Below are 72,089 nucleotides of genomic sequence, written 5' to 3' on the forward strand. Positions count from 1 at the left end.
TGCGCATCTCCTTGCGTATTCTTGTTGACACTTTCCCAACCTATCACACATATACCAACCAGAGTGTTTGAGAAAGCACAATGAAATCATGTGTAGTCATATGTATATAGTGAAACTTGCAAGGTGCATGTCTCACCTTGAACATAAAACATTAACATACACTGTGTAGCTCACTATGAACTTATTCAAGTTCTACATCCAATTTCTCCTCTTCTGATACATTGTCTAGATTATCTGTCTCCTTCTTAAGCAAAGAAGAATTCTATTGAGAAAAGAAAAGCTTGTAAACTCCAGCAAAGTGCCTGACCAAACACTATACCAGTACATATTGGCATAAGAAAGCATAACCATACACAAAGTTTAATTATAGCTTTAAAAATGGGAAAGCAGAGTGATAACAAGGTTGCAATTCAATTGCACACCTTTTTAATACTGGAAGATTCAACTAGAGATGTGAAGCAATTAGTTCAATAATATTCCTCCCACTGATTCATGTACTTTTCTAGCTTTTCTTGAAGAATATTGAACATTGCATCAAAGCCCTTTAAGATAGCACAAATAAGTATCAAGAAAGACCTGCACAAGGAATAGAAAGAGGCTCAATAGTGTCTCTATGCACATATATATGCTTTCTCATTATCCAATCTACTAGACAACTTTCTCATTACCTAAAAGAGCTCAGGTTTAAAATCTAGAAACGATTAGTTTTGGAATGGATCCAATAATCAGCACCTTGGAATCATATGAGCTAAGAAAACCAGTGTCGCTAAAATCTAGCCAAGTAAGGTGAGAGTAAGGACTCAAGGGTAATGGCCCTTCCAACACTTTTCTTTGTTGTTCTGCCACATTGAATATCGTGAATTGCATCACGTGAAATGAATACACAATTAGAGAAAAAGAATCATGCAATTTCATCACAAACCAAGACAACAATTATTTGCAGTATTACGACTATGCTTGACATAAGGTGCATCTACCTACTGGTCACAAGACAAGGGAGAGCTTGCATGTAGAACAATAGGGAGAAGCTCCTTCTCACCTTCCATGGTGACCACTGGTCCTACCAAAGACAGTAAGGAAGTCTGCAACATACAAATGACAATAGTGAATAACAATCAAGCCAAGTCACAAGTAGCTTTATTCAAGATCATATTCATACTTCAGACTTTGAAAATGAGGCAACACCTACAAACCACCTTCAAAAAATAGTCAGAGGTGGTTGAGACTAGTTGAGACAGCTACCCATCCACATCCAAGAGCTAATGCCTTGCCTCCTCCTCTGTTGCAAGCCGCGTTGATCACTGAATCATTACCAAGAAAACTTATCATTCCATCATTCATCTATGAGAAGCACAATAGACATACTGCACAAAAAGTTAATTGAAATGGAATGGGTGGACCTCACTATTGTTTGCCCAGCTACTTAAAGGCAGATAAAGTATGGTACTTGGATTCTTTTCCCCATTCCTATGAGATGCAAAAATGCAGCCACTATCATTCATAGCAGCCATTTTGAAGCCAAAATAGTCTATCATTGAGGACATAGGAACCCCTTTCCCTGCATCATGAAACTCCACCTACAAATCACCAAGCAAAATCAATGGTGCATTAGAGCTTGGTTTGACTATTGTGATCAATGATCATCACGCATCTGATTATGAGAACATTGCAAGGGAGAAAGCACCTCTATGTGTGATAGCTCTTCATTCTAACAACTGGTGATGCTGCCTATGAGATTGTAAAAAAGAAAATGGGGCTTGCTTGAACTAGGCATAGTAGAGCAAGGATGAAAAGGAGTTTGTAATGCATGCACTAGGTGTCCACCTATAATGACTCCAAACGAGAAGCTTATGTTTTTATTTTGGAGCAGAGCCTCAACTTTAATAGAATGACTACTGGAGCTTGTCATGACCTTTGTTCATTTCCTTCTTTCTTAAATCAGGATGTGAAGGAGAATTGGGTCTTCTATCAGGTGAATATCCACCTTCTTCCTCACTATGAGGCTGCTCTCCATCCTCCCCATCATCACTGAAGTGTAGCATCACTTCTCTATCAATAACTAAAGGCAAACTAGCATCACTACCAGGTAGGGTCATGTGAGATGGAACAACAAGTTCCCAAATACCAATTTTTCCATTCAAGTCACCAATGGCTAAAGCATTTCCTTTCGGTCTCCACACTAAGCTGCAGATTTGAGATTCAAACTTCTGGTAGTATATGTCTTGCATGTTATCCACATCCCATATGATGACTTGATTGTCACCTCATGCAGTTGCAAGGTATTTTCCATTTGGTGACCAGGCTAATCAGCCAACTAAAGCTGAATGCCCACCTTTGAGGCTAAAGACCTTTTCACCTATATCCCAATCATACATAATCACATCCATGCCATTTTTTGTGCCAAGAACTACCAAGACACCTCCCTTTGGATGCCAAGAAATTTCATTCCTCCCACAGTGCAACATGGTACAGTGTGTGGATTTTCTTGATAGATGAGAGGCACCAGCACATGATAGAGCCATCACTACTAGCAGAGCTAATGCCAAAAACTCATTGTTGGGGTCAAGTGTAAGGCTAATGATAGGTGCATTGTGGCCTTTAAGGACTCTCACAATAGAGCTGTCAATGGTACTGATAATCTTGATGCCATCATCCTCTTCTCTTGCTACAAGCAAAGAGCCTATGGAACTGAAGGAAATGGCATGGATGGGCAAAGTAAAGTGAGTAAGTGCTTTGGAACTCTCCATATGAGAAAAACAAAGAGGAAGGCTATGAGAAACACTCACTCTGCGGCTCGATCTCTGCAATGCACAAGGGCTATCCTGAGTTAAACGAATTGGTTAACATAATAAAAATTAATGTGAACCTATATGTAAGGCTCTGAGCCATGAACTCATGCCATGGTAAAATTCATGCAATCATGTATTGGTTTGAAGGTGTGAAGAGACAAAAGAATGAAATTGTGACTGCTAGAGAAGATCTCATGCCATGTAGTGTCTCTAAGTAAATCTATATGTTGTAAATAGAAATCTTCATAGAGAAGCATTTAGTTCCACAAAACAAGAACTTGAATGAAATGTTGCAATGTCTGATTGCATTTAGAGAGTAAAGAGTGAGACTATGAGTGTTGGGAAACATCTGGTGCAACATTGTGTCCACAAAAGAACTTTGCATAGATTTTCAGAAAACAAACATTTTGTGCACATGATAGAGCCATCACTACTAGCAGAGCTAATGCCAAAAACTCATTGTTGGGGTCAAGTGCAAGGCTAATGATAGGTGCATTGCGGCCTTAAAGGACTCTCATAATAAAGCTGTCAATGGTACTGATAATCTTGATGCCATCATCCTCTTCTCCTGCTACAAGCAAAGAGCCTATGGAACTGAAGGAAATGGCATGGATGGGCAAAGTAAAGTGAGTAAGTGCTTTGGAACTCTCCATACGAGAAAAACAAAGAGGAAGGCTATGAGAAACACTCACTCTGCAGCTCGATCTCTGCAATGGACAAGGGCTATCCTGAGTTAAACAAATTGGTTAACATAATAAAAATTAATGTGATCCTGTGTCTAAGTCTCTAAGCCATGAACTCATGCCATGGTAAAATTCATGCAATCCTATATTAGTTTGAAGGTGTGAAGAGACAAAAGAATGAAATTGTGACTACCAGGGAAGATCTCATGCCATATAGTGTCTCTAAATAAATTTATATGTTGTAAATAGAAATCTTGATAGAGAAGCATTTAGTTCCAAAAAACAAGGGAAGACACTTTAGATATTTTGCATCTTGTGCAGAAGTGTTTCTGGAAGACAAATATGCAGGAGAATGGCTAAGAATTGGTCAATATCTCAGTACATTAACAAATAGAGATGAATGATTAGATGAGGAGTTTAAGAAGATCAAGAGGAAAGCCTATGGATTTTTCTTAAAAGATGGATACTTATGGAAACATGCTAAAAAGAAACAGGGTATGCAATTGCGAGTTTTGGGTGACAGTGCTTCACAAGTAAAAGTAATGCAAGAATTTCATGAAAGTTTGTGGGCTGGTCATAGAGGTGTTTGGGGTACTTTTATAAAGATCAAAGAAAGATATTGGTGGCAGGGTATGTATAAGGATGTTGCTCACTTTATGGAAACATGTACGACATGTCAAATGTATTCAACTGTGAGACATCAGAATGGATTGCAACCCACATATCCATTGTCTCTTCATTTTAAGTGGGTGGTGGATTTGGTCACAATGCCTACAGGTCTTTGACAAATGAGGTATCTTGTGCTTGCTTGTGAAGACTTGACTAATCAAGTGGAAGGGAGAGCTCTACGTACTAAGATGACAAATGCTGTATGTACTTTTCTCTTAGAAGAGATCTTTTGTTGATATGGCTGTGTGGGAAAAATTACAGCAGATAGGGGTGAGTTGGATGCAGATGAAGCTCATGATTTCTTTGCACGGTTGGGGATAAAGATTGCTTTAACTTCAGCCTATAACCCTGAAGGAAATGGCAAAAGTGAAAGAGGTCATCCACCTATTGTGAAGGCATTGGCAAAAGCATGTGGAGAGAAGATAAAAGAGTGGCCACGATTGCTCCCTTATACTTTGTGGGTTGACAGAACAACTCATAGTGCTGTTACAGGATATATGCCTGCAGAATTGATGTATGGTCAAAAACCTATCATGCCGATAGAAGAGATGACTGTCACATGGAGTGTGTTACCTTGGGAGGAGGAGTTGAATCGAGAGGAGTTGTTGGCCTTACGCATTAGATAGTTGGAAAGAAAGTCAGAAAACATAGAGGCAGCAACTACAAAGTTAAGGGTAGCAAGGATACAGAATAAGAACCGGTTTGACAAAAGACATAGACTCAGACCAAGAACCATACAAGATGGGGATTGGGTATTGGTTTATGATAGCAGTTTAGATAACTAGCATAGTGCCATGCATAAAGTTTCCAAGAGATGGTTTGGACCCTATGTGGTAAGACAAGTGTTTGATAATGCTACTTATGCATTAAATGAGCTGGATGGGACAGCCATAAAACTTTCGATAGCAGGGAAAAGAATCAAATTATTCAAAAGGCAGGAATCTACTGCTTATGAGTTGCCAAAATTGGAAGAAAATAGTGGCCATGATACAGGGGCTAGCCAGGAAGATATGGAAGATGAAGAAGTAAAGGATATGGTTGTGCAGAGGATGAGGAGGACTCAAAATCCGGTGACAACTAGGATTTTGGCACATACCAGAGGATATGCAAGTTTAGAGGGGGTGGATGTCGTGATGTTATGATGGCATAGTGTGAAAATGTATGGAATGCATCATCATCCAACTTCTCTATTGATCTAGAGAGTCAATGTGATTTGAGCCATTAGTACTAGTGCGAGTTGCATGGATTATCCAAAAATACTAGATTTTTGGATAATTTAAGTCTATTTTTTATATTATTTATTGTAAAAATCTGAAAAATTCAGAAAAAGCTTCTAGATTAGGATGGCATGCAAAAAGCTAGTTGCTTTTTTAGCCAGTTAGGGAATTTTCACAAGGAAAATTTGACGAAATCGTGCGCGTCGCAATCGCTGTAAACAGGCTGAAAACTACAAATTGAACTAAAAGAAGAAGGAGTGATCTAGGAGATCCGTGATCAGGTGTCCTCGGGTTTTACCCCCCTTTTGGAGCCAACGGAGCCATCAGATTTGGGTTCTGGGCAGTAGAGAAAGAGCTGATTTTTTTGATCCACGTTTTTGGTCTACGAAGGAGCTCTAAGAGAACTAATGCCCGGAGATTGCTTCTGAGTAGAGCAAAGATTCTAGGTTCTTTCAATACATATTGTTTCAATTCATTGTGATTTTTTTTTTGTGTTTACCACTTGGGTATTCTCTATACTCTCTTCCATCTCCTATCTCTACTTCCTTCTACTTTTGATCCCCGGTGGATTCGACCTTTCGACAAAAACCCCTCTGACACCGTTCTAACTTATCCCATTCCCAACTAATGCATACAATTTGCACAGGAGTGAGCCCGATGCTCTTTTACAAGGATTCAGGAGTGACTTCACATTTAATGGTGCACTTTTACTCTTTTCTTTTCTCGAGGTGATACTGAGGCCTTCTAGAGAGGTCCTCATTCATATTTTTAGGGTTTGACCTCCATCAGGGGTGCCTTTTCCTTCCTTTTTCCTGTGCCCTTTCAGTTATCTCCTTCTTTGATTTTTTCTACTCCTCTACTCCATTTTTTGATCCTCTGTGCTGTGGTAAAAATTACCCCCCTCCTAGCTGAGTGCCAGTCCCATGGCAATGGGGTGGGGAGCAGTAGGGTAGCTTGTGTTGTTGCTAAGTGGAACTGGTGGGTAGATGACCACAATCAAAAGGTGCTGTTGTGAATGAGAGGTGATGGATTTTGATTAATGATGATCGGAGAGATTCCGGCATGCTTTGATCTTCATGAAGATGCTTGACATTTGTCACACAATTGTAGCTCCCCTTCTGCGAGACGGCTATCAAAATCAAGGCTCTATAATCATTTGGAGAATATGAGGTTCCAAGATCTATGCCAATGGTGGGTCCACCACTGAGTTTTTTATGTGCTTGATTTGGTTGAGTCATGGTAGCCATCAGCAGGCACATGGTCGGCCAGATCAAGCATGTTGGTCCATTTAACTGTCGGAGTATGCAAAAGCTCTTGAAGCTACTATAATGGTTTCTTGTCTGACTTATGGAAAAATTCATAGTGATTAGTAGATGTCATGAATGGTCTTCCTTAGGTCGGTTGCCAGTCATTGAGTCATGATCATAGCCTGTAAGTTAAAGTTGTGCACTCCCTAAGGGGTGTGTCTGTCTCACGGTATGGTGTAAGTGCATGTGTAGTGGAACTGGGAGATGGGTCTAACCTTGGATAGGCCCTTGGTAATGTCACACACTTAAGGACCCAGTTCGTGTGTTGTTGGAGGTGTAGTGTAGAACTTAGGGTGACAGGTCTGGAAGTCTTGCCCTTGATGTGCCCTAAGTGTGAAGTGGGGGAAGAGGGTAGGGGTGAACCCTAGGTGTAGTGAGCAAAGTGAGCCCTCGTGTTTTTTTTTTTTTTTGAGAATTGCATACAAAGAAGGCATTCTGGCTAGTGCCTATCACCTTTAGCTGGAGTACGGGGTGGTCGCAAGCATTGGGGTAGGAATGCACGACTTTATAGATATTCTTTAATAGCGGCCCGGGCCTTCAGAGGTGTGGATGAAAAGAAGGGATGATTGCACCTCATGAAGCAGATATCATTCATATTCTCTAAGATTTCTAGGCAAAAGAAGGGAAGCAGGGTTGCCCTCATCATTAATCTAGTCATGGCCCTACTATCTATCCTCAGATTGATGTCTAAAAAGAGGGGAGGGAGGTGGGCTTCCTCGACTGTAGGTCTTTGCATCAATAGGAATTTGATAAGCCTAAGATAATTACAGGTGGTTAGGAAGGCTAGATTCGGACAAGAAGAAAAATCCACAAGGAAGCAGTTGATAGATGGGAGGAGATCCTCTATTCTAAAAACTAGGCATTCCTTGGGATTTCGGGCATTTACATTATATATTGTAGGAAATTCAAAATCACCATGAATAGTTTTGTCATAATCAACTCCATGCCTACGGGGATAGGGCATGTAGATGGGTTCATTGCATTCTTCAGGAAGTGAGCTGCAGAAGGTAGTCCAGGCGTCAAAATTGGCATCCCAAATCCTCCTCTGCCACTTCAGCTGAAGCTGTGCCTCATAGCCTTGGACGGTTTTGGGAACCCTGTTTACCTTGTCCTGCCAGTAATCTACAAGCTCTTTCCTCCACCTAGTTATTATGAGGCTCCTTTCCTCTATCCACTTGTTTGCAAAATCATTGGCCAGGTCTTTGATCTTGGCTAGAATGCCTAGAGGCAACGCATGGTTCAGAGAGTGTGGATAAGCAAATGAAAGCTCAAATGGTCTCATCTGGAACTCCTGGTCATGCCATATGACAAATTCCTTAGGCCAATCGATAGGGTTGGGATCCCCTCATAATGGCACCGACTCTTCAGGGAATTGTCTAGGCAGTGGACCGTGCTCTGCGTTGGGCTTCCTCTGCCAGTTCCTGCCTTCTTATTCTGCTGCCACAATGCACTCGGACATGTGGGCATCTTTGGGCTCTTCAGGCGGGAGGTCTGGTAGAGGAAAACTGGGCATTCTTTGTTGTTCTTCAGCATCTTGCTCCAAGTTCGAACCCTCTTCGACATTTTTCTCGGCCACTGCTGGGGCCACTTGTGGTGGTGGCATTGGGTGCTCCTGTTCTTCAAATCCAAGTTCCTTAAGCTCAACAGTGGAGAGGTGGGCATGGTGCAGGTAGTGAAATTGCTGCTTTTTCATGATTCCTGTGCCTATTGGAAGCTCCCGTTCTTGAAGGCCATACCTTAGCGCTCGGGTAGTCAGTTCTAGCTTCCTTCATACCTTCTCCACTGAATCATTGCCCTTCGTTTGGGTGACATGTAGTACTATGGTGAGAAAGGCTTGCCTTTGTGCGTTGGTGCATACATCGGTAACTTCTGCCCTGGATTCGGCAAGCACTCTCTTGCACTCAACCACCACCAAGCATTTTGTTAATTGCCTAACCCTTTCAAAATTGTTCTTTTCCCACTCATTGGCTCTCTCTTCCATCTTCTTTCTTTCCTCTTCCAGCTCACTTGCCAAGGTGGTTACCACCTGTTGGTGTTCATTTGTTAAGACCCAGAGTTAGTTCCACTCCCTGGATTTCTGAGCCATCTGTTCTTCAACGATTTCTTTTGCTTGATTTGCAATGCTGAATCTCTGTTCTGCCTCAGCAATTAGTTCTAACTTTTCTTGCGCTAGTTGCTCGTGGCTTTGGATCTCTGCAAGGTGCAATCTTCTTTGTGTGAAGGCCATGGCCATGAGGGCCTCTGTGTCTCCCTTGGCAATCTCCAATGCACCTTATAGTCATTGTGCCTCATGTTGCAGCCTTTGTGCTTCTGCTGTGAGGATTGCCGGCCTTTCCTGTGCTAGAAACTCTATCTCTCTCTCCAGTCTGTCTTGTTGCTCGAGTTCATACCATAGCTGAAAAGCTATGGTATCCTCTTGCCACTCACTTGGCTCACCTATCCATACCTTTCTACTTTGGCAGTTCTCTGGTTCCAGGTCAACATATTGTTGCACTAGCAACTTTAAGCTCCACTAGTCTACCACTAGGTTTTTCCCTTCATCTTCAGCCTTTGTCTTAGGTGGCTCTCATTGTCCTGGGCTTCCTTCATTTTTGCTTCTAGTTGATCTTGCAGCACTTTCACCTCCCTTTTTCGGTTGGCTCCTTGCTTTGAAACTTCTAGCCTCAAGGCAATCGAAGTTTCCTTTTCCTTCTCCAGCTACACCAGGGGCACCTTCTTTTCTTCCTTTGCCTTGTCCAACTATGCCAGGAGCTTAGCCACATAAGCATCAAAGTCTGCACCAGGTGGAATTGGGAGTAGGGGCTATAGTAGTTAACACCTCTAGCTTTTTGCCATTTCGGATCTTTCCTAGACTCAGCATCTACAATAGTGGGTCTTTTCACTCCAGTTTCCGGTACAATCTCAGCCACTTTACTGACAAGCATCTGCATCATGTTGATTTGTTGGGCCGTGTTCAGAGAGGGCGTGGGTTGTGGGGCAGTTGTTGTGTCGGTTGGCACTGGCACAAAGGAGGAAGGTAGGGGGTGCAAGAGGGACTTGCCCTTGCCTACAACCAATGGGGCCACTTCCACACTGCGACTTGCTTCAGCCTCATGGTGGGGACTCAAAGGGTCAATCTCTCCTCCCCCATGGGTTTCTTCAATAGATCTGTGTGTGGCCTCTGCCAAATCAGCCGGTTCTTTCATCCTTAGCTCGTGAGCTTCCTCCTCTGCCCTTCTTTGCCTCTCTTCTTCTGCCCTTTTTGACTCTTCTCTTACTCTTTCGAGTTCTTCCTCTTCCTTTTTTCTTCGTTCCTCCTCCACCCTCCTTGACTCTCTTTGAGCCCTCTTCACCTTGGCCCACTCCTCTTTGCTCAGTCTTTCCTCCTTCTTCTTCTGCCTCTTGTCAGTCTTCATTTTCTTTTGTGGTTTGGCCGTTTGAGTGGGTGGTATTTTCGTCTCTCCTTTGTCGCTTACCGTCTTTTCACTTGAGCCTTCTTCCTTGCGGTGAGGTGAGCTTTGGTGCATAGCTTGCTCTTCCTCTACGCCGGCATCCTTGATAGCCTCGTTGATGATTCTCATCAGGACACTGCCATATCTGATTGTGGAGGCTTTTGAGGTAGGTTTTTCCGTGTGGATCGTGCAGTAGAGGCCGGAGATTCCCCACTAGTTGCTGTTGTGGCTAGAGCCAGGAGCGCAACTGAACTCTTGATAGTTTTCTGGACAAATTCGTTCCAATCCACCTCCTCTGGAACTCCTATCGTGATGCTTTCCAATAATGGCACCCCGATTCTATTCATTAGTACATTGTATCTGTGGCCCGAGAAAAGGGTGTGGACCATTTTAGCTTGCATCCTTGTTGCAGAGTCTGGAATGTCAGCCAAACTGATTCCATCCACCATGTGCACGTCCTCTTTTCTAACTCCCATCATGGTATACACATCTCTTTTTGGGCGCCTCTCTTTCTTGGACACAAGCCCTAAGGCTTTCTCAACAATGTCTACATTAAGAGACACTTGCACCCCTCTTTCCTGGTCACCAGTGCTTACTGTGACCATGCCATAGCTCCTCCCTTCATCAAAGCTCCTTAAGAAGTCCGCACACATGCTATATTCTACAACCTATCTGACCTTTTCCACGTACTTTTAGTATAAAGGTTAGGGTTATATTCAAGTTGGGCATGACGATCAAGTTCGCATGGTCGCATGGAAGCTTGGGTGATATAGGTCCAGACATCATGAAAGATGTCCCCGAAATTGAGGCGACTGGCAATGTGCAACTCCTCTTCCGTGACAAATTGGTCAATGTAAGGGTGGGCCAACACTTGGTCATCTAAGTGTATATTGCATGTAATGGCCAAAACCCTAAATGAAAGAGGTGCCACATAAGTAGGGTCATGTTCAATTGTTTTGATTGCCCTCCTTTGCTCATCATTGGTCATGATACGACAGCCTTTTTCCTCCCATTGGAGTCGTAAGGCATATCACAGTTGTAAGAACGAAGAGACAGAGCTGGCAAGCTGTGTGAGATCCTCCATTTCTTGTTTAGGTATAGAGCAATCAAGCTTGCGGTAAGAGGTGATTAGTCTTCTGAGAACAACTTGCTCCTTTGAGATTTTGCCATTTGCAATTAATTCGGTGGAAATTTTGGAAAATTTAATGGTCATAAACTTGTAGTCTTCCCAAGTGCATGGCAACGCACGAACATCAGAAGCAAGGGGTTCGTCAAGAAGTCCTAGGTCAAGCCTCTCATAGCTCCTAGCGAATGTGGTGAAGGTGTCATCCAACTCCTTGATGCATGTCACTACCATTTCCTGAGGTCTCAACGAGATCCTTGGCCACTGAAAGGAAATATCGTCTTTCATACGAAGGCCTAAGACCTGCTAGTGGTGATGGTGCAATTTTGCTGGACAATGGTGACTTCATTGCTGGAGTCACAGATGGGACTTTGCACTCTGGAGCACTTTGAGATGCTGCAGTGGGCTTCAGTGGCATAGGAGGTGTGTTGCATTCTATTTGAGTTGGCATGGGGATGCTCGACTCCTCTGACTTGGATAAGTCAGGGGCATCTAGATCTGGACGATAATTGAGTTGGGATTCATTAATCACAACCAGTGTTGGTCCATCTTGCCTTGCAGTCTAGGCTCTGTATGTGTAAGCCTCTCTAACTGAAGGGAGGTAACTTAGAGTTGAGCTTCTTGAGTGTCCACTCTTAGGCACCCATATCCAGGGGTTGCCCTCATAGTATCCTTGTGCCCGCAAGAGATCTTTGGAGATCCATCGTGGCATGGTAGTGCGCTTGTGTCAATAGCATCTAAGCTGCCTCTTAGGCTGTGACCGATAGTTTTTGCATTTAGAAGCACGTTTCTCTAGCTTACAAGGAGGTGGCCCTTGTCGTTTTGGCACCCATATGAGTGTGGACACTTTGGCCTTGTGAATGGCCTGGGTGGGCTTGATTTTGGCAGTTTGAGCATGGGGTGAGATATCCCCGCCCTTCTCCTTAGGCTTGATCATGGGCGTGGCCATAGGGGTCTCTATCGGTGGCTCTGCAATTTTAGGAGGTGCAAGATAACCCTTACTGAAAGTAGTCACTATGCACACATTGCCTACACTAAGATGTATGCGATCTAGGTTGTAGTCCACATTGTAATTAGTCTGATTTTTAAAAGTGCGACCTCGCAGTGACTTATTACGGGCCCCCTTAGTGTTTGGTAACACATAAAAGAAGACTGGGATACTTTCAGACTCGATGGAGACAACCACTTTGCATTTTTCTAAGAGTGAGTAAGCTTTTCCCCCAAATGGACTGAGTTTAGCATTTGTGGGTTGTAATTTAGGTTGATCGATGCATGTCCAATGGTCATGCGTCAAGATATTACAGTCGGCCCCTTCGTCGATCAAGGCATCAAAAGAATATGTCCATTGTGCAGTGACCATGATTCGTAGGTAGGTGGGTGCTACTACATCTTCATCTTGATCTATCAAGGTGTAACGGATGGGAAGGAGGATAGTACTTTTTCATGCGACTGCCATTGAATAAGCCTATTCCTTCACCTTCGAGCGTCTCCAGCACAACATTGCCTGTTCTACTAATTGCACGTACCCGAAAAGGTCCCAGTCCTCAAAATTTCATTTTCTGTTTGTGACCTTTCATAGAGTATACTAGAACGAGGTCGCCCTGATCAAAGTTGCACTGTTTGACATGCTTGTCAAACCACATCTTTCGTCATGCCTTCTCACAAATCAGAGCGTGGGTGGCCTAGAGTCTAGTCTCCGTGAGACGCTCTAACTCCACTAAGCAGTTGGTCCAAGCTTCTCTTCCCTCCCAACACTCCTGAGCTGCTATCCTTAAGCTAGGGACAAAGAACTCTAATGGTAGAATGGCCTCTGTTCCATAAGTCAACCTAAAGGGTGTTTGTCCTACAGCCATCTTATAAGCTGTATGATAGGCCCACAAGGCCACCATCAATTTATTATCCCAGTTTCTTCATGATGTGGATACTATTTTAGTAAGCATGTTGACTAGGATTTTATTCATAGACTATGCTTGGCCATTTGCTTGAGGATAGTAGAGCGAGGACCTTCTATGAATGATTGGGAAGGTTGAGAGTAGGTGGGATATCACTTCATTAATGAAGTGCGTGCCATGATCACTCACTAGTTCTATTGGACAGCCAAACCATGAAAAGACCTGCTCCCGCAAGAACTTCGCAGTGGTTCTAGAATCATTCTTTCTAGTGGCTCTTGACTCCTCCCACTTTGTCATGTAATCAGTTGCCATAATGATGTAGCGTGCCTGGGAGTATTGTGCCGTAGGACTAATAGGTCCAATGAAGACAATGCCCCATTTTTCGAAGGGCTGTTGAGCTATTATGGGGGTCAACTCCATCTTATCCTTGCGCATGGGCACCTTAGTCCTCTGGCACTCATCGTAGTGTTTGACAAACTTAGCAGCATCACGGAATAGGGTGGGCCACTATAGTTGGGATTGTAGCATCTTACAAGCGGTCGTAGCCCCACTAAATTATCCTCTAGCTATCCCGCTATGCGCTTCTCTCAATACATCATGCATCTTGTGCTCACACACATCTGCGCAACAAACTCTCTTGTCCTAGCCTATAGAGTTGGCCGGCAATCAGTTGGTATGGCTGGATTTTTAAGATAAGTCTCCTTAGCCTAGGTTTCTCAATAGGTCTCTCAAGCAGACTGTATTCTAGCACCTGAACTACATCATTGGCCCAATATGGTGTCAAATCAGCCCTAAACAAGTCTCCTTCGCTAGACAGGCCAAAGAGATGAGCGTCAGGTAGTTCGTCAAGTATGCCTTGTTCAGCAGCTTCTCCTATGGGTATGCGGGACATGTGATTAGCCATGTAATGCTGCTTTCCCTTACATAGAAGCAACCATCTCGCTATGTGACCTGTAGCGCACGGCTTGTTCACAAGATAAAGCAAGGCTTGATGGTCAACGAAAAAGACGAAGGGTGTGGCCAACAGATAATGCCTAAATTTCTTTATAGCAAACACCATGGCTAACCCTTCCCTGTCTATAGTGGAATAGTTCATCTCCATTTTGGTGAGCTGCTTGCTGGCAAAGCTCATGCGGTAATCAAGGTTATGTTCACCAGGCTGGCATAGAACAGCTCCAATAGCAAACTTAGAGGCATCTATATGTACATGGAATGCTATGCTCTAGTCTGGGGCTCATAAGATTGGTGCAATAGAAAGATCCTTCTTCAACTATTCATATGCACTCTCTCATTCCTCAGTCCACTCCAATACGATAAGCAGCTTGTACAATGGTCTAGCAATTAGCGCTTAATTCAATACAAAGCGTCGTTAGTATCCCATATGGCCTAAGAAACATTGAATGCCCCTATAGTTAATGGGTTGTGGTAGGTTGACAATGACCCTGACTTTTGAGAAGTCAATGGCAATGCCATTCCTTGACACTACGTGCCCTGGGGTACATCCATGCTTCACCCAGAACTGACACTTTAAGGGGTTCAACCAGAGGTTGTATAACCGATACCGTTCAAAGACAGCTCTCAACTTTTCTAAGTGTTCGGTCCAACTAGAGTGTATGCATAAGTCGTCTACGAACACCTCTAACTCGGGTCTAAGCATATCCTTGAAGATGGTGCACATTAATCGTTGGAAGGTTGCAGGCACATTCATTAGCCAAAATGGCATAATGATGTAGGCAAATACACCCCACTCCGTGGCAAAGGTAGTCTTGTGCCTGTCGTCAAGGTACACTTGCACTTGATTATAGCCAGAGAAGCGATCCAGGAAGCTGTAGGCTTCTTTGCCTGCCACCCTCTCCAGCATGTGCTCGGTATATGGTAAGGGGCAGTTGTCCCTCTTCGTAGCGACATTAACTTTCTTTTAATTCACGCACACTCGACTTTTACCATTATTTTTCATAACGATCACTATGGGCGATACCCAATCCGTGTGCTCAATCTCACATATAAATCCCACCTCCATGAGCTTATCGATTTCTTCCTTCACTGCATGGGTGTGTTATTAATAGGGTAAGGCCGTTGCTTTGTTGGCACCACATTTGGAACCATTGGGACATTATGGGTCACAACCCTAGGATTGACTCCTTTAAGTTCCTCCAAGGACCAAGCAAACACATCGATATACTCTCGTAGGAGAGCAATAAGTTTAGCCTCCTCATCCTTGGTCAAGTCGTCAGTGATGAACACAAGTCGAGGCTTCTCGCCTTCCACTGCAAAGTTGACTTCCTGGACCTTGGCGGGTCCCTCAATTGGCTCACTGGCTTGCCCTTGTCTCTTTTCTCCTAGCAAAATCACCACTCTATCACCCTTCTTAAACTTTGTGAAGCGTTTGGGGAGATGCTGCTGCTTCTTTTGCCTCTCTTCTTGTGAGTCCTTAGTTTGCTTCATGGCCTCCTTTCTTTTTCGTCTCCGCCTTAGGTAGACTGGCAATTCCCCTTTGGTGCGCCTGATCTTAGAGGGTTGGGGTATTTTGGGATCACTCTCTGTACTGACTTCAGACTCCGAGTTAAACTCACATCCCTCGCTTGAGGAAGGAGTTTTGCCAAGGGGTTGTAATTCAGTAGGTGTATCTGTCTTTAGTACTAGAACTACCAATGGCTGCACCACCCCTACCTACTCATAATCCATGGCTCCCATGTGCTCCAACCAGGATCTATCGCACTCCATCTGCATGAATCCTCTTTCATTCTAGCCTGTCCTTTCCCTTCTAGGCCTAGAGTCTGCCTTGATCTATTCGATTGTTCTCCCTTCAGTGTCATGTTCTATCATGTCTAGCTCTTCTTCACTCTCATCCCCAATAGAGCAGTAGTCCTCGTACTCCTCATCATTGGATTCTTGCCTCTCTAGATGCTCGTCATCCCCCCGGTTTTCCTCTCCAATCTCCTCTTCTTCAGTGACTAAATCCCAATTGTATAACAGGTTAAGGTCGTGAATTTTGGTCCATTTTCACTTAGGCTTAGCCAAAAGATCACCTAGGGGTTTTAGATTAGCAGCCATGTTGCCCTTTCGTTTAGCGGTCAGGGACTCTATGATTCCCTGAAGCTCGAGCTTGTTGGTGGGGATATGGAACGAGACTAGTTTCCATGGATCACGTGAGCTTCCTGCCATCATGCAGAGTGGCACAATGGGCTCCCTTGCTAGCACGCTTGGTGATTTAGCAACTTGCCTATACATCTCTTCTTCATCTGAGAATGGTAGGTCAACGGTTGCCAAGACATGCATCCAATCCCGCTCATCCTCAGGGAAAGCAATGTACTTGGTCAATGACCCATAGGATTTGCTTGCCTGTGCATCACCTTTTAGCATGGTTGAGATATTATCGAGGTCGGCTGGGTAGTCTTCCAGGTATCCATCTCAACCCTCATCACTTCTATTCTATTCCCCAAGAAGATGAGATTGTTTCCCCAATCTTCAATAACTCATGCATTCCTCATCCAAGGTCGGCCTAGCAATATGTCATAGTCCATTCCCTTCATGGCAATGAAGTTCATGAAAAACTGCACTCCTACGACCTTCACTGGCTAGTTCTTTATGACCCCGAATGGTGTGACCTTCATTCCATTGGCCAATGTGACATTGAACCTAGCCGTTTCCACATGTGGATTTCCCCAGTCCTATAGAACTGCGTGGCTCAAGACATTGACACCGGCGCCTATGTCTACGATTCCTTTTCGTGCTGCATCCCCCAAGGCTAAGATAGGTAAGACTGCATGCATCTCTGTGCCTTCCCAGAAAGCGTTGACGTGCAATGACCTTGGAGCTGAGTGTAGCGTTAGGCTTGGAATCTGTGTTGTCGTCGTGTTGGGGGTTGAAGGTCTTCCACCGAGATTTAGAGCAGAAGAGGAGTGTGGGATTCAAGGTTAGGAGAGGGAGAAAAGATTGGGGTTTGATAAGATTTGGGTTTTTGAGACGATTTAGTTGAAGAAAAAAACCTCAAGCTTTTTCTTTTACTTAGCATACATGAATGGAATCAAAGACTTTGTCTTGATTACATCAAATGCATATGTGGATAATAAGCCAATACATTTAGGGATTATCTTATATTTAATCCAAATGCATACCCCAAATGTAAGCTCAAACAGTTTCGATTTCATGAACATTAATGGACAACAACTCCAAGACACAAGTATTTTGATGGTAGACTCTACTACATCCAAGACATAGATCAAAAACTCATGAAATGCATTGACAAAGCATAAAATTTACTTCAGCCCTGTTTTAAAACAGTAATTTCGAGCCCATAATCAAGCTCCAAAAGTGCACATAATCCCAAGAATAAGCTTCTCTGATCATTCACATATGAAGCCCTGATGTTAAGAGGTCAATTCCTTCTCTTACAACCACATAGATCACTTGTTTTCTCATCAAAATGGACAAGAATAGTGGGCTGCCCTGTTCATGATTGGTTTTTTCAGTCCAAAACAGCCCATACACCTTCAAAATCCTCCCCTTTGCTTGCCCCCAAAGTCACTCAAGTACTTGGGTTCAAGACGGGCTTCATTGGACCATGAATATGGTAAAAGAATGAAAGAAGACGTACATAAGAGCAGGCTGAATACTTTTCCTCAGGTTTCCCCCTTTTATGGACTATCATACCATTAATTTTTGTCATACCAAATGGACGGGCAAGAAGAGCTCTCACCTTCTTTGTTTGTATCTCCTTCTTTAGTTTCAGTTTGCCCTGAGCTTACATGCTTTGGAGCATGCACCATAGACCACAGTTCATCTTCCATCTGCCACAGGTATGCATGCCCGATTTTTGCGTCGAAAAATGTGGGCTGCATTCCCTTCAGCTCCCACACTTCAATTTGACCATTTAGGTCACTTATAAGTCATATAAGTCCATTATTCCAGGTCCCCTACAAACCTAGTGGACTTTTGGCACTTCTCTTGATTTCCAAGAAAATTTTCCTCTTGAACCAATGTGACTTAGCCTGGAGACTATCAATTACCTCCACTTGCTCAAATTGTGGGTTCCCATAGACTTAATTTTTGTCAATATATATGGTACAACTGAAAATTGTATGACAGCTACAAAAGAACTTATGAAATTAAGTGATATCTAAGTCAGATGTTGGGTAACAATGACTAAATTATGTATGAAAGTTCCTCATGTGAATCCTAATGAAGTTCTTCTATAAACATAAGAACTCTATGATTTATATCATGAACAGAAAACTCTTTGACAGTGTGACTACGTCCTGCTCTTGCAAGTTAGCAGCAGTATGCTCCCCTTTTCCCTCCACCCAGTACTTTAATTCTTACCATAAGGGAGGGTGCTACCGAAGCAAATCTCCTAGGCTCATTGTTACTGGAGTGGTTACTAAAGTGGTGAGGAGGTTGTTGGGCGGTTGCCTTCCTCCTTGGTTAGCACTCTTTGGCCAAATGTCGTGGTTAGCTTGCTGACATGCTTCTTCCTGGTCTTGCCTTCTGTGGCATCTCACGTGGTGTGGGTACGTTCCCCGATTGAGGTCGCGATGGTGAAACGAGTGTACTCACACTAGAGAGGTCGATCTTCCTGAACCTACGATGGAACAAAAATTGGATTTAATTATGATGTAGCTTGATGAAGAATGAAGAGCCTGACAAGCTTTGCAAGTTCAATTGGCCAATTTGCAATGATCGATCACCGACAAAGATGGACCACAACCCAAAGATCTTATCCGATGAACCATCGATGCGACTCTCGAAGCTCAATCCATCCGCAAGGAAACAAAGATAAGTAAAAGAAATTTCAAATTTCATACTTTCAATGGAACCCGAGATGGAAAGACTGTTCTTGCATTCATCAGTCAGTTTGATGATTACTTTCATGAAGAGACATACACTGAAAAAGACAAAATTAAATGTGTCACTAATCATTTAGTGGATCGAGCATCTCTTTGGTGGACCGTGGTTCGTAAGAGCATAGATTGTCCCACTACCTGGGAGAGTTTCAAAAAGAATTTTATGCAGAATTTCCTTCCTCCACAATTCCATGAAAAAGCCATAAAGCAATGGGATCTTCTTCAACAAAGAGATCGTGAGCCTATTTCCTAGTACACCGAACGTTTTTGGAATGCCCTACTGCAACTCAAAATGCTTGAATACGTACCTGAAGCGACTCACAAGCGCAAGTTTATGTCTAGATTACTTGGGCATTACTATGCTGAAGTCAATATGTTCAAGCCTGCAACCCTTGAAAATGGAATTTCTTTAGCTCATGACACTAAAGACAAGATTCGAGGAAGAGACAAACGTCCACAACAATTTCAAGCAAATGGTAACTATGGTTCTAAGCAATTCAATTCAAATTTTAGATGATTCAATCAAAGTCGATTTCCTTCATCATCTTTCCGTAAGTCTTGGACAAAACCACTTGCTTTGCCATCAAATATCAATCAAAACCCTAAGCCATCCTCACAGCCAAATCCTAATATTCCTAGACTTCCTGCCATTGCCAACAATGTATCTAAAGCCAAACATATAGTGTGTTACAAATGCCATCAACCTGGACATCTAGCAGCCAATTTCCAATCGAAGAAGCCACCTGTCTATATCAATTATCTTGGAGCAATGGAAGATGAAGAACATAAGGAAATGCCTGACTTTACGGAAGATGAGGACGACATTGCTACTCCTTTAGATACTTTACCAAGTATGCCAACTCCACATTCTTTGTTGACAATGAAATGTTTAGTGCATGGAAAAGAAAATATTATTTTGCATGATGATGGTAGTACACATGATTTTATTTCTGCAAAGTTAGTGAAAGAATTGAAATTACAAACTACTCCTACGCATTATCATATTAAAGCAGCATTCTTAGGCACAAGGTATAATGGAACACAAGAGGTGCATGACTTAGAAATTAAAATTGGAGAATACACTAAAAAAAGGAATTTCCTAGTTGTACCTTTACAGTCCAATGATATTATCCTAGGTATGCCTTGGCATCATCAGGATAGTCTTGACATAGATTATTCCACGCATTCAATTAAAATTCATTTTCAAGGAAAACACATTACATTGTATGGTATGCACACATCTAATAATTTTACACTGCTTACTCATACTCAAACGAAATGTGCATTACGTAAAAGTAGTAAATCGTATCTAATTTGGGTGAATGAACTTCAAGCTAAAGAAAAACATATGCACCCTAGGCATAAAGAATTCCTTGCACAATTTAAAGATTGTTTTGTTGAAGATTTACCACTTGGACTATCTCCTTCATGTCCTGAAGACCAAAAAATAGACACAACCACCATGTAAAGCACCATATAGGCATAATCAAATTGAACAGAAAGAAATTCAAAATCAAGTTGAGGAATTATTAAATAGAGGATTAATTAGACCTAGTAGTTCTCCACTTGGCGCACCTGTTTTGTTGGTAAAAAAGAAGAATAATACTTATCGCATGTGCATAGATTATCGTGCCCTAAATAAGATTACTGTAAATAATAGATATCCAATTCCTAGGGTAGATGATCTTATGGATAAACTACAAGGTTCTGCCATATTTAGTAAGATAGATCTTAAATCTAGTTATTATCAAGTGAGATTGGATAGATCTGATATATTCAAAACTGCATTTAGAACACAATTTGGACATTATGAATTTCTAGTGATGCCTTTTGGATTGACTAATGCACCTGCTACGTTTAGCCGAATGATGAATCACATATTTTTGAAATATCAGCATTGTGTTATAGTATTCTTTGATGACATCTTGGTATTCAGTAAAAATGAGAAAGAGCGTTATGAACATCTGTCTTTGGTTTTTAAGTCGTTGAAAGATAATCAATCCTAAGAAGATAGAAGCAATATTAAACTAGCCTGTACCCAAAAATGTGCATGAGTTACGTTTTGTTCTAGGTCTTGCTAGTTTTTACAAGAAGTTTGTGCGAAATTTTTCATTACTTTCTTTGCCTTAGACTAAACTTTTAAAGAAAGGTATTGTTTATCATTGGTCTGATAATCAACAAAAATCTTTTGATTTATTGAAACATGCATTAACCCATACTCCTGTATTACAACTACTTGATTTCAATAGACCATTCTTTTTAGCAGTTACTGATGCTAGTAGATCTGGAATAAGAGCCGTAGTTATGCAAGATAATCATCCCATAGCCTATTCTAGCTGTAAACTGAAACCATCCAAACTTAAATATTCCACTTATGATAAAGAATTATTAGTTGTTGTACAAGCTTTAAGACAATGGAAACATTACTTAATGGGTTCTGAGTTTATGATTAAGACTGACCAACAAAGTATTAGACATCTTCTTAGTCAACCCCAAATATTTGACCGACATATCAAATGGGCAGCTTTCATTCAGAGTTTTCATCCCCTTATATAGTATCAACCAGGTAAAGAACATGTAGTAGCTGATGCATTAAGTAGAAGATTGACCATTCATAATATCTCTATCATATCATTTGATTCTCTAACCCCTGTGAAAGATACTTATCATCAGGATATTACTTTCAATCTAATTGGAATAAATTAGTTAGAAATAACTGGATTCCTATTGATTCAGTGTCTTACACTGATGGATTCATGTTTTATGAAAAGAGATTATGTATTACAGTTCCATTTAGATCTTTTGTTTTGAATGAAATTCATTGTCCCCCATATCAAGGTCATAGAGGTATCATATCTACTTTGCGTACATTGACTGAAGATTTTTATTGGCCACATATGGACACTGATGTATCTAACTTTGTTTCTGAATGTTTGGTTTGTCAAAGAGTTAAGAGACATCATGGTAAACAGTATGGTTTACTTATGACTTTATCTATTCCATCACAACCATGGGAACAGATTTCTATGGATCTTATTACTGGTTTACCTAATACTAAAGCTAACCATGATATGATTTGGACTGTTGTAGATAGGTTTAGTAAACAAGCATATTTCATTCCATTCAAGAAAACTTTAACAGCATCTCATGCAGCATAATTTTTTTTGAAAATTGTTTTCACTAATCATGGATTACCAAAACTTATTATTTCAAATCGTGATTCTAGATTCTGTAATAATTTTTGGATTACTTTGTTTGCTAACCTAGGAACAAATATTGATTTCTCATCTACATTTTATCCTAAAACTAATGGACAAACAGAAGCCACTAACAGTACTATTTTAGATCATTTACGTGCTTACACTATTTCTAAACCACAGACATGGGATACACATTTACATTTATGTAGTTTCCATATAACAATACACCACACATAGCTACAAAGAAAGCACCTTTTGAAGTGATTTATGGTTATAGATTGTCTACACTTGTTGCATCTTTATCAAATAGAATTCAGAGTGCTGATGATATTGCTAACATGCACGCTACTATTTTTTATGAAGTTAAAGACATGATTGCCAAAGCCTAGCAATCATATACAAAACAAGCCAATAAGAAAAGCTAGGCCATGAATTTCAAAGTTGATGACTATGTTTGGTTAAGAATAGAAAAACATAGATGTTTACCCCAACACGAAGAAAGCAAAAGAAAGCAAAAAAGACGCAGGGCAAAGGTGAAAAAAAGGTAGCCCGACTGAAGAAAGAAGAGGAAAAAAGACCAAAAGCGCAAGGGCAACCTTAAAAGTCCAATGAAAATGCCGAAGGGGAAAGGCGCATTTTAAAATAGAAAAGGCGCACCCTAAAATCTTGTAAAAGAGCGCCGAGATCTCACCCGTGCAATTTGTAAATTAAACAAGCGGTGGAAAGGAAGCTAGGAGGATAGACGGACAATGAGAAAAGGGGCCTAGGCTAATGGCCAGCCATGTAAAAAAAGGGGGATGACCGCCCATGGAAATTAGGGCATGTATATAAAGTAAAAAAGTGAATGAGGAGCTGATTCTCGTGTGTGGCAGAAAGCTTCTTCTTCTTCTCCTTTTGTTTCTTGCCTTCCTTCTTGTGCTTGAGAAAGGGATTGAGAGAGTGTGAGGGAGTGAGGGAGTGATTGTGTGAGGGTGAGGGATCTTGGAGAAGGAGCTCTCCATCTTCTCTCTTCATCTTCTCCTCCTCTCTTCTCTTCTCTTGTCTCGTGCGTGGCTATGGAGGATGAAGCTTATGGGAGAGGGATTGAGGTTGCTTGAGCTTGCCTCAAGGATCGTGGAGCTGCCGGTGTGCAAGAGAGAGGAGGGTACTCGATCAAGCATCAAGGTAAGCTCACTATACCCGTAAGGTAGGCATTGCATGTCGGCTATGTGAGAGGTAGCCATGGTTGCTCGGTTGGAAACACTTGAGCAATAAGTGGTCCGTAGGTCTCGGGGTAGAGCTTGAAGAGCTCCCACATTTTGGTTCCGTTGCCGGGACCGGCGGAATCGAGCTTTGAGCATCGCACACATCAGATCGAGCATGGAAGTAGGGTTTGCAACCTGAACCAGTGCTCGAGATAACTAGGAGACTTAGGAGGTTTTAATCTGAGGAACAGGTAAGTATTTGGGTTTGTTGGAAGCATTAGATTAGGACTACTGTTGTACATTTATGTTTTTCATATTGGTTGCACTAGATTAAGGTTAGATTAGGGTAAAACCAGAGAAAATAGAGGTTTTGGCCTGCTGTTGGAAACAAGAAAATAGGGGACCAGATTCAAGCTTCTGGGTGAAACAGGGACAGAGAACAGGGTGTAAGGTGTTGCAATGCTGGGAAAGAACCTTAAGAGGCTTGGGAGGCTAGTACAGACCCATTTTCTTAGTTGGCTTTGTTTGTGTGTGTGAGAGAGAGAGTTTCTAGCTCACAGGACGAGGAAATGCAACACCCTCAAGGCGCATTCGATTCGTGCTACTTCAAGTGAGTCCAGTGTGTTCCAGTGGCGCTCTAATCGGTTATGGGATGTTTTGTGATGATTGAGTGCAGTAGGCATTAGGAAGGATTCAAACGCCCTGGAATTGCGCTCGCCGCCGACGCAGTCGGACCAACCTTACAGTGGTCCGATTCCCAGAATTGGATCACCTGAGTTCTGGAGTCGGACCGTCCGACTTCCAGAATCGGACTGTCTGACTGAGACCAAACTGGTCCAATTCTCGGAATCGGACCATCCCGATCAGAGGTGCCACGTGGCACTCGGACTGCCCCTTATAATCGGACGCTCAATTGTCCGATCGGACCATCCTATCTGATCGGACCACTCGGACCATCCTGTCCGATCAGACACCTCGTCCGATCAAAGAAATCGGACCCACCCCTGTCCGACTCGGACTAGTCCAGAATCAGACCACAACCCCCATCCGACTATTAGAGTCGGACCAGACTGGTCTGATTGCCAGAATCGGACCGTCCGACTCTCAGAGTCGAACCATCCCGGTCCTATTCCCAGAATCAGACCATCTTGCCAGAACACAAAGATAAGGATCTTTTGCTAACCTGACCACAGACCTGACCCCACGATGCAACCCTGAACACCCCCAAAACCCAATTTGGCCATTAGAACCTCAGAGATTTATCAAACTCAGGGTGCGGAAGGACCATAGAATAGCCAGGAACTGAGTTGAAAACTCAAATTAGGCTCAGAACGTGGGTAGAAACAAGGTGGAGTTTGCATTAAACTCTTTTTGCATCGACATTTCACTTTTGTGCTCCACTAAACCTACACAGCAAGAAAAGAGAAAAGCATGTTTTTGTACCAACCACCACGAAAGCACTAAGCACAACGTGTGAGTAAGGATTGGCGCTGCTTTCAAATAACAAGGAACACATATGGATACCTAATAACATTAAGGAACCCACTAGTAGGAGGAGACCCCAAGACTTAGTGGCCAGTAACTCCACCTTACAACCAGACATGCTAGCTTGAGTCTTCGAGGAGGCAATACGCGTAGATGACCAACTCAGGGAACGTAGCATGAGGATTACCAACCGAGATAGTGTGAGTCAGAGGGACCCTGAGAGATCAGCCATCTTAGAGGAAAAAATAATTGCTAGCGCGCAGGACAAGGGAAAGAGTGTAGACCATGACCAAGGGATAGCACAGATGAGACTGGAGATTGCGCGATTGCAAGAGCTCGTTAGAAAGCCTGTGAGATCACATGTACAATGTGTGTACTGCAGTGGCAATCACCTCCCAGTGGAGTGTCAAGATCCTAGATCTCGGCCGTGCTCAAATTGCGGAATATTTGGACATGATGCAGCGCATTGCAGAATGTCGAGGAGACTCCCATATACGCAACGGTACAACCCTCCATACTTAGGTAATAGGCCACCTAATTTCTTTGGCAGGGGAACCCAGTTAGCTCTTCCAGCACCAATTGACCCAAGACCTGTCGTGCCTAGGCTGGAGATGAACCCAACTAGTATACCTAGGCCACCAGGGCCTTTTGTGACTCACCCACCTAGCGATGCTCTTGTTCACTTTGTGGAGGAGCCTAATGAGGAAGAGGCATATGTCAAGCCTTATGTATCCTACGAAGAGGAGGGCAACCCAGTCCTGATGGACTATTGGCCTAGTGTTGGTGATGGCTTTAGGAAGAGGATGAGGCAAAGGCTTTGGAGGGCCAAGCCAGGATCCGGTCACATGCTGGACTTGCGGCCACCCAGGCCACATTTCATCACGTTGCCCAGAGCGAGAACAAGCTAACAAGGACAAAGCGAATCTCCGATGCACAGAGTGTGGAATCACACATCTGTTTCCTGACTGTCCTAGGCGGAAGCCATCAACGAGCAATGCCCACTTGCCATCAGTGCCTTTGGGGCTCTTTGAAGTTGAAACTTTTGATAGTGAGGATACACCCATCCCACTACATGCTATAACGCAAGCTCAAACGAAACAAGCAGGCATCTCCTTACCAGGGCCAAGTAAGCTTGATGCAACCTCAATAGGGAAGAAAAGCCAGAGGAGACAAAAAAAGAGAACTGGTGCGAAGATAACCCTTAAAATCGAGGAAACGACTACGCTGGTAATGGGAAAGAGGGTCACATACACAGAGGCAGAGACCTCGGCTCCTAAGACATCAGATCTAGGGAGTGCCAAGGTAGGGGAATATCCCCATCCCAAACGGCAACTCGAAGCTATAGCCAAGGTCAAGGAGTGGGTCAAGGATGCCCAAAAGCACCTTGAAGATGTTGAACCCATATTGGAAGACCCTATGGACGACTTCTCCAGTGTTAGAACACCAGTCTCACCCTCAAAACCATAGGCTGGGAACATGCCTGCACCACTAAAAGCGGCTCAGCAGTAGGCCGGGGGGAAGCTTACCAGGGCAGACAAGATGCATGGCCTTGAACTGCCAGCCTTAGAGGAAGACAAGGGTCCAATAGCCTCCTCACAACTTTGATGTCCACCCCAGTAACTCTAAGCCTGGAGGATCTACTTAGGCAAAATCACTCCTTGTGGCAGGAGTTAAAAGACTCAATCGAGGGACATGCGGAACTTGCGGACACTGATCCGCAAGATCACGACGTAGTTACACGGATCCCAAGTCTAACTCTACACGCAGATCCTAAGTTTTTGCACATCAATGCTTTTTGGGAAGGGACTGAAATGCACGCAGTTTTGCCCATCCTAGCCTTAGGAGACATGACTCGGAAAGGAATTGTAGATACAGGCACCGGTGTTAGTGTGCTAAACCATGCGGTTCTAGAGGCATGGGGAAACCCTTCCGTAGAGACCGCTAGATTCAGTGTCATGCTAGTAAATGGAATGAAGGTAAGACCATTTGGGGTCTTAAAGAATTGGCTGGTAAAGATTGCCTGTGTGCAATTCTCGGTAAGCTTCATTGTCATGAAGGGAGTGGATTACGACATACTATTAGGCCGACCTTGGATGAGGAATGCACGAGTCATAGAGGATTGGGGCAATGGATTGATTTTCCTAGGGAACAGAATTGCAGTGATCTCTCAGCCATGCTAAAAGGCAATACTCAACCGACCAAGCCCTATGGATCGCTAGCTAGATATATTCCTTGCCCTGAGGATGAGAGGGATCGGATGCACGTGCTGGCACCCATTGACCTACCATTCTCGAATGAGGAAGGACCACATCAGCAGGCTACTAAAACTGCCATCATGCCAACTGAGGAGCCAGTTGTGCCGCTTTGCATGATGGTAGGAAGCTCACTCAACCCAGGCAAATCGACCTCATCTTGCATCCCCAACAACAAACTAGAGCTTCAGGAGATCGTAGAGTATCTGACCAATAAATTGAATGGCAATTTGGCCACTAATTTAAAGCCTCTACATGACCTTTTAGCTAAACCAGAATGGAAATGGAACAAAGTCCATGACCTGAACTTGTTATATAACTAGGCTTTAGTTTTGACGACAAGGAGAGTGAACATGGAAGCTTAGGGAATGATGAGCAGTCAGAAGAGCAGGACCCGGACGATGAGGAGTATGAGGACTGTCGCTCTGCAGGAGAAGAGAGTGAAGAAGAGGTAGACACGATAGAGTACGACATGGAGGGAAAAGCAATAGAGCAAATCAGGGCAGACTTAAGGCCTAAGAAAGAAGGGCTCAGTCGAAACGAAAAAGGAGTCATACTAATGGAGTGTGATAGATCCTGGCTGGAATGAATAGAAGCCGTAGATTACGAGCAAGCTGGAGTAGCACAATGATGGGTAATCCCAGTGCTCAAGACAGATTCACCTACGGAACTAAGACCCCCTAGGGAAACACCTTCCTCAAGTGAAGGATGCTAGTTCAACTTAGAGTCGGAAGTTAGCACTGAGAGTGATCCCGAGATACCGCAACCCTCTGAGGTCAGACGCACCAAGGGAGACTTGCCAGTCCACCTGAGGCGCAGGAGGCTAAAAGAGGAGTCCAGGAAGCAAGAAAGGGGCTCGGAAGCGGAAAGGCAGAGGAAACCACACGATCTACCCAAATGGTTTACAAAATTTAAAAAGGGTGACAAAGTGGTGGTCCTGCTAGGTGCAAAAAGACAAGGTCAGACTAGTGAACCGATAGAGGGACCCGCCAAAGTCAAAGAGGTTAACTTGGATGGGAAAGGCAAAAAACCAAGATAGGTATTCATCACAGATGACTTGGCGAAAGAGGAAGAGACCAAACTTGTTGCGCTCTTGCAAGAGTACATCGACGTGTTTGCCTGGATATTGGATGAACTCAAGGGAGTCGACCCTAGGGTCATGACTCATAACATCCCAATGATTCCAGATGCAGTGCCAAAAAAACAACGACCTTACCCCATGAATTCTAAACACGCCCATGCAGTGAAGGAGGAGATTGACAAACTCATGGGGGTTGGTTTCATATATGAGATCGAGCACACGGACTGGGTGTCACCTATCGTGATTGTCATGAAGAAAAATGGAAAAATCTGAGTGTGCGTAAACTACAAAAAAGTGAATGCTGCTACGAAAAGGGATAATTATCCTTTACCTTACACCGAGCACATGTTGGAGAGGGTAGCAAGGAAGGAAGCCTACAGTTTTCTGGATGGCTTCTCGGGTTACAATCAGGTGCAAGTGCACCCCGACGACAAGCACAAGACTGCCTTTGCCATGGAATAGGGCGTATTCGCCTATATTGTCATGCCTTTTGGGCTAATGAATGCACCCACAACTTTCCAGTGCCTAATGTGCACCATCTTTAAAGACATGCTTAGGCGCGAACTGGAAGTGTTCGTAGATGACCTATGTTTACACTCTAGTTGGGACGAACACTTGAAGAAATTGCGAGCTGTCTTTGAAAGGTGTAGGCTGTACCACCTCTCGCTAAACCCCTTAAAGTGCCAGTTCTGGGTAAAACACGGATGCATCTTGGGGCACGTAGTGTCAAGGAATGACATTGCCACTGACTTTTCCAAAGTAAGAGTCATTGTTGACCTACTGCCACCCGACAACTACAAGGGAATTCAGTGCTTCATGGGACACACTAGATACTATCAACGATTTGTGCTAAATTATGCATTAATAGCTAGACCTTTGTACAAACTATTGATAGTGTTTGAGTGGACGGAGGAATGCGAGCGTGCATATAAAGAATTGAAAAAGGCTCTTACGACTGCATCAATCTTGTCAGTCCCAGACTAGAACGTAACATTCCATGTGCACATAGACGCCTCTAAGTTCGCTATTGGAGCCGTGCTATGCCAGCCTGGTGAGCATAACTTGGATTACCCAGTGAGTTTTGCCAACAGGCAGCTCACAAGAACCTAGATGAACTATTCCATGGCAGAAAGGGAGAGGTTGGCCATGGTATTTGCGGTAAAGAAATTTAGGCATTACTTGTTGGCCACTCCCTTTGTCTTCTTCGTTGACCATCAAGTCCTACTGTATCTTGTGAACAAGCCTTGCGCTACGGGGCGCATAGCTAGATGGTCACTCCTTTTATTGGAGTTTGACTTCTCTATGGTTTTACGCAAAGGAAAGCAGCACTACATGGCTGACCACATGTCCCGCATACCCACAGGAGAAGCCGTTGGACAAGGCATGCCTGATGATTCACCGGATGCCCATCTTTTTAACTTGTCTAGTGAACGAGAATTTTTTAGAGTGGATCTGATGCCATATTGGGCCGATGACATAGTGCAAGTGCTAGAAAATGGACTACCAGAGCGACCCATTGAAAAGGCCAGTCTGAAGAGACTTATCCTAAAAATTCAGCCCTACCAACTGATAGCTCGCCAACTCTACAGGCTAGGACAAGGCGGTTTATTGCGCAGATGCGTGTGTGAGCACGAGATGCATGACGCATTAAACAAAGCACATGGTGGAATCGCTAGCAGGCATTTTAGTGGGGACACAACAGCCCGAAAGGTGTTACAATTCCAGCTATGGTGGCCCACCCTATTCCGCGATGCAGCTAAATTTGTACAGCGCTGCGATAAGTGCCAAAGGACCAAAGTGCCTGTGCAAAAGGACAAGATGGAGATGACCCCTGTCATAGCCCGACAACCCTTTGAAAAATGGGGCATCGATTTTATTAGGCCTTTCAGTCCTGCAGCACAATATTCCCAAGCTCGATACATCATAGTGGCAACTGACTATTTAACAAAATGGGTAGAGGCACGAGCCACGAGGAAGAACGATACGAGGACCACCGCAAAATTCTTGTGGGATCAGGTCATTTCACGGTTCGGTTGTCCAGTTGAACTTGTAAGAGACCAAGGCACACACTTCATTAATGAAGTGATTGCCCACTTGCTCTCTATCTTCCTAATAATTCATTAGAAGTCCTCTCCCTATTACCCTCAAGCTAATGGCCAAGCCGAATCCACAAAGAAAATTCTAGTCAATGTGCTTACAAAAGTCTTGTCTACTTCGAGAAGTGACTGGGATAACAAGCTAATGGCGGCCTTGTGGGCCTATCGCACAACTTATAAAATGGCTATAGGACAGACACCCTTTAGGCTGACTTACGGAACTGAAGCCATTTTGCCCGTAGAATTCTTCATCCCTAGTTTGAGGCTAGCAGTCCAGGAACGTTGGGAGGGAAGAGAGGCGTGGACCAACCGCTTAGTAGAACTTGAGCGCTTAACGGAGACCCGATTCCTCGCCACTCACTCTCTGATTTATAAAAAGGCTTGACGAAAGATGTGGTTTGACAAGCATGTCACGTAGCGAGACTTCGAACAAGGGGACCTTGTTCTGCTGTACTCGGTAAAAGGACATAAACAAAAGATGAAGTTTCGGGGGCTAGTGCCTTTCAAGGTATGCGTAATCGGTAGGACCGGAAATGTCGAGTTGGAGACACTTGACGGTGAGGGAATAGGCTTTTTTAATGGCATCCACATTAAAAAGTACTATCCTCCTTCACATCCGTTACATGAGCCACCCATGCTAGAACCCCCATTGAACGTCCGCATGGCTACTGTAACTGACCCGACAGATCAAGACGAAGAAGTAGTGGCACCGGCATACCTGCAGATCATAGTGTCAAGAATCGCGTGGTGGAGGGGATTGTTCAAGATGCTGCGCCGAACACACACAGAATGCACAAGGAGAAGCTCACTCAAGAGACAAGAAGAGAGATGGAGGCCAAAACGTTTTCTTGCTGATTTCTTCTTTTTTTTTTCACACACTTTACAATGTACACAAAGTATAGATAAGATACAACATAAAAGGAAAGTGGCCTACTAAGTCAAACAATGCATAACCGACTACACTAGTCGACTGGCGCTATAACTATGCCAGCTGTAAATAGGTGTAACAACCTGAATATAATAAGTAATGAGTCAGTGGCCATGTGAGAGTCATAATGACCACCAACGTGCTAAGTGTAGACGTGTGGACCCATCTAACCAGGCGGTCCATCATCAATGTCCGCATGTGTTGAGCTTGTCATCTCAACACTCCCCCTCAAGCTCAACTGCATCTCTGCAACTCCAAGTAAGCTTCAAAACTTTTGAAGCTTCTCTGTACCCAATGCCTTCGTGAAGATGTCAGCTATCTGATCCTGTGTGCTGACATACACCAAGTCAATCTCACCTGCTAGTACCTTCTCTCTCACAAAGTGGTAGTGTACCTCAATATGCTTTGTCCTGGCATGGAACACAGGGTTCCTAGCCAACTGTATACTGCTCATGTTGTCACAATAAATGACAACTGGACCTTCCACCTGCACATCCAAATCAGCCAATAGCTTTTGCAGCCATACTACCTCACATGCTGCAACAGCAGCGCCTCTGTACTCAGCCTCTGTACTCGACAAAGCAACTGTAGATTGCTTTTTGCTGCTCCAAGCAACTGCTGCACTACCAAGAGAGAACATGTATCCACTGGTAGATCTTCTATCAGACATACTACCAGCCCAATCTGCATCTGTGTATCCAAACACCTGTACATCTGTACCTGCCTCATAGAGAAGTCCATAATGTAATGTGGACTTCACATATCTCAATATGCGTCTGACTGCATCCAAATGTGGCTTTCTAGGTACTTGCATAAACTGACTCACAAGACCAACAGCGTAGCTCAAGTCTGGCCTTGTAATGGTCATGTAGATCAAACTCCCCACTATCCTCCTGAACATAGTAGGGTCTTCTATCTCATCCCCAACATCAGCACTCAGCTTCACATTCTGCTCCAATGGGACTGAAAGTGATTTGCATGCAGTCATACCATACTTGGACAACATATCCAAGCCATATTGTCTTTGGGACAGCCATATACCATCATCACATCTGATCACCTCAATGCCGAGGAAGTACCTTAGTTCACCTAAATCCTTCATCTCAAACTTCATCTTCAAACAGCCCTTGACTTCAGCAATCCCACTAGCACTATCACCTGTAATAATCAAGTCATCCACATAGATGACTATGATGACCAAACCTGCATCTCCCTTCCTCACATAAAGTGAGTGATCAGCATCAGAAACATAAAAGCCAATATTGACAAGATACTCTCTAATCTTGTCAGACCATGCTCTAGGTGCTTGCTTGAGCCCATAAAGTGCCTTCTTCAACCTGCACACATAGGTGGGATGCTCTAAATCTTCATAACCTGCTGGCTGATCCATATACACTTCTTCCTGCAAATCACCATGCAAGAAGGCATTCTTTACATCCATTTGCTGCAACCTCCAACCTTTGGCTGCTGCCAAAGCAATCACACATCTGACAGTTGCCATCCTAGCAACTGGACTGAAGGTCTCATCATAATCTATGCCATATGTCTGGGCATAGCCTTTTGCAACCAGCCTAGCTTTGTACCTGCTAATAGAACCATCTGCATTGTGCTTAATCTTATAAACCCACTTACATCCAATAGCTTTCTTTCCCTTCGGCAATGATACTAGATCCCAAGTCTTATTGGCCTGTAATGCAGCCATCTCCTCATCCATTGCTGCATCCCAATGAGCATGACCAACAACCTCCTCAAAACATGTGGGCTCAACATCCTCAACTAGTTTCACCATATAAGCATAATGGTGAGCTGCATAACCTTCAAAACCAAATCTTTTAACAGGGTATCTCACCCTGCTAGACCTGCGTACCACTGGATCACTCAATGGAGTCTTTGCATTAACACGTGCTCTCTGCACACCTGGAGTCCTCACTGAAGGAATGCCAAGCTCATCATCCAAGCTCTCTGAGCCACTGGAGTCTCCATCAAGAACCCCATCAATGCCTTCTGACACTTTATTCTTTCCTTTGTCTTTACATGTAGTGCTACTAGATGCACTCGAAGATGTAGAGGTACTCCTTAGTCTCCCAGACCAAGGACTACCAGATGATGTCTCTGGTCCACTAAGAGTTCGTGATTCTTGCCTTTCAGCCTGCACATGAGTGTCATGATCATCATCAACATCCAATGCATCACCACTAGATGCATACCAACTGCTCATTTCATCAAAGATGACATCCCTGCTCACTCTGAACTTACATGTGACAGGGTTGTAACAACGATACCCTTTCTGCTCTAAAGAGTATCCAATAAAGACACACTTTTCAGCCTTTGGATCCAGTTTCTTCCGCAACTCATCAGGCACATGAACATACGCAATGCAGCCAAATACTTTCAAGTGTGAAACATCAGGCTTCTTACCTGTAAAACATTCTTCGGGGGTCATACCATGAACTGCAGCTGTGGGAGTTCTGTTCATAATATAAACAGCAGTATGAACAGCCTCAGACCAAAAATGCTTAGGCATATTCTTTTCAGCCATCAAGGCGCGTGCAACTTCTACAATATGCCTGTTTTTCCTTTCTGCAACCCCATTTTGCTGTGGGATATACTTGCATGTGAACTGTCTCTTTATCCCATGAGACTTCAGAAAATCACTGAACTCATTTGAGAGGTACTCTCCCCCTCCATCTGACCTCAGGCACTTTACTTTCAAGCCTGTTTCTCTTTCAACTGCAGCCTTGAAAGTTCTAAAGTGCTCAAATGCTTCACTCTTTTCCTTCATAAAATACACCCACAGCTGTCTAGAACAATCATCAATGAATGTGACAAAGTATGAACTACCTCCAAGAGATACATTTTGTGTAGGCCCCCAAATGTCTGTATGCACAACATCAAGGATATTCCTGCTTACATCTCTGTCATGTGAAAAGGGTTGTCTTGCTTGCTTACCAAACTGACATGCTTTACATACCTTCTGAAATTCTGCAACTTTAAATGTAGGCAAACCTGTAACCAACCCTTTGGACTGCATTAATTTCAGCCTTTGTACATTTGCATGTCCAATGCGTTTGTGCCAAATTTCAATGTCTACAACAACTCCTTTTCCTTTGGCATACATAGCCGCATTCATAGTAGGAATTCCAGCATCTAGAGTGAACATACGTCCAACTCTACTTCCCTTTGCTACCAATCTGCAATTGTCATTGAAGTCTTCTACAAAGCAGCCCTTTGCATTAAATCTGACTTGCAGCCCTTGCTCTACCATTTGACCGACTGACACCAAGTTCTTTGTAATAGAGGGCACATGCAATACATCTGAAAGACTCTTTGTCTTACCATCATGCAAGGACAAGGGAACTTTTCCAATGTGTGAAATTGGGTGGCATGAGTCATCACCCGTCTGCACATAACCTGCATTCTGCAAATCCTGCATCTCTCCAAACCATTCTGCATGGCTGGTCATATGATTGGATGCACCTGAATCAACATACCAAACATCTTCATGTGTTCCCTTTCCTGTAACAGCATTCACCATATGCTGCATAACGAACAAACGTTCATTTTTGTCTTCATTCTGTCGTGAAGATGATGCATAATTTCCTTGCTGCAACTTACCACTGCGGATATCATCTCTCTTAGCATAACATTGGGCTGCAATATGACCTGTTTTGCCACAGTAGTGGCACACAATACCAGAGTTGTTAGAACCTCTGTTCTGCCATCCACCTCTTCCTCTAAAGCTCCCCCTGCCTCTAAAGTTACCACGACCTCCTGAAACCTGCATATCGCCAAATTGCTGATTCAATCTGTTTTGCTGGTTGTCACTTCCACGGCCTGTACCACGGCCTCTTGAAGAGAACCTGCCACGTCCCCTTCCAGAACTGAAGTAGAAAGCCTGGACCTGTTCACCACTTCTTTCAGATGTCTCACTTTGCATGTTGATTTCTTCAGTGATCATTAGAGAGACCAACTCATCGAAATCTGGAAATGGCTTTCTAACATATACGGAAGTTACAAAAGACTTCCAAGCCTTTTCATTATTCAGTCCACCCAAGGTAGACGACACCAAATCATCATCATCGGGCATTGCATCAATTGCTGCCAAGGCATCTGCAATGCTCCTTACCTTCAATGCATACTCATTGATAGACATCTTCCCTTTCTTCAATGTATTCAACTCTTGCTTGAGTTGAATCTTTCGTGCCTTTGTATTTACAGAAAACATACTTTCAAGTATGGTCCAAGCTGCATATGAATTCTCTGCATTTCTAATGTGTCCCAGCATATTATTGTCAATTACTGCAGACAACCAATACATGACCTTCTTGTCTTTTGCATTCCATTCCTTTTGTGCCTTTGTCTCTTCCGCAGTTGGAGGATCACTCACCTCCGGCTCCTTTTCTTCACCTGAAACGAACTCGTAGAGGCCTTTTCCAATAAGGAAGTTCGTGACACGGAACTTCCATGAAGGGTAGTTGTTCTTGTCGAGCTTCTCAATGATGGGGCTTCCACTGTTCTCTGCCATTATCACAAGAATAATACCAAACAGCAAGCAAATCTTTTACTACCCTTGACCTGTAGTGCACAACAATACACCAGACAGCCTTTTTAACTGTCTGCTCAACAATACATGCAATCTGCAACCTGTTTGCAGATAAACCTTGTGTTTACTAACTGGTAAACACCTTTGAACTTACAGATCTGAAATCTGTAACCTGCGCACCCACTTTCAGTCAATACAGTCGAAGTCACAGCGTACCCTGAAACTGTTGTCTGCAACCTTGCGACTCTAAAACGGGCCCTGAAACGGCCTCAGATGCCCAAAATACCTGCGGAAAAGCCCTAAAGGGCATATCTGCAGAATACACAGCGCTCTTCGCGTACACCAAATCTCACTGCAATCTGAGATTTTGGCTCTGTCCTGCTTCCGGTGCCTCCACAGGCACTATCCAAGAGAAAGAGTTGAAGGATGGGAGAGCTTCTTACCGGTGGCTTGCTTGCTCGAACCTTGCTTCTTCTCCTTTGCTTCAACCTTCGAAATCAGCCTCTCTCAATGGCGCGGCTCTGATACCATGTCAAGAATCGCGTGGTGGAGGGGATTGTTCAAGATGCTGCGCCGAACACACACAGAATGCACAAGGAGAAGCTCACTCAAGAGACAAGAAGAGAGATGGAGGCCAAAACGTTTTCTTGCTGATTTCTTCTTTTTTTTTCACACACTTTACAATGTACACAAAGTATAGATAAGATACAACATAAAAGGAAAGTGGCCTACTAAGTCAAACAATGCATAACCGACTACACTAGTCGACTGGCGCTATAACTATGCTAGCTGTAAATAGGTGTAACAACCTGAATATAATAAGTAATGAGTCAGTGGCCATGTGAGAGTCATAATGACCACCAACGTGCTAAGTGTAGACGTGTGGACCCATCTAACCAGGCGGTCCATCATCAATGTCCGCATGTGTTGAGCTTGTCATCTCAACACATAGTTGTAGTAGGAGCGGTGTATTATTTTGATGCCTTGATTGATGAAGGTGCTGGCTACAACATCCTAACACATGACCATTGGACATGCATTGGTCAACCGCAACTACAGCCCACTAACGCTCAACTCACCCCGTTTGGGGGTACCGCTTACCCACTCCTAGGGAAATGCAAGGTGGTCATTTCCATCGAGTCTGAAAGTTTACCGGCCTTCTTCCATGTGTTGTCTGACACTAAGGACACTGTAATGTATCACTATTAGGTAGCACTTTCAAGAAACAAACCAACTGTAATGTGGATTACAACCTGAATCACATACATCTTGCTATCGGCAATGTGCGCATAGTGACGACTTTCAGCAAGGGCTGCTCTAACTCCCATACTTTTACGAAGCCGTCGATAGAAACCCCTACGACCACACTTCAGCCCGAGTCTAAACAGACAGAAACTACGGCCTCGTGCCGAGTTTTCAACCCCAGACCCATGCCCACCAGGAGCGCTCACAAGGCCAAAGAGTCCAAGTTTCTATGGCCCTTTTTAGGCACCCAAGTGTGATCCTAAACGTCCAAATTATCAACCGTCCCGACCCAAGAGGCAATCTAGGTACTGTCATTGTAGACGCACAACCACGTCGCACTGGATTCCCAAAGACCTCTTGCGGGCACAAGGATACCACGAGGGCAATCCCTGGATTTGGGTGCCTAAAAAGGGCCAACTGGGAAGCTCATCTACAAACAATCTCACCCTAACGAGAAAGGTTTGCACAAGTGGCGCCCAGAACACAATTAACAGGCCAGGGCCAGCGGTGGCTAACAAGCCTCAGCTCATCTATCGACCAAAGCAAATGCCCCAGGCCCTAAACCTACCTAATCGTGAGAACTTACAAACCACGATAACTGCTCACTCAGAACGAAGTACAACCCCCATGCCTCTAGAGCTTCCTATAGCATCTCAAAGTGCTTCCCATTGCGAGGCCCGACCCGTGACACCGATGAGGAAGTCACAACTATCTAGTCCACTTGCACCATCCCCACCAGAGGGTCTTAAACCTTCATATGCAATACGACCTTTCCTCTCTTTGGCTAAGGACCTTTCCACAACTTCTGGGGATGATTTAATAACCTGCATTAAAATGTTACATGAAACTTTCACTACATTTGCTAGAAGCTACGAGAGGCTAGACCTAGGTCTTCTTGACGAAACGCTTGCTTCGGATGTTCGTGCAATACCATGCACTTGGGAGGAATACAAACTTATGACCACTAAAGTTCCCAAAATTGCTGCGGAACTGATAGCAAACGATGAAATCTCAAAGGATCAGACTGCACTCAGAAGACTTATCACTTCTTATTGTAAGCCTCCGCGTTCTGCTCCTGAATAGGAGCTACAAGAGCTCACACAGATGGCAAGCTCACCTTTCACATTCTTGCAGCAGTGGTTTACACTAAGGATCCAATGGGAGAAAAAAGGTTGTCGCATAATGACCAATGCTGAGCAACGCAGGGCAATCAAAACTATCAAATATGACCCCACATACGTGGCACCTATCTCATTTAGGGTCTTGGCCATCACCGTGATCAGCATTTGGACGACCATGTGCTCGCCCACCCCTACATTGACCAATTCCTCACCCAAGAGGAATTACATGTTGCCAGTCGCCTCAGTACCGGAGATCTCTTCCACGACATTTTGACCTACATTTCCCAAGTCTCCATCCAACCATCCACTCTGGATTGTCATGCCCAACTCGAATACAATCCAAACTTCTATGATTGGCTATTGGCTAGGTAAGTCAACCCACACGAACAAGTGCTTACCTCGCACTTCCTGTGCTAATCCTAGGAAGGATTCTTTGAAAGATTCCTGATGGAGGGGGGAGCAAGGTGACCAAGAGCAGAGCAAAGATGAAAAGTTATGTTATCTAGCTAGCAAATTGTTATAATTAAGAAAGTTTCTATGGAAGAATATTGCAGAATAAAACAATAGCAATGGTCAAGCCTCTAAGCAAGTGTGCCCACTTTAAGCCCATCTATTTTTCTCTCAAACTTAGTTCTAATTAGAAATGCGCCGATTGTTAGGCATTAATGTTGGCATGGTGTGTTGACACGTCACCGCCATGGCAGGACAGGACAGAGGCAAACTACCATTCTCAGAAGAGGAAATGACCAAATTCGGCATCGCCATCGAGACACACGGATTCACTCACTTCACTTTCAAGCACACATTGAATCTCGGCGAAGCCATCATGGAGGTGTCAAGATTGTGGGAGAGAAGGAAGGAGTCTCGCTTGAAGCTTTCTTGCTTACACAATGGGGGAAGACACACAAGGGTGGAGGCTGAAAACAGTTTTCCTCTTCTTAGTTGTGTAAGCCAAAAAAACTCAAGTACAAAGAAATAGAAGAACCCTATATATGGGTCTCAAACCAAACTCAACTAACTAAGGTGGCATACTAACTGAGCCACGAACTAGAGTAGATAAGGATAGCTATCATGTAGCTATTATTCATGGGCGGTGTACCAACCGCGTCTGCAACTGACAAGTCGGTGACATAAATACACAACGGTCACCCTGGTGTATCACGAGTGGAGCTCGATATCTCAACACTCCCCCTCGAGCTCAATCCCAATTCCTACACACCAAGCAGGTCTCTGAACTTGCGCAGCTTCTCTGCGCCCAATGCCTTCGTGAATATGTCAGCTACCTGATTCTCTGTGCTGACATAAACTAGATCAATAAGACCTAGTAAAACCCTCTCTCGCACATAGTGATAATGCACCTCAATGTGCTTTGTTCTAGCATGATAGACTGGGTTATTTGCCAAGTGTATACTACTCATGTTGTCACAATAAATGACAACTGGCCCATCTGTAGACTGATGCATATCATAAAGTAGCTTATACAACCAAGTTACCTCACATGCAGCCATTGCTGCACCCCTGTACTCAGCCTCTGTGCTTGACAAGGCAATTGTAGGTTGTTTCTTGCTGCTCCAAGTGACTGCAGCACTCCCAAAAGAGAACACATATCCACTGGTAGATCGTCTATCAGAAATACTACCAGCCCAATCAGCATCAGTGTATCCATGCAACTGTATCTGAACCCCAGTCTCATAAAATAGTCCATACTGCAATGTGGACTTCACATACCTGAGTATGCGTCTAGCCGCATCCAAATGTGGTTTCCTTGGAGCCTACATAAACTGACTTACCAATCCAACAGCATAGCTCAAATCTGGCCTGGTAATAGTCATATAAATCAAACTTCCTACTATGCATCTGTACATAGTACGGTCTTCTAGAAGCTCACCTACATCTGTGCTCAGCTTTACATTTTGCTCCAAAGGAACTGAAATAGGCTTACAGCCTGTCATCCCATATTTGGACAGCATGTCCAATCCATACTGCCTCTGCAAGAGCTGTATCCCACTTGGTGATCTAATCACCTCAATGCCCAAGAAATAACGCAGCTCTCCCAAATCCTTCATCTCAAACTTCTGCTTCAATAGCATTTTCACATGAAGGATATCTTCATCACTGTCACCTGTCATAATCAAATCATCAACATAAATGACAAGTAGCATAATACCTTTCTCTGTTTTTCTCACATAAAGTGAGAAATCTGCCTTGGAAATCTGAAAGCCAATAGTGACAAGATACTGTCCTATCTTGTCAGACCATGCTCTAGGTGCTTGCTTCAAGCCATACAAGGCTTTCTTCAACCTGCAAACAAACTCAGGATGAACAACATGCACATAACCTGGTGGCTGCTCCATATAGACCTCTTCTTGCAAATCACCATGCAAGAAGGCATTCTTTACATCCATCTGATGTAAAGACCATCCCTTTGATGCAGCCATAGCAATGACTGCTCTTACAGCTGCCATCCTTGCAACTGGACTGAATGTTTCTTCATAGTCAATGCCATATGTTTGTGCATACCCCTTCACTACTAATCTTGCCTTGTATCTGTGCACAGAACCATCTGCATTGTGCTTCACCTTATAAACCCACTTACAGCCAATTGCATTCTTACCTTTAGGCAAAGGTACTAACTCCCATGTAGCATTTGCTTCCAAGGCATCCATTTCTTCATCCATGGCTTTCTCCCATTTTTCTTTTCCCATGGCTTGCTCAAAAGAAGTGGGTTCTGGTTCCTGTATCACTTTGACCATATATGCATAGTGAATGGCTGTAAATCCGTCATATTTCAGCCTATCCACAGGATACCTAGCTCTCGTAGACCTGCGCAAAGTAGGTTCACTCCCAAGTGCTCTCAAAACATCCCTGGTCTTCCTTACTCCAGGTGTAACAATAGAAGGAATAGCCAACTCATCATCAATGCTCTGTTCTGAGCCACTGGATTCACCATCCACATAAGAGTGACCTGCATTCACATCAAACATGGGCTGATCAACCTTCTCTTTTCCTTTTTGTGATACCTGCATATCACTATCTGCATGGCTTTGAGAAGATTCTCATGATCTCAATCTACCTGTCCACGGCGAAGAATGTGAACCACTGCTAGAGGACGCTCCAGGTCCACTAATATTTTGTGACTGCTGCTGTGAATTATGTGCAGCATTACCATTTTGTGCATCTACATCATCAATCACATTTACTGGTTTATACCAGCTACTCATCTCATCAAAAACAACATCTCTACTCACTGTAAACTTGCGAGTAGAAGGGTTATAGCATCTATACCCTTTTTGCTGCAGAGAGTAACCAATAAAGATGCACTTCTCAGCTTTTGGATCCAACTTGGATCTCAACTCATCTGGCACATGTACATAGGCAATGCAACCAAAAATTTTCAAATGAGAAATATCTGGTTTTCTACCAGTATACCTCTCCTCTGGAGTCATCCCATGTATTGTTGCAGTGGGAGTCCTGTTCATTATATAGACTACTGTAGCAACTGCTTCAGCCCAATAAAAATCTGGCAAGTCTTTTTCATTGAGCATGGCACGAGATACCTCTCCAATATGCCTATTTTTCCTTTCTGCAATTCCATTTTGTTGTGGGGTATAACTGCATGAATATTGCTGCTTTATGCCATGCTCCTGCAAGAACTTTGCAAACTCATTTGAGAGGTACTCTCCCCCTCCATCTGACCTTAGGCATTTTATTTGCAGACCTGTTTCTTTTTCAGCCATAGCTTTAAGGGTTTTGAAATGCCCAAAAACTTCACTTTTCTTTTTCATAAAATACACCCAAACTTTTTGAAAGGTGAGAAGGATCGAAGCTTGCACGCGAGCTATGGCGGGAGAGCAAGAGCAAGAAAGAGAGAGACAAGAAATGGGAACTCCAACAGTCACAATGTCTGACCGGGCCTTCCTTTACTCAAACTGTCACTAAAAGAATAAAGAATAAAGTGACGTGACGGGCGCCCGCCACCTGCAGTGTGCAGTGGCGGGTACTGTCAGTGTAGTAATACACAGGGCGGCACGGTGGAGGCGCCTTTACCCCCAACAACCTCCCACTTAAAGGCGAATCTGCCCTAGTGAGAGAGAAAAGAAAAAAAAAAGACAGTACAAATGTACATAGGTGAGGAAAGGTGACATCTCATCCAACGCCCATCAACCTCCTGAGGAAGGCAAAGCGCTCAGTAGTGAGGCTCTTCGTAAGCAAATCTGCAGGATTCTCGTCAGTGGAGATCTTGACAAGGTCAACAGACCTGTCCTCCACGACACCACGTATGAAGTGATACCTCACCTCAATGTGTTTCGTCTTCGCATGGAAGACCGGATTCTTAGCCAACTGAATGGCACTCATAGAATCCGAATGCAGTGTAGGTGTAGCATCAATCCCAAGGTCAGCAACTAGACGGCCTAACCATATGGCCTCCTTGCAAGCCTCAGTGGCTGCAACATACTCGGCCTCAGTGGTAGACAAAGCCGTACACTTCTGAACCCTGGACATCCAAGAGATAGCCCCTCCAGCATAGGTGAATACATAGCCAGAAGTGGACTTCCTACTATCTGCATGTCCTGCATAATCGGAGTCAGTGTACCCCACGACCCTTGTATCCTGGCTGCCATAGCAAATACACATATCTGCTGTGCCCTTCAGGTACCTCATGATACCCTTCACGGCATCCCAATGTCTGCTGCCAGGTGTAGCCATATAGCGTGCCACAACACCAACTGCATGCGCAATATCTGGACGAGTGGCTATCATGGCATACATCAAACTGCCCACGGCTGAAGCATAAGGGATCTTGGCCATCTCGGCCCTCTGCTCATCTGTCTGCGGACAATCGGCCTGTGATACCTTCACATAAGAAGGTAATGGACAGCCAATAGGCTTTACGTCCTGCATGCGGAAGCGCTCAAGGACTTTATGAATGTACTCCCGCTATGAGAGATACAAAAGTCCCTGATGCCTATCGCGCTTAATGCGCATCCCAAGTATATGTGAGGCCGGTCCCAAATCCTTCATCTCAAAGCTCTTCTTCAGCTGAGATTTAAGAGCATCTAGCTCATCATGAGCTTTCCCTACTATCAGCATATCATCAACATAGAGTACCAAGATAAGCAAACTGCCATCACGGCTTTCTTCGTGTAAAGACACGGATCCATAGCACTCCTGCTGTAGCCCTGTGACTGCATAAAGGCATCAAACTTATGATACCATTCCCTAGGTGCCTGCTTCAAGCCATACAAGCTCTTCTTCAACTTGCACACTAGGTGCTCCTTGCCAGGTTCTGCAAAGCCCTTAGGCTGATCCAGATAGATCTCATCATGCAAGTCCCCATGTAGAAAAGCCGTCTTGACATCCATTTGATATAGATCTAAGTCAAGCTGTGCAACCAAAGCCAAGACTAAGCGTAGGGTGGTCATCTTAACCACAGGAGAGAAGACCTCATCAAAGTCCACACCATGTTCCTGCTTAAAACCCTTTGCTACCAATCTAGCCTTGTATGCCGGCTTGGGGTGTCCAGGGGTACTTTTCAGCTTGTACACCCACTTTCATGGCAAAGCCTTCTTGCCCTTAGGCAAGGCAACCAAATCCCAAGTCTCATTCTTATGCAAGGAGTCTATCTCAGACTGCATAGCCCTCTCCCAGGAGTGACTGTCACCCCTGCGCATAGCCTCATCATAAGTGAAAGGCTCTCCTGCATCTGTAACCAAAACATAATGCATAGAGGGCTGAAATCTGTCAGGTGGACGTCTATCTCTAGCAGACCGTCTCACCGCAGGCTCTATTGCCTGTCTAACTACCTGTCCAACATCCTGGCCCTGTGGAGGAACTGCTACAGGCTATACTACTGGCTGTGCTGGAGCTTTAGGCTCCTCTTGAAAGATCACTCTGCGGATCTCAACCACCTTCTCAGGCTGCCTGTGCATCTTGTCTTCATGGAAGACGACATCATGGCTGCGTACTATTTTCCGCGCCTGCGGATCCCATAGGCGATAGCCCATCTCTCCTGACTCACCATAGCCAAGGAATATGCATTTAATGCTCTTTGGATCCAATTTACTCCTCTTGTCCTTGGGCACATGGCAGAATGCCTCACATCCAAAGACACGGAGATGCGCATAAGAGGGTGGCTTACCAGCCCAAACTTCCTCTGCAACCTGGAAATCCAATCCACTGGAAGGCGATCGGTTTATGACATGCACTGACGTACTAACTGCCTCAGCCCAAAAACTCGGGGGTAGGCCTGCATGGCTAAGCATAGAGCGCACACGCTCCTGAATAGTCCTGTTCATGCGCTCAGCCAAACCATTCTAGGGTGGGGTGTAAGGGGCGGTCAACTGACGCTTAATACCCCTGTCATCACAAAACTGCTCAAAAGCATGCGAGACATATTCTCCCCCATTATCTGTCCTAAGGCATTTCAGCCTATACCCAGTCTGGTTCTCAACAAGAGCAAGCCATCTCTGAAAAACTGCCAAGACATCGGACTTCTGCTTTATGGGATAAGCCCACACTTTCCTAGAAAAATCATCAATGAAGGTAACGAAGTACTTCGCGCCACCCATAGACATGTAAGGCATAGGCCCACAAACATCGGAATGCACCAATGCCAAGGGCTCACTCATGCGTGGCCTACCCGATTTCTTATGCGTAGACCTATTCTGCTTACCATAAAGACAATGATCACACGAGTCAAAACGTGCATAGTCCAAAGGTGGAAGATACTGCAAACCAGATAACATTTTCATTCCTTTCAAAGACATATGCCCCGAACGGGCATGCCAAAGTGATACATGTGGGATAGAGCCCACTGCCAAAACATGGTCTACAGAAGACCCAGATACAACAAGAGGATAGAGGCTGCCAGCCTTGGCGCCTCTAGCAAGCACAAGTCTGCCTTTGGTAATCTTCCAGGCAGAATCCCCAAAACAGACATGAAATCCTGCATCATCCAACTGTCCTGCAGACATAAGACTACGCGTAAGCGCAGGTACATGACGTACATCCCTGAGCAAAAAGGAACAGCCAGTGGAAAACTGCAACTGAATATCTCCACAGCCCACAATATCAAGAGACCTGTCATCTCCAAGTCTGACTGATCCAGACACAGTACGGTAAGAGTGAAACCACTCACGGTAAGGCGTCACATGGAAGGACGCACCTGAATCCAATAACCAGCACTGTGCATACATACTAGGTGTCTCAGTCAAGTGTGAAGCATCAGAAGAACTAGCTGCAAGTATAAACTCATCACCACCATCGGACTCTTCAGTCTGCGTGACATTAATTTCCTCAATCTTGACGTTGGACTTCGCAGGTACTATGCTGCGATCAGAGGACTTCTCCTGCACTTTATCTTTCCCCTTATCCTTGCGCTTCTCATTGCGCAACTCATGACACTGTGGTCTAATATGGCCCTTTTTCCCACAATGATGACAAGTGACATTTGCATTGCGTCCACGCGACTTACTACGCGACTTGCCACCACGAGATTTAGACCGACCCTTCTGCGAGTCACGGCCTCGGCCATTACCACGGTCATACCTGTCATTCCTGCCTCTAACTGTCAAAGCATGACTACCACGAGAGGCATCCAAGTTTTTGCGATTCACCTCTTCCTGAAGAAGAGCACTCTCAACATCTACCAATTTTAGAGTAGCACTAGAGGCACAAAGAGCAGTACGGAAAACATCCCATGACTCATTCAGAGTCCCAAGCAAGAAAAGAGGAGTTACTTCCTCTCCAAAGGTGATATCCTGCGAAGTCAGGTTCTTCAGTATAGCATGGAACTGGCTCAAGTGAGCAGACATAGTCGCATTATCCTTCATGCGCAAATCCATAAGCTGCTTCAACCAGTACATCTGACTCGCCGGACTTTTCTTATCATAAAGATTCTTGATCTTATTCCATAGATCCCATGCACTCTGTGCTTCCTCAAATACATTATAATGTACCTGTTCAGTGAGAGACAATACAATCGTGGACTTGCATAGCTCATCAAGTTCAAGCCAGTCGTCATTGTCCATGGTTTCAGGCTGCTCCCCACTCAACCGAAGTGGCTTAATCTGAGATTTCTGCACCAAAACCTGCCATATTTGACTCTTCCAGTAAGAGTAGTTGGTACCATCCAACTTTGTAATGTTAAACATGGCACTATCATGCGAAGATGACGCCATTATGCAGGCTGAAAATGCCCAAACAGCCCAAAAACTGCTTGCTGTTTTACTGCAGAAACTGCCCAAAAATGACCAAAACGGGGTCCAAAGGGTGAGCAAAGTGTGCCAAAAGTTGCTGCCCACTTAGTACTAGGTGCGGTACATCAAATCAGGATATTTCAGCATGAAAATTACACCTCAATCCACCAATAACTGCTTGCTGTAATAAATTGCAGGTATGCAGTCTAGAGAGCAAACTGTCCCAAAATAGGATCCAATGTCAAGCAAACAGTGCTAGGTCCAAAGCCGGCATGAAACGGACATAAGCAAGGCCAATGACAGTGAAAAGAACATGAGCTCAACACCAAAGCATGTCAAAATAACATCTGCTAGTGAAAGGCACACCCCCAGACACTCTAGGCAAAGTGTTCCTATAACTGCCAAAACCTGACACAAATAGATGTCTGCTCAAAGAGAAAGATCCAAATATGAGACTCAGCTCATAAGCATCCTGTGAACCAAGAGTACATCAATGCATATCCATAAAGATCGGAGTATGATCCCAAAGTCTCAATGCGTATGTAGCTGCTCAAGACATAGACTGCTCCAAATACATGTAAGTGCTCCAATAGCACGCAACTGTCAAAGGTCAAGCAAGCATGTAAAATGCTCCCACTGGCACAAAAGGCGTACAAAGCAAGCTCAGAAGCTCAAACAACCCAAGAGAAAGCACCAGTGATAAGTGACCCTGTCAATGCATCAAGCGCATCCAAGAGAGCATGACATACATGAAGCACCGGTCGTATTAACCATGAAGCAATACATAAGCCCAAATAAGCTCTCGGTCAACTCAATGACATCCAAATAGCAACCAAGATCAGTGATCAAGTAAGCCGGGAATGCTCAAATACATCCAAATCCAAGCTCCAAATGTCGGTATGGCATACACGAACCAAATAGCATATGTCACGAACCAAAGCATGTAATGCAAAAGCCTAACTGTCAAGCACAGACATGAGGCATAGGTGGTCCACGAGCATGCCAAGTCGGTCCAAATGCCAATGAAGATGGAGCTAATGCAAAGCTCAAAAGCATCTCATAATCTCATACATATGCTCCAAGTCGTCCCCAAATGTCAGAGACATCATGCCAAAGCTCAAAGCATACATCCGGTATCGATAGGTAAGTGCCAAAGCATGTAAAGTACCTTCAGCCCACTGTTATTCCAGCATGTATTTACTGTTCTAAACAGTAGATTTCAGCCCCAAATTCAAGTCAAAATCATGGTCAAACCAAATGCATACATCCCCAATACATCCGGGTAGGAAGTAGACCGCATACGGGCATCAAACAAGGTAACCGGAGTAGAGTATAAGCATTAAATGCCAATGCCAAGTGTGGCTGCCCTGTTTCCAGCACTGTATAACAGTAAATAACAGTCCCAAATCAGCCAATATTTCAAGCCAAAATCATGGCATAATCATGTGCATACATTCCCAAGGCACTAGGCATCATGTAGACCGCATACGGGCATCAAATAGCACAACCGGATTGGAGTATAAGCAACAAATGCTAATGCCAATGGTGCTGCCCTGTTTTCAGCCTATTATGACAGTTTATGACAGTCCCAAATCTGAAGAAATCAGCCCCGAAAGATCAAGACCAATACCCAAAGCTTGAATGACATCAAACATGAAGTCTATAGCCCTCTTGATCAAGGTAGAGAGCAAGAAGCAATGGCCAAGTGTGGAGCTGAAGTAGATGAGTGCTCACAGCCTGGAAAAAAATGATGCAATCTGCCCTGTTGGTGCTGAACTTGCTGTTGCTCCACATGGGCTGAAAAGGGGGTAATGGGGGGCTCAATGATGGCCCAAGGTAGGCACATACCAAGCCATGAAGGCCCAATGCAAAGGGGAGGGAAGATATGAGCTATGGAGCTCAAGAAGAGTGGCTGCCCTTTGTTCCTGCCCTGTTTCAATCTGAGAATACACTCAAATGCCTACAAATGCTGAAGCAATACCTCAAGGGCAAGGCCCTGATGAAGCTCAAGAAGGCCAGGATGGAGCTCGGGAAGCCAGGGAGAGTCGGGAGCTCAAGAGGTCGGCTATGGCTGCCGGGATGGAGACCCAATGCGTGAAGCGAGTCGATGCAAAGGTCGGGAAGCACCGAGTCGAGCTCGAGCAAGAGAATGCCAAGCTCTGATACCAGTTGAAAGGTGAGAAGGATCGAAGCTTGCACGCGAGCTATGGCGGGAGAGCAAGAGCAAGAAAGAGAGAGACAAGAAATGGGAACTCCAACAGTCACAATGTGTGACCGGGCCTTCCTTTATTCAAACTGTCACTAAAAGAATAAAGAATAAAGTGACGTGACGGGCGCCCGCCACCTGCAGTGTGCAGTGGCGGGTACTGTCAGTGTAGTAATACACGGGGCGGCACGGCGGAGGCGCCTTTACCCCCAACACTTTTCTACTATAGTCATCAATAAAAGTGACAAAATAATGAGAGCCTCCAAGAGATGCAGCTTTAGTAGTCCACACATCAGAGTGGATTAATTCCAATGGCTTCTCACTCTCTTGAACATGTCTAGGAAATGGTTTCCTTTCCTGTTTTCCAAACTGACAGGCTTCACATACCTTATGCATTTCTGCAACCTTGAATTTTGGCAATCCTGCAACAATATTTTGGGCCTGCATTGATTTAAGTCGCTATACATTAACATGACCAATGCGTTTATGCCAGATATCAATATCTGCAACTACACCGGTCCCACGTGCAAACATTGCTGCACTCAATTCAGACATGTCTGCATCCAACGTAAACATTCTGCCCTTCTTCTTTCCTTTTGCTATCAAGCGACCTTTATTTTTCATATCCTCAACAAAGCATCCATGAGGATTAAATCTGACCTGCAAGCCCTGCTCAACCATTTGACCGACAGAAACCAGATTCTTGGTGATATTCGGGACATGAAATACATCGGACAGGTATTTCTTTTTCCCATCCTGCATAGACAAGGGAATTTTTCCAATCTGCATAATAGGATGTGCAGTATCATCACCAGTCTCCACAAATCCTGGTTTTTCCATTTTCCTTGCATCCTCCATCCATTCTGCATGACCTGTCATGTGGTTTGATGCACCTGAGTCAACATACCATACATCATTGCTTTCTTCTGCACTTGTCACAGAATTGTTCATGTGCTGCACCATGAAGAAATGCTCATTTCTGTTATCACCCTGTCTGCTAGAAGATGCATAATTCCCTTGTTGCAGTTTTCCATTCATGATGTCATTCTGCTTTTTATAGCAGTCTTTAGCCATATGACCCATTTTACCACAGTAGTAGCATTCAACATTACTATTTGCATTTTGACCTCTTTGCCATCCACCACGACCTCTTTGGCTCCCCCTACCTCTAGAGTTACCACGTTCTCCTCCATAGGACTGGTTTTCTTGAGTTTGCTGCATATTCTGATTTCTGCCACGGCCTCCAAATCGGCCTCCTCTACCTCTGCCTCTACCTCTTCCAGCATTTGAGTAGAAGACAGCTTCTTTTGAAGTTCCTCCTAAAGAAGATGCACCACCATTTCTTTGCTCCTCAAAAATTAGAAGAGCAATCAGCTCCTCAAAATCAGGAAATCTTTCACGAACTGAAATGGATGTTCGAAACTGTGCATAATCCTTTCCTAGACCATTCAAGGTCATAGAAACTAAATCATCATCTTCCACTAGCGACCCGATGGAAGCAAGTGCATCTGCAATCTTCTTCACTTTCATGTGGTAGTCATTGATGCTCATATTTTCTCTTTGCACATTATGCAACTCTTGCTTGAGCTGCATTTTCCTGGCTTGCGTATTTGTGCTATACATTTTTGACAAAGTATCCCATGCCTCCTTTGGCGTACTTGTTGAGATATCGAGCTCCACTCATGATATGCCAGGGTGACCGTTGTGTATTTATGTCACCGACTTGTCAGTTGCAGACGCGGTTGGCTCACCGCCCATGAATAATAGCTACATGATAGCTATCCTTATCTACTCTAGTTCGTGGCTCAGTTAGTATGCCACCTTAGTTAGTTGAGTTTGGTTTGAGACCCATATAGAGGGTTCTTCTATTTCTTTGTACTAGAGTTCTTTTGGCTTACACAACTAAGAAGAGGAAAACTGTTTTTAGCCTCCACCCTTGTGTGTCTTCCCCCATTGTGCAAGCAAGAAAGCTTCAAGCGAGACTCCTTCCTTCTCTCCCACAAACTTGACATGGTATCAGAGCCTTGTTCGTGGTAAGGAGCTCAAGAAAGCAAGCCAAGCTCGCGGTGTTCTGGTAAGAGGAGCAGTGTTGCTTTCATTTTCTGTTTTGGGAGCAGATCTCTGCAGATAGCACAGCCGGAAAGTGCAGGAGTGTATTGTCTCATGTTGAGAAGTTGTTCTTGTCAAGCTTTTCAGTGACAATCTGTGAAAGAGAATCAGATGCCATTACAGAACACTGCAAAAAATTCTGTCACTACAAAAAACACAGCTTCACCCTCACAAGGGAAAATCTGCAAAACTGGCGAAAGTGGTATTTGACCACACAGTCACTTCCTAGTGACGATTTTGCATCAATAGGCAACAGGGATGATTCTGTAACTCCCAATGTCTCTGCGCACAAGCATACGATGCAATTTCTACAGTAACTTTTCACCGACCTGTAGAATAGTGGCTGCACAGCATAAAACTGGGCCTTTTTCTAAGTGCGTGCAGAAAACTTCCGCCTCCAAAACAGGCCCCGAAATGGCCTCAAATAAAAAAAACAAGCATATACTGCCCTCTTGCTTCACCGCGAAGGGCGTCTCAACCTGAGACAATGCACTCCTGCACTTTTCGGCTATGCTACCTGCAGAGATCTGCTCCCAAAACAGAAAATGAAAGCAACACTGCTCCTCTTACCAGAACACTGCGAGCTTGGCTTACTTTCTTGAGCTCCTTACTACGAACAAGGCTCTGACACCATGTCAAGATTGTGGGAGAGAAGGAAGGAGTCTCGCTTGAAGCTTTCTTGCTTGCACAATGGGGGAAGACACACAAGGGTGGAGGCTGAAAACAATTTTTCTCTTCTTATTTGTGTAAGCCAAAAAAACTCAAGTACAAAGAAATAGAAGAACCCTATATATGGGTCTCAAACCAAACTCAACTAACTAAGGTGGCATACTAGCTGAGCCACGAACTAGAGTAGATAAGGATAGCTATCATGTAGCTATTATTCATGGGCGGTGTACCAACCGCGTCTGCAATTGACAAGTCGGTGACATAAATACACAACGGTCACCCTGGTGTATCACGAGTGGAGCTCGATATCTCAACAGGAGGAACCCGCGATCAAAGACTTAGTGGACAGATGTCATCTCCACAAGTACGTGGAGAAGGTGGGACAAGCGGTGGATTACAGTATGTGCGCGGATTTCCTGAGGAATTTCGACAAAAGCAGGAACTGTGGCACCGTCACAGTAAGGACAGGGGAGCAAGCAAGGAGAATCGAAGTGCCCCTCAATGCAACGATCATAGAAAAGGCCCTGGGGCTTGTGCCAAAGAAAGAGAGAAGGCCGAGGCGAGACGTTTACACCATGCTGGGGGTCAAGAAAGAAGCGGTGCATACTGTGGATGGAATCAGCTTGGCTGACATCCCGGACCCAGCGGTGAAACTACAAGCAAAAATGATCCATATCTTTCTATGCCTCTCTCTCATTAATAGATATACATATGTATGTGTGCATGTATTTATGTGTGTATATCGGAAGTCTTAATATGCTCATACACACATGTACACACATATGATTAGTTCAAGTATAGCCTATGAATATTACTATTACAACAACACGATGTCAAGTTAGCAATGACATGCATAATGAGAGATCGAGATCATACTCTCTCTCTCTCTCTCTCTCTCTCTCTCTCTCTCTCTTTCTCGTCAACCATATTGATTGAACATGGAATTTATACTTGTTTTCACCAATCAATATCCGTTCTTGCCACCACAACAAATAATTCACAAATTTGTACGCTTTAATAATGAGTTTTTTTTAAAAACCAATGTTTAATGAGACTACTAGAGCCATGTATAAAGAAAAATTTCTAGTGAGTATTCATAATGGATACAAATGTAGGCTTGTTTATACACCAACCCATGCTTACCGAAGAGAACTTACATCTATTATTTGGAAAGAGAAGAACTTTTCCAACATTGCCCATTATGTGACCAGCAAAGTATGAACTCTGCTAATTCTTAGAGCAAATGAAATTTATTTTATTGATAAAATACAAACATACCTCGCTTTGGTTAGTTATGATCAAGTTTATAATAATCTTTTACTATCATTATTTGTCAATTTGTGAAATAGTAGTACACTTGCAAAAAGTCAATGTAATACAAATCTAAATCCGCAGTGCGATGATGGAGGTGATCCACCCGTGCAAAATATCCTTCCTTAATTAAATCATTTAAGAATCAAGCACAAAAAAGGCATTCAACCCTAATATCATTTTCCAAGAAAACATTCCTTTATTTCCATGGCAGCTTCTCATCACACACCCTTGCTATGCATTTACCTTAAATCACAAGCACTTAGAATAATCATCTAAATAACAACTAACAACCAGTTGAATGTAAAAGCATTTAGGATGTTGTTCAATCAACCAAAAAAACCAATTGCATTCTTTCCAAACAATGCGAGAATAGATTATATAACATTTCCATCGTATATTTGCTCTCCCTCTTCGAATCCAAGAGCAATACTATGCAAAAATGTTTCTTAACACTTCCTTCCTTTGGCTAGGGCATATGTTAAGGGTTCAAACACTATTCATGATGTAAGTTCTATAGGTCACTTACCTTGATTGATAACCCAACCCTGAAATTGGATTGGCAAAAGTCACCGTTATCCGACGGATCTCAAGACATCTTAGTTTTAACCCTTATGATTAATTTCTTGTACTAGCTCTTAGTTAAGTCATGAAGCAAATAGGAAATTATCCTCATATATCAAAATATGTTATAGGCATAACGTGTAAATACTTGATAAGATAAGTGCGAGATTATCTCAAGTAATTAGACTCCAACAGGCCTTGCCTTGAGCTAGAATCTAGTTCTTCTTAATATTTGGGCTCTTAGGCTAAGTATTTTTGAAGTATCTAAACTAGTACTTTCTATTCATGATTCTTAATGTCATATTATTTTAGCAATTATGCTATTTATAACCCTTGACTATGCTTTCACCTAGCACTTGTATGCACAATCTTTTAATATCGTTCTTTTAATGACTATATTATTCATAACCCTTGACTAATTCTTCCTTGTAATTGCTTTATCAATGAATAAGCCATATGCAACTAAGTGCAATTAACTTTCCTTAATATATACACTTTTCAAGCTCCATCTCACGAATATGTGAGATGAAATGAGCTATACGCGTGCATCATAGTATGGACCTAAGGTATCTCATACAAGAATCAAAACAAGTATCTATCAATTTGGAAATACATTACTTACGACCGGAACCGCAATTGGATTGATGGTGATGCCTTCGTCTAAATCTTTATTGTTGGTTATGGGATTGCCATCCGCACGTGACATTTTTCACTTGGGGGCCATCGTCCGTAAGTAGACTCAAGAGATTAAGAAGGCGGAATAGATTCGAGATGGGAGAGTGTAAGAGAAGATGGGAGACTGGGATAACAAATTAATGGCACCCTTGTGGGCCTGTCATACAGCTTATAAGACGGCTGTAGGACAGATGCCCTTTAGGCTGACTTATGGAACGGATGCCATTCTACCCTTAGAGTTCTTTGTCCCTAGCTTAAGAATAGCAGCCCAAGAGCGTTGGGAGGGAGGAGAGGCTTGGAACAACTACTTTTTAGAGTTAGACCGTTTCACAGAGACTCGACTCTTAGCCACCTACGCCCTAATTTGTGAGAAGGCATGAAGAAAGATGTGGTTTGACAAGCATGTCAAACAGCGCAACTTTGATCAGGGGGACCTTGTTCTACTATACTTTATGAAGGGTCACAAAAAGAAAATGAAATTTCGAGGGCTAGGACCTTTCCGAGTACGTATAATTAGTAGAACGGGAAATGTTGAATAGGAGACGCTTGAAGGTGAAGAAATAGGCTTTTTCAATGGCAGTTGCATGAAAAAGTACAATCCTCCTTCCGATCCGTTGCATGAGCCACCTATGCTTGAAGCCCCTGTCAATGTCTGCGTGGCCACTATTACCGAACTGACAGATCAAGATGAAGAAGTAGTGGCACCCGCCTACCTACGAATCACGATCACTATAGAACGGATGTATTCTTTTGATGCCTTGATTGACAAAGGTGCCGACTATAATATCTTAACGCATGACCATTGGACACGGATTGGTCAACCTAAATTACAGCCCAAAAACGCTAAACTTAGTCCATTTGGGGGCTGGTAATAAGCCACTACTAGGTCGCACTTTTAAAAAGTAGATGAACTGCAATGTGGACTATAACCTAGATCACATCCATCTTGCTATAGGCAATGTGTGCATAGTGACTACTTTCAGCAAAGGCTATCTTGATCCTTCTACAATTGCAAAGCCACTGATAGAGACCCCTACGACCACGCCTATGACCAAGCCAAGGGAGAAGGGCTGTCATATCTCACCCCATGCTCCAACTACTAGAACCAAGCCCACCAAGGCCATTCACAAGGCCAATGAGTCCACGCTCATATGGGTGCCAAAACGACAAGTGCCACCTCCTTGTAGAACGCAGAAACGTGCTTCTAAATGCAAAAACTATCAGTCATAGCCTAAGAGAAAGCTCAGACACTATCAATGTAGGTGTATGACCATGCGGCAATGGATCCCCAAAGATCTCTTGTGAGCACAAGGATACTATGAGGGAAACCCTTGGATATGGGTGCCTAAGAGTGGACATTCAAGAGGCTCAACTCTAAGCAACCTCACTCTAGCTAGAGAGGCTTGCTGACGGAACCTAGAACAGGCTGGCACTGGCTCGTGCACTAGCCACACCTCTATCACACGCGCTCAACAACCCCACGGCCTCGCGGCTAGGAGCGTTGATGACACACACATTGCCTTCCTAAATATCTTGTGTTTGTATTACGTCGTTTGTAATCCACTCTTCTCTCACCCACTACTCCTCAGAGGGAGTCCCTTACACATTGCCTAATGGCACGAAGCACAGACATAGGGGGTCCTCCAACGGCTGAATGCCGCCACCCCTCTTCGACTCTCCTACACCTTGGGGATTGGCCCCTCAGTGCATCGCTCAACATATAAACATTTCGCACAAAATCCACTCAAGGTACCATTTAATCGTATATAGGAATGTACCATTGTCCTTACTTCTCTTTCCCCTAGACCCCACGACTAGCCTATGGCTTAGGGTGTCCTGTCTCTCACTCAACGTGGGTCAAGGTCCTAATGAAAGCAATTGTTGTGCATCCAGGATTTCTGATACCTTTAAATATTTCCATGATTTATGCAAATTGTGGATGCCAAGTGCTCAAACAATTATGAAATCAATATTGTGCACATGTGGAAAACATCCTTTCAATGATTTTCAACTACCGTTCTTATGCGGCGTTGCACGAACCTAGCACCGAGGAATCCCTCGTGCTACTAGGCTCTCATTCTATAGTTATTCACCGACCTATATGGCATGCAACCAAAAGCCAGCAATCTTTTCATCATTTTACTCCACATTTTGACACATTTTGACCACTCTACCCTCCCATCCATCAAATGTTGCATTGTTGTATACATTCATAAGGCATTTTGCCATCATTTTATGTGTAAAAAGCGGGAAAAACACACTAGAACAAGAAGGTGGGGATAAACTAAGGCAAATCATCATGCTTCAGTCCCCACAATCATTCACAAAAATTGTTCTTAATTTTCATTAATTTTCCGCACCCAAAATGCTTTTTTTCCCTTTTTTTAGTGGTTTTCCTCTATTTTCCTTGTATTTTTCCTTATTTTCTACATTATTTTACTACTAAAAATTCAAAATAGGTTATGGGCTGTGGCCCTTAGTTCTTCTTACAACAAAAATGAAAGTTTAGTTGGTGTTCCTATTTATTCTTCCATTTTTATGCCCAAAAACATCATTTTTCCTTGATTTTCCATATTTTACGTGTTTTAGTGTATTATTTTGAGTCAAAGATGCATGTTTTTCTAATTTTCTGATTATGAACAGCAAGTACTCATGGAAAACAGCAACATAAACAATTTTTAGCCCACATGAACAACATTTTATCAATCAAAAGCCATAAAATCACAAATTTTCTTTGAAAACATTGAATTACCGCTTATTTGCGTGCTTCGGGTTTCATGTCCATGGCTGCAAATCTGAAAATCAGCAGCACTTCATGCTCATGGCGATCACAAGTCACCATTTCCAGCCTGTGGAGCAATCCGATCGATGTCGGACAAACCTCCACCATTCTTTCTTCTTCTTTTCTCTTCCCACATGAATCCCCCCTTAGAAGAGAGAGAGGGAGGAGAGAGAAAGACTAGATTCTATCTTAGCATTCAGGCCATCAATTGACGGGCGAAGAGCAGCGATAGAGTCAGCATTCAAGAGGGAAGCAAGGGCCAATGTCTGTTGGCATGGTTGTTCACAAGTAGGAGATGGCCTCTCCAACATCTTGGCACAAATTTCGGACGTGATCTGATGGCGCCTTCTCTCCTCTCTCTCTCCACGATTTGTTGCTAACTTTTCATGTGGCATAAAATTTCTTGGGCTCCCAAAGGTCATGGCCACTTTGGCCACTCCAATGTCCACCTCTTCAAATCTTGCCCAACTTCTGAAAGGTGAGAAGGATCGAAGCTTGCACGCGAGCTATGGCGGGAGAGTAAGAGCAAGAAAAGAGAGAGACAAGAAATGGGAACTCCAACAGTCACAATGTGTGACCGGGCCTTCCTTTATTCAAACTATCACTAAAATAATAAAGAATAAAGTGACGTGATGGGTGCCCGCCACCTGTAGTGTGCAGTGGCGGGTACTGTCAGTGTAGTAATACACGGGGTGGCACGGCGGAGGCGCCTTTACCCCCAACAACCTCCCACTTAAAGGCGAATCTGCCCTAGTGAGAGAGAAAAGAAAAGACAGTACAAATGTACATAGGTACAAGGGATGAGGAAAGGCGACATCTCATCCAATGCCCATCAACCTCCTGAGGAAGGCAAAGCGCTCAGTAGTGAGGCTCTTCATGAGTAGATCTGCAGGATTCTCGTCAGTGGAGATCTTGACAAGGTCAACAGACTTGTCCTCCACGACACCACATATGAAGTGATACCTCACCTCAATGTGTTTCGTCTTTGCATGGAAGACCGGATTCTTAGCCAACTGAATGGCACTCATAGAATCCGAATGCAGTGTAGGTGTAGCATCAATCCCAAGGTCAGCAAGTAGACGGCCTAACCATATGGCCTCCTTGCAAGCCTCAGTGGCTGCAACATACTCGACCTCAGTGGTAGACAAAGCCGTACACTTCTGAACCCTGGACATCCAAGAGACAGCCCCTCCAGCATAGGTGAATACATAGCCAGAAGTGGACTTCCTACTATCTACATGTCCTGCATAATCGGAGTCAGTGTACCCCACAACCCCTGTATCCTGGCTGCCATAGCAAATACACATATCTGCTGTGTCCTTCAAGTACCTCGTGATACCCTTCACGGTATCCCAATGTCTGCTGCCAGGTGTAGCCATATAGCGTGCCACAACACCAACTGCATGCGCAATATCTGGACGAGTGGCTATCATGGCATACATCAAACTACCCACAGCTGAAGCATAAGGGATCTTGGCCATCTCGGCCCTCTGCTCATCTGTCTGCGGACAAGTGGCCTGTGATACCTTCACATAAGAAGGTAATGGACAGCCAATAGGCATTACGTCCTACATGCGAAAGCGCTCAAGGACTTTATGAATGTACTCCCGCTATGAGAGATACAAAAGCCCCTGATGCCTATCGCGCTTAATGCGCATCCCAAGTATATGTGAGGCCTGTCCCAAATCCTTCATCTCAAAGCTCTTCTTCAGCTGAGATTTAAGAGCATCTAGCTCATCATAAGCTTTCCCTGCTATCAGCATATCATCAACATAGAGTACCAAGATAAGCAAACTGCCATCATGGGCTTTCTTCGTGTAAAGACACGGATCCATAGCACTCCTGCTATAGCCTGTGACTGCATAAAGGCATCAAACTTATGATACCATTCCCTAGGTGCCTGCTTAAAGCCATACAAGCTCTTCTTCAACTTGCACACTAGGTGCTCCCTGCGAGGTTCTGCAAAGCCCTTAGGCTGATCCGTATAGATCTCATCATGCAAGTCCCCATGTAGAAAAGCCGTCTTGACATCCATCTGATATAGATCTAAGTCAAGCTGTGCAACCAAAGCCAAGACTAAGCGCAGGGTGGTCATCTTAACCACAGGAGAGAAGACCTCATCAAAGGCCACACCATGTTCCTGCTTAAAACCCTTTGCTACTAATCTAGCCTTGTATGCCGGCTTGGGGTGTCCAGGGGTACTTTTCAGCTTGTACACCCACTTGCATGGTAAAGTCTTCTTGCCCTTAGGCAAGGCAACCAAATCCCAAGTCTCATTCTTATGCAGGGAGTCTATCTCAGACTGCATAGCCCTCTCCCAGGAGTGACTATCACCCCTGCGCATAGCCTCATCATAAGTGAAAGGCTCTCCTGCATCGGTAACCAAAACATAATGCATAGAGGGCTGAAATCTGTCAGGTGGACATCTGTCTCTAGCAGACCGTCTCACCGTAGGCTCTGCTCCCTGTCTAACTGCCTGTCCAACACCCTAGCCCTATGGAGGAACTATTGCAGGCTGTACTACTGGCTGTGCTGGAGCTCTAGGCTCCTCCTGAAAGATCACTCTGCGGATCTCAACCACCTTCTCAGGCTGCCTGTGCATCTTGTCTTCATGGAAGACGACATCATGGCTGCGTACTATTTTCCGCGCCTGCGGATCCCATAGGCGATAGCCCATCTCTCCTGACTCACCATAGCCAAGGAATATGCATTTAATGCTCTTTGGATCCAATTTACTCCTCTTGTCCTTGGGCACATGGCAGAATGCCTCACATCCAAAGACACGAAGATGCGCATAAGAGGGTGGCTTACTAGCCCAAACTTCCTCTGCAACCTGGAAATCCAATCCACTGGAAGGCGATCGGTTTATGACATGCACTGCCGTACTAAGTGCCTCAGCCCAAAAACTCTGGGGTAGGCCTGCATGGCTAAGCATAGAGCGCACACGCTCCTGAATAGTCCTATTCATGCGCTCAGCCAAACCATTCTGGGGTGGGGTGTAAGGGGTGGTCAACTGACGCTTAATACCCCTGTCATCACAAAACTGCTCAAAAGCACGTGAGACATATTCACCCCCATTGTCAGTCCTAAGGCATTTCAGCCTATACCCAGTCTAGTTCTCAACAAGAGCAAGTCATCTCTAAAAAACTGACAAGACATCGGACTTCTGCTTTATTGCATAAGCCCACACTTTCCTAGAAAAATCATCAATGAAGGTAACAAAGTACTTCGCGCCACCCATAGACTTGCAAGGCATAGGCCCACAAACATCGGAATGCACCAATGCCAAGGGCTCACTCATGTGTGGCCTACCCGATTTCTTATGCGTAGACCTATTTGCTTACCATAAAGACAATGATCACACGAGTCAAAACATGCATAATCCAAAGGCGGAAGATACTGCAAACTAGATAACATTTTCATTCCCTTTAAAGACATATGCCCCAAACGGGCATGCCAAAGTGATATATGTGGGATAGAGCCCACTCCCAAAACATGGTCTACAGAAGACCCAGATACAACAAGAGGATAGAGGCTGCCAGCCTTGGCGCCTCTAGCAAGCACAAGTCTACCTTTGGTGATCTTCCAGGCAGAATCCCCAAAACATACATGAAACCCTGCATCATCCAACTGTCCTGCAGACATAAGACTGCGCGTAAGCGCAGGTACATGACATACATCCCTTAGCAAAAAGGAACTGCGAGTGGAAAACTGCAACTGAATATCTCCACAGCCCACAATATCAAGAGACCTGTCATCTCCAAGTCTGACTGATCCAGATACAGTACGGTAAGAGTGAAACCACTCACGGTAAGGCATCACATGGAAGGACGCACCTGAATCCAATAACCAGCACTGTGCATACATACTAGGTGTCTCAGTCAAGTGTGAAGCATCAGAAGAACTAGCTGCAAGTATAAACTCATCACCACCATCGGACTCCTTAGTCTGCGTGACATTAATTTCCTCAATCTTGACACTGGACTTCGTAGGTACTATGCTGCGATCAGAGGACTTCTCCTGCAATTTATCTTTCCCCTTATCCTTGCACTTCTCATTGCGCAACTCATGACACTGTGGTCTAATATGGCCCTTTTTCCCACAATGATGATAAGTGACATTTGCATTGCGCCCACGCGACTTACTACGCGACTTGCCACCACGAGATTTAGACCAACCGTTCTGCGAGTCACGGCCTCGGCCATTACCACGGTCATACCTGTCATTCCTGCCTCTAACTATCAAAGCATGACTACCACGAGAGGCATCCAAGTTTTTGCAATTCACCTCTTCCTGAAGAAGAGCACTCTCAACATCTGCCAATTTTAGAGTAGCACTAGAGGCACAAAGAGCAATACGGAAAACATCCCATGACTCATTCAGAGTCCCAAGCAAGAAAAGAGGAGTTACTTCCTCTCCAAAGGTGATATCCTGTGAAGTCAGGTTCTTCAGTATAGCATGGAACTGGCTCAAGTGAGCAGAAATAGTCGCATTATCCTTCATGCGCAGATCCATAAGCTGCTTCAACCAGTACATCTGACTCGCCGGACTTTTCTTATCATAAAGATTCTTGATCTTATTCCATAGATCCCATGCACTCTGTGCTTCCTCAAATACATTATAATGTACCTGTTCAGTGAGACACAATACAATCGTGGACTTGCATAGCTCATCAAGTTCAAGCCAGTCGTCATTGTCCATAGTTTCAGGCTGCTCCCCACTCAACCGAAGTGGCTTAATCTGAGATCTCTGCACCAAAACCTGCCATATTTGACTCTTCCAGTAAGAGTAGTTGGTACCATCCAACTTTGTAATGTTAAAGATGGCACTATCATGCGAAGATGACGCCATTATGCAGGCTGGATAAAACCCAAACAGTCCAAAACTGCTTGCTGTTTTACTGCAGAAACTGCCTAAAAATGACCAAAACGGGGTCCAAAGGGCGAGCAAAGTGTGCCAAAAGTTGCTGCCCACTTAGTACTAGGTGCGGTACACCAAATCAGGATATTTCAACATGAAAAGTACACCTGAGTCCACCAATAACTGCTTGCTATAATAAATTGCAGCTCAAAATAGGATCCAATGTCAAGCAAACAATGCTAGGTCCAAAGCCAGCATGAAACGGACATAAGCAAGGCCAATGACAGTGAAAAGAACATGAGCTCAACATCGAAGCATGTCAAAATAACATCTGCCAGTGAAAGGCACACCCCCAGACACTCTAGGCAAAGTGTTCCTGTAACTGCCAAAACCTGACACAAATAGGTGTGTGCTCAAAGACAAAGATCCAAATATGAGACTCAGCTCATAAGCATCCTGTGAACCAAGAGTACATCAATGCATATCCATAAATATCGGAGTATGATCCCAAAGTCTCAATGCGTATGTAGTTGCTCAAGACATAAACTGCTCCAAATACATGTAAGTACTCCAATAGCATGCAACTGTCAAAGGTCAAGCAAGCATGTAAAATGCTCCCACTGGCACAAAAGGCGTACAAAGCGATCTCAGAAGCTCAAACAACCCAAGAAAAAGCACCAGTGATAAGTGACCCTGTCAATGCATCAAGCGCATCCAAGAGAGCATGACATACATGAAGCACCGGTCGTATAAACCATGAAGCAATATATAAGCCCAAATAAGCTCTCAGCCAACTCAATGACATCCAAATAGCAACCAAGATCAGTGATCAAGTAAGCCGGGAATGCTCAAATACATCCAAATCCAAGCTCCAAATGTCGGTATGGCATACACGAACCAAATAGCATATGTCACGAACCAAAGCATGTAATGCAAAAGCCTAACTGTCAAGCAGAGACATGAGGCATAGGCGGTCTATGAGCATGCCAAGTCGGTCCAAATGCCAGTGAAGACGGAGCTAATGCAAAGCTCAAAAGCATCCCATAATCTCTTAATATATGCTCCAAGCCATCCCCAAATGTCAGAGACATCATGCCAAAGCTCAAAGCATACATCCGGTATCGGTAGGTAAGTGCCAAAGCCTGTAAAGTACCTTCAGCCCACTGTTATTCCAGCATGTATTTACTGTTCTAAACAGTAGATTTCAGCCCCGAATTCAAGCCAAAATCATGGTCAAACCAAATGCATACATCCCCAATACATCCGGGTAGGAAGTAGACCACATACGGGCATCAAATAAGGTAACCGGAGTAGAGTATAAGCATCAAATGCCAATGCCAAGTGTGGTTGCCTTGTTTCCAGCACTGTATAACAGTAAATAACAGTCCCAAATCAGCCAATATTTCAGGCCAAAATCATGGCATAATCATGTGCATACATTCCCAAGGCACTAGGCATCATGTAGACCGCATACGGGCATCAAATAGCACAACCGGAATGGAGTATAAGCAACAAATGCTAATGCCAATGGTGCTGCCCTGTTTTCAGCCTGTTATGACAGTTTATGACAGTCCCAAATCTAAAGAGATCAACCCCGAATGATCAAGACCAATGCCCAAAGCTTGAATGACATCAAACATGAAGTCTATAGCCCTCTTGATCAAGGTAGAGAGCAAGAAGCAATGGCCAAGTGTGGAGCTGAAGTAGATGAGTGCTCACAGCCTGGAAAAAAATGATGCAATCTGCCCTGTTGTGCTGAACTTGCTACTGCTCCCATGGGCTGAAAAGGGGGTAATGGGGGGCTCAAGAAGGGCCTATCAAAGGCCTATGACAAGCCTCTTTGAGCCTTGATAGGTGTAAGGCACAATATGAGGGGAATAAGCTTCAAGGGTTTGAAGCCATGGCTGCCCTTGCTGTTTGCAACCTGTAGACTGAAATAAAACCCTGAAAGAATGATCAAATACCTCAGTATCAATGCCTTCAAGGTGCCTCAATAGGCTGGGAAGGTGCTCGGGAAGCCGGGGAGTGATGGGAGCTCGGGGAGATCAGATATGGCTACCGGGATGGAGATCCAATGCGTGAAGCGAGTCGATGCAAAGGTCGGGAAGCATCGAGTCGAGCTCGAGCAAGAGAATGCCAAGCTGTGATACCAGTTGAAAGGTGAGAAGGATCGAAGCTTGCACGCGAGCTATGGCGGGAGAGCAAGAGCAAGAAAAGAGAGAGACAAGAAATGGGAACTCCAATAGTCACAATGTGTGACCGGGCCTTCCTTTATTCAAACTGTCACTAAAAGAATAAAGAATAAAGTGACATGACAGGCGCCCGCCACCTGCAGTGTGCAGTGGCGGGTACTGTCAGTGTAGTAATACAAGGGGCGGCACGGCGGAGGCGCCTTTACCCCCAACAACTTCTTGGCCATTTCCCTGTCCGGACTTCGAATTGAGCTCTGAAAAATCTTGGGCGTCCGACTTTACATCCCGCATTGGCCGATAACTCATGTCAACCCACACGACTGTCTAAAAAATTATGAAAAATCAACAAGTGTCGCTCGGGCACCTTTAAAGCACTTTGGTGCTTAAAATCGTCCTAGATCGAGCCGCGGCCTTTGACGTTGAATATTTTTCCCTTGATATTCGAAATTTTTAGCTAATTTTAAGCACTTTCTGGCACCCAAATTCTGCTCTCATTGGCGACCACGGGATAGGGCGACTCAGTCTGTTGAATCCACGAACATATCTGCACATAAACAACCAAAGAAGCATCAAACTGATACAAAACAAATATATAATAAGACTCATCACAATGCTCCCCCTACCCCTGACAGAACCAAGGCATGACATCCACAAGGAGTAGGCCTAGCATAATCTAATAGAAGATCCGAAGTGAGTCACTAACCAACTGCGCCGACACAGCCAAACTAAAAAACCTATCAAAGAGGTTGCCCTAAGTGGTAGTCTGAACTACTTACCGACTAAAGACAACACAACTAGGAGCTCCTACAAGGCGAGGACTCCTATAGCCTAATCAAGGAGTATGTTCTTTCAGCACATTTCTTTGGGTTTTCCCTTTATTAACATACTTGGGCATGTAAAAAGGAGGAAGCTAAGCGTAGTGACCCAAGGAGAACAGGGCATCGGCCTCAGGACCTGTCTCGGTACCCGACAACCTACCAAGCCCTTGCAAGGCAACACTTAATCCTTTTCTAACACTCACTCTTATTTTCGCTCCAACCTTCCTTGTTTTGTCATCATTTGTTTTCAGCAAGAAGCCACCCCTCGAAAGACAAGGTATCGGCCCCGGGTCTGACTCGTCCCCAAGAACCTACCAGGCCTTCGCAAGGCGATGATCAACTGCCTATAAATTTTCATTTCTTTTCTTTTCTTTAATAGGGGTAAGAACCCCTTTTTATACACCTTCGTATTTATATTCATCTTTTAGGATGTTCAGGGTTTCTTGGCATCATCATTATTATCTTCTGGCAGGCTTCTCTAACTGCCTCACTACTAACACGAACTCCTAGAACGGCTGCCTAGCAGGCTAGAAGAACAGGGTCACCAAGACTTCCTTCTAAAATAGGTCTTTCGATGCCTGACAATGTCTTTACAGGAGGCAATGACTACTCCGACCTCCCTCAAACATACTTAGCCTAAACCTGGGACTTCATGCCTTGGTTGCCGGTCCCCAACAAAATATATCCCCTCGACAAGTACAAATACACATATACAGGAAAGAAAGGTACTCATAAAGGAGAGGTATCACATGGATTGGCCACAAGAAGCTTCCATCGTAGCAAAGGCTCCTCCAGGCTCCACCAAATTCCACGAATCACAAAACCTATCCAGCACAACACTTAAAACAAAAACCCGATTAATCGCACCCACACTAGACAGGGAAATGGCCCTCTTGGCCTAATGAAATCAAATGCTTCACTACAAAACTAAATTGGCCCTCTTGGCCTAATGAAAACAAACAATACTACGCATAGCATCCTCCTGGAAACAACTACGATAGACATCAAAGCATACCATTCCCAGGGGAACAGAGGCTCGTAGCCCTAAACTAGGTGCATTAAATTATGACCCATCCCTCCTGCGTATATCGCAAGAGGTGTTCGCATCACATGTCGTCTAATGAGTCTGTGGATCCAAGATAATAAAGGCAAATGAGTCTCGCTTACCCTCTGCATCACCAGATCAACCATCGTCTGTCAAAGAGGGCATGTTCAGAAAGCATACCCCACAAACGACTAGGTCCTGTCTCACCATCAATAGATATATCGGGACAAGGGCCACAATTAAAGAAGAGGTCTTCTTCATATGCAAAATTAGCCAATGAATCGGCAAACTGATTCCAATTTTGTGGAATCAGCTGAAAAGACACTCTATCAAATTCGTCTAGCAGGGCTATGGCAATATGATGGTACATGCAAAGGATGGGGTTTCGTACCATGTACGTCCCATTGAGTTGATTTAAAACCAACTGAGAGTCCCCTTTCACCAATAACTGGCGGATACCACCCTTCTTTGCAATATTCAAACCTACAATCAGGGCTTTGTATTCTGCCATATTATTGGTAAAATTCACCTCGAGATAAGCAGCTAACTTCATGACAATGCGTCGTCGGGGGTCTCGGATGACAACTCCTACACTTCCTTTTTTACATGCACCCCTGGACGCCCCCATCAAAGTATAAGGTGTACATCCATAAAGGGTTTACATATCCCGCCATCCGGAACTCTACTCGTAATTATGATAATCGAAATTCAACATATTCAACGGGTGGACTGTAGGCTCCATCCCTCCATCATCATTGAATTCAACAGGGATGCTCGTCAAAATTTGTAGGCAGTGATGGCAAAAGCCCTTGATCTCCCAAATAAATGTCCCTCCTTCTTGCTCAGTCACCTTGTATCCTTTGCTCCACCAAATGAGCTTTCCCTGATGATACCTCTATTCTAAATATGGGTGTTCTAAATAAGGGATCAGACGACCCATCAACCTCTATCATAATGTCCTTGTAGATATTTAATCGATCTCTCCTAGACCTGCAAGGCAGTCATAGTATTAGTGCAATCAGAAATAATAAGGTTTAATCTTATTAAGATTAACCTTATTTTTAAATTCTATCCCCTCAAGGTCAGCTAACAAGACTGTGGATTTATTCTTTCCTATTCTAACGATCCTATAGGGCCCGTCCCATTTGGGCTCTAGCTTGCCTGGAAATAATTCACGTCGTGCGTCATAATACAGAACAAGCTGTCCTTTCGTGAAGGTGTATTTGTTGGCTTTGAGGTCGTGTGGCTGCTTCATTCGGTGCTTCGCCACCTCTTGGTGCAATAAGCTCTGCAGCTTAAGCTCATCTAAATGTGCCAGTGTCGTCAAGCGCTCAAAAAGTGCGTCTTCATCACACTCAAAGAATGATTGATGGCAAACCGAATAGTCAGCAGCTCAATCTCTAAAGGCAAGACACACTCCTCCCCATATACTAACTTGAACAGGGTATGGCCCAATGGCTCGTTTGAAGGTCGTATTATAGGCCCACACTGCCACGTATAACTTTTTATCCCGATCCCGTTTCTTTTTCGACACAATTTTGGAGAGGATGCCCACAAGCTGCTTGTTGGTGCTTTCAACTTGCCCATTGGCTTGCGGCTTATATTATGCTTGATTTGCCAAGTCTCTGTCAAGATTTTGATCACCTTATTCAGGAAATGGGTTCCGCGGTCTGACACTAATTCTTTCGGCGAACCAAAACGGCATATTATCTGCTCTAAAAGGAAACTAAAATTTCTTTAGCATCATCTTTCCTTCTGGCACGTGCTTCTGACCACTTTGTGAAGTAGTCAGTTGCTACAATGATGTACCTCTTTTGCATAGTCGACGACGAAGTAATAGGACCCACAAAGTCTATTCCCCACTTCTCGAATGGAAGTATCGCCATAATAGGGTAAGTGGTCGTTTTCTATTCTCTCGATATCATGTCGTTGACAAATATCGCATCTCTTAACATACGCAAACGCATCCTGGAAGATGGCAGGCCACTAATAACCTGCTCTTAAAGCCTTTTGTGCTGTAAGCCATCCAACAAAATGGCCTCTGCAAGCAGAATCATGGCACTCTTCCAAAATGAATGGCACCTCGTCAGGCATCACACATTGGCGATAGATGTCATCAACCCCTTGTCGATATAATGTACCTGCGATTAAGGCAAACTTTAACACTTGCTGCTTAATTTTCCTTCTCTCAGCTTTAGATAATTCGGATCCCGCCTCTCCTGTCGATAAATAATGCGTTATTGCAGCATACCGGGAGGGAATAGACGCCGTATCTATTTTAAATAACAACTCCATGTCACTACCTTCAGCCACAGATTCTTTCGGCTCCCCAAAGTCCACAAGACATTCCACGATGCCTTGCAACCATGGTGGCTTACTATGGATTTCATAATCAAATTCCTGCAAAGTGATCAACCACTTTGCTAGACGATCAAGTGGCTGTAGCTTATTCATCAATAATCGAAGTCCCTCCGCCTTCGTATAAAGCACGACTTTCTCATAGAGAATATAATGCCTGAATTTCTTGGTCCCAAAGATCATCGCTAGACACAACTTCTCCATGTAGATATAATTGATTTCGGATACGCCCAGCTTCCGGCTAGCAAAAGCAATCGGGTGGTACCACTTCTCTTCCCAAATTTGGGCTAAACAGCAGCTGATACTATACATGGTGGCTGTTGAGAATATATAGAACACCTCACCTCTTTTAGGTGCTTTTAAAACGGGAGCTCTTGCTAGCTCTTGTTTCACATCCTCGAATGCTACCTTACAAGGGTCACCCCATTCAAACAAACAGCTAAAGGACAATAAATTTGTAAGCGGCAACGTTCTTTCTGCCAAAGCATTTATGAATCTACGGTAATAACCAACCGAAGACAGAAAGCTATGAACTTCTTTCGGAGTGCGTGGTGGGCCCATGGCAACTATAACTTTGACCTTCTCGGGGTCTGTCGCAATTCCAACCGAACTGACCACATGACCCAGCAATAGCCCATAAGGTACTCCAAAAACACACTTCTGTGGGTTTAAGGCAATGCAAAACTGTCTACAGTGCTCAAAACATTTTCTTAAAATGATCAACTGCCTTCCTCTCACGGTGGCGGCCCCTAAGTCATCAATAAACACCTTCAACTCTTCGGGGGATATGTCACCGAACGTCTTATCTGCTATTCGTTGCCACGAACCAAGCGCATTGCATAAATCAAAGGCCATCACATGATACGCAAAAGTACCAAATACAGTAATAAAATTTGTCTTCAACTTGTCCTCTTCTTCAATTGCCATCTGGTTATATCCTGCAAAGCAATCCATAAACGAATATATCTCCCTACCCGCTAATTGATCCAAAATCTAGTCAATAAATGGCAATGAGTAGTAGTCCTTAACTGTCTGCTTATTCAGCTCTCTAACATCTACACATAATCGGATTTGATTATTCTTCTTCTTTCTGATCACAACCGACGAACACCATTCCGTGTGTTGTACAGGAAAAATCAAACCCGCTTTTCGAAGCTTATGTAACTCTTCAAACAATCCGTCCCTCAGTTTGAAAGGCATACGCCTTACTTTCTGTCATACAGGACGACTGCCCTCTTTCAACGGAATTGTATGAATAGCAAGACTAGGAGGAATGCCTCTTAACTCATCATAACTCCAGGCAAAGATATCACAGAATTCCTGAATCAAGGCCACATAGTCCTCCCTTTCTACTGTGCTGAGCATAGAACCTAATTTGATTAGCCGTGAATCATCAGGCGTACCAAGGTCTAGCTCGATAACATATGCATCTCTTATATGATCTTGGCCCTCTATCGGCTCATTCAAAGTGATCTGATAGATGTCTTCTGTGGTGGATCCCTCTTTGGACTCATCACTCGATGATGTCTCACTCGCAGATAAATCTTCTAATGTCTCCAATTCTGTAGAAGGTAGAGGAGCTCTCTCACTCTGCAGGGACTCAGGATAAGCATCAACCACCACACGCTGGGCACCTCTACCGAATATTAGTTGACTGGCGGGTATATCTACTTGGTAGTCTGCTTGCAAGATCCAAGGTTGTCCGAGTAATACTTGGTAACTTGGACAGCCTGCAAACGAATCACCCTAAAGTCCAACAGGCATTCTACATTTGCAACGGTGACATGGACCTTAGTAATGCAGCCTTCCGGCTGCCTCAAGCTATCATCTACCATTCTGAGGATTGTGGAGGTATCTTTCTGGATCGCAAGACCCAACCTTTCCATCAATTCAAAACTCATAATGTTAACAGATGATCCCGTGTCGAAAATGGCATAATCTACTAATATCACATCGACATAGGCTGCAACCCTTGGGCAATGCTTCTCAGCATGCTCGAACCAGTCATCACCAACTCGCGCAATACCCAAAGGTTCTATGATATACCCGGTACGTAGGATCTTTCTAAATTCCTTGCGTACTCCTGGGGAAAGCTTAATAAGCTGTAAGAGATTAACATCCGGCTTGACTTCGCAAAGAGAGCTCGCCAAATCAAATTCATGATAGTTCGATAGAGTTCACTTTTCACGCCAAACCATCTGCTCTTTAGGTCGCTGAACCGGCTTTATTGCCTCTTTTTTAACTTTCACCTTCTTCTTTGGTGATTCCTTATCGGCTTTACTTTCCACGAGCTTCAAAGGTCCCCCTTCCATGGCAGGATCCAAAACTTGCATTCCTTTGTCGCCCTGTTTAGGGTTTCCGTCGACAGCCTTATCCTTGTCGGCTTCTCTACCCCTTTGACCTCTTGTAAGAACAACTCGTAGATTAGAGGTTTCAGCATCATTAACGCGTACAGCCTCAATCAAACTAACCCCACTCCCACTGGGTAGCTCCTCCACTGTAGTCTTTGGTCGTTGAAGTATTTGTGTAGGCCCATCTTCTCGTTGGGAATCATTTCCTTGCACATGATGATTAATAGGCCCTGGTTGCCGACTACCTCGCTGGAGGGAACTGATCTTACTCCAGCAAGTAGCTGCTAAATGGCCGGATTTTCCACAGATGTCGCACTTAACATTTGGGAAATTTCTTGGATAGTGTTGCCCACCACACCATTTGCAACTAAACCTCGAAGGTACACCCTCATCTGGGTATCTACTTCTTATCAAATTTTGTTTTTTTAAGGAAGTTGACATCAACGGCTATTCGCCGATATTGCTCCGTAATCATGTCGGTATAATGCTTCATCATGTCCTTAACCTCGCCAAGAACATTGGAAGCGCTCGACTCATAGCCTTGGTCATTACCATGTCATTCTATCGGCCTAACAATTCGATTAGGCACTGGTTGTTGAGCCACAGGCATGGTATTAGAATTGACTGCCTGGCCTCCACCATTTGGAGCCATTTGACTGCCCGTAGGCATCGACATGCTAGGGGGAGCTGGTAATAAAGGGACATTCTGCATCATGTTCCCTCTCCCATTAGGGTTAGCCATCGCTATCCCTTGGCCACTACTACCATTGTTTCCCAATACTAAACCCATATTCGAATTGCCTCGAGAAGCATAGGCTGTTGTAGTCGAGATTCCACCTCTTGTGCTCGTGTAATGGCAGTATCTATATCCCCCAAGGGGACACTACTCAACTGCAATTGGATATTAAAGTCCAAACCATGTAGGAAATATTGCAATTGGGCATCTGCGGGGATAGGAATAGAGGTGTCCAACTTACGGAAAACCTCTTTTATTTTCTTTGCATAAGCACGAATATCCTCGTGTGGTTCTTGGCGGGTCACGTTGAGTACACGCAACCAATATTGCCCACCCCTTTCAGGGGCAAACTCCCTTCGAAAAGCTCCATAAAATGAATCAATATTCAATATGGTTCCGGCTTCTAAACCATGATACCATATAGCGGCTCTTCCTTTGAGAGTCATATTGAAGAACATCATTAAATGTCCTTCTTCTTGGATGCAACAGTTAACCATCAACTTTTGAAACTCCCTAATGTGGAGTTCCGCATCTTCCTCAACTAGCCCATTAAAAATGGGTAGCGAGTAACCTAGAGTCGGCAAATCCATCGTTCCTGCTGGGATTGCAATAGGCTATGCCATGACAAGGATTGGATTTGCACTAGGAATAAGGGACGGTGGGGTTACACCTCCCGCACTTGATGTAGACTGGCTTATGGAAGAAAGGGGAGCACTAGAGCTTCCACCTTCTCCTAACTTACTGCTTGTGGCCCCAAGACCACTAGATCCACTCCCTCATAAGGGTTCAGCACCGCTACGCTTAGGGGAATATCTCCTAAAAATTTCAGCACGTCGCCTAGCTCTTTCGTCTCTTTCTTGCTTTTGGATTTCTGCTAGATGATGCTTATCAATAAATAACGGATCAATCATAGTATCCTTTGGCATAAACTGCTAGTTGGTCCCTAGACAACCAGCATTCGAGGACCGCCACTTTTAAGCGGCTCCCGGTAGACGCACCACTAATGGAACCTAGAACGGACTAGCGTGCACTAGCCGGACCTCTATCACACGCGCTCAACAACCCCACGGCCTCGCGGCCAGGAGCGTTGATGACACACACATTGCCTTCCTAAATATCTTGCGTT

The 72,089-nt window shown here is 44.1% G+C and overlaps 1 pseudogene; it reads right to left on the reverse strand.

The window, feature by feature from the left end:
* Positions 1–467: 467 nt before the first annotated feature.
* LOC148028507 (protein ENHANCER OF LHP1 1-like) lies at positions 468–7,947 on the reverse strand (annotated as a pseudogene).
* Positions 7,948–72,089: the final 64,142 nt, after the last annotated feature.

The sequence above is a fragment of the Lygodium microphyllum genome, chromosome 11, assembly GCF_053477565.2.
Source record: "Lygodium microphyllum isolate KBCC chromosome 11, Lygodium_microphyllum_v1.1.10, whole genome shotgun sequence".
NCBI classification, from domain to species: domain Eukaryota; kingdom Viridiplantae; phylum Streptophyta; class Polypodiopsida; order Schizaeales; family Lygodiaceae; genus Lygodium; species Lygodium microphyllum.